Here is a 72,089-nt window from a genome sequence, read left to right as displayed (position 1 = left end):
CCACAAGCAATCATGACTGAAACAAAAAATGGTTTTGGGACTGCCTGTGTGCTAGTGTGTGCTGTGCTGGAAATTTTTATTTTTTGTGATTGTCACTTGTATTGTGAAGTTTTTGTATTTTTTACATTTTTTCTGTGCAGGGATTCCCTGAGACTTGAACATTATTTCAAGTCCTTCTCAAGGGTAAAGACATTGAGAAAAGCTACTATACACTTTTGCCTCTAGTTTACAGTAAACTACCTTCGCTCAGTTTTATTATAGTAAAAAAATCCCGCAAACAGAAAATTTGGAGTTTGTGACTGAAAGCAATTAGCAAACCTCATGTTCTCAATATTGTGTATATTTTGCTGCACAAACATTAAAGCTGTGAAATAGCATGTGAATAAATATATTTTAAAAAGCAATTCTAAGCCATGAGAAGATATATTTCCATTCAACCAGTATACCTTACAATTACTCATGTGGGCATTTTAGGAATTCAAGGATCCAATTACATTACTGGTTACCATGGAATTATCTGAGATGGAGTTATACATAGGGCAACACACATTTTAATAACTTGCAGACAAGTTTTTATATTGAAAAGGCATACTGTAGAAAGAAAACAAGCCTAACTGATTTAAAGAAATAAAACCAAAATATTGTCTTCCAATGTTTCAAATAGCAACAGCAGTATCTATAATATTTCTGACTGTTTGTCGAAGCTCGGATGAATGAGAAGAGCTACCCTCAGTGGAGGTTTTGTTGTTGTTGTTATTATATAGGGATGGTAAAAATAAACATATTTGCTCAGTATCTCAGTTTCCAACCAGAAGTTTGATATTTATTTATGCATCAGCGTCAGAATTTGGCAGAAAAAAAAGTCTGGTTAAAAGTCTACATTCTTCACCTCTTTTATATACTGAATATTTATATGTTTGCATTTGCTTTTCTTCATGTGTATACTTTTTTTCAAGTGGCTTTCCTTAAATATGATGAATATATTTGCATTTTTAAGGATAGGTACTTTCTTATAATATATGTGTTTTAGGCATATTGTTGAATTATAGACAGTATCATAACATTGTGAACTGCCTTCATAAAGGTGGATAAGTGGAGAGCACAGCTCTTGAAGCCTTTATTGAAGCAATAATGAAATATTATCTGGGATTTTTTATGTTTTGTTTACTTATTTACTTTATTTGAATAACATATAAAAATCCATTTCAATCAAACAGCGTGTTGCCTGGGTGCAGATTACAGAATCATAATCTAAATGTTTGCAATAACACTCATCACAATAACATTGGTGCTATAATAACAATAATATTTTGTTTGTCTATTTTATCAATTTTCTGTTTTAACATTTATCCTTTTTATGTCCCTGTGTTTCTAACTTCTGTTTTTATTGTATAACCATTGGTAAAATAAGTCCCATTCAAAAAGTATTCAATATCTTCTTTGTCCATAATAGTAAGCATTAATCTATCAATTTCTGTACATTCTAATATTTTCTTTATTACAATCTCATCTGTTGAGATCTCATCACACTTCCATTGTTGAGCATATACAATTCTAGCTGCAGTTCATACATACATACATGTAAGATCAAGCATATAGTCCGTTTGTCATATCTTCCTGGCAGAATGCCCAAAAGAAACATTTCTGGTTTCATTTCTATATGCTGCTTTATCATTTTTTCCAAGTATGCATTTTTGTCCAGTATTTTTTGGCTTTTGGACAGGTCCATTATGTATGGTAACATGAACCAAGTATTTGTTGCATTTCCCACATTTAGCAGATCTATCCTTATACATTTTTGCAAGTCTCATTGGTGCAAAATGCCATCTATAGAACATTTTATACAAATTTTCTTTATATAAGTTTATAAGTTTAAGTTTACAAGTTTAATAGCATTTATATGCCGCCCAATCCCGTGGGACTCCAGGCGGCTTACAGTACAGAATAAATCAAGAAGAAGAAAAAATAAAATAGAAGGAAAGAAAATATAGATTTAAAAAACACACCATGCACTCCATTCTAAATGGGACTGGACCGTATTTGGGGTCAACAGCCCCAGGCCTGCCAGAACAGCCAGGTTTTAATGTCTTTCCAGAAGGCCGAGAGAGTGGGAAGGGTCCGGATCCCTGCGGGTAGATCATTCCATCGGGCCGGGGCAGCTACAGAGAAAGACCTCCCCCGAGTAGTCGCCAACCAGCATTGCCTGGTCGACGGTACCCGAAGGAGGCCCAGTCTGTGAGATCTTATGGGTTGTTGGGAGGTATATGGCAGGAGGTGGTCCCGTAGATATCCAGGTCCTAAACCGTGTAGGGCTTTAAAGGTAATGACCAGCACCTTGAAGCACGTTCGGAGACCAATGGGAAGCCAGTGCAGCTCGCGGAGGATAGGTGTAACATGGGTGTACCTAGGCACACCCGATATTGTTCGCGCGATCGCATTCTAGACCAATTGTAGTCTCCGAACACTCAACTATGCAGTTGACATAGTTAATTTAACATTTATATACCAAAATTTCTGCCATTTGTCTAGTTCTATTGAATATCCAAAAAAATTTATCCCAGATTTCTTGAACACACAAAATGAATACACCAAAACTGAATCTAATAGTACCATTACACAGACTTTATTTTTAATTTTGTTAGCATGGCCAAAGAGGGGAGCTGACTTGCAATCCTAGAATTATACAGAGCTCTTAAGTATTTCACGTGGAATTTGGCATGATCTGAAAAACTTTCTGAAATCCATCAACTGATATCCAACCATGTGATGCTGAACAAAATATATTGGTTTCTCCCCCCCCCCGCCATCATTCAGTTTGATTGATTTTGAATTTGAATTTATTTCAAGAGAAAAAAAGTATTTCAATTGAGTGGATGTTCTTGCAGACACTTAGTGAAGAAGTAGGCAAGGGATATCATGCATTTCCAGTCTTATTTTATACAGTTATGTCTCTGCCACCTCCTTTTTACAGAAGAATTAAATCATAAAGGAGTTAATCCCATTAGGGATTTTCAGATGTGGATATCCAGGGGGAGAGATGGACAATAGTAGAACTGCTCCACAGATCACTTTCTTTGGTCTTAACCACCAATTGGCATGGTTTTACAGTTTATTCCAAACAGAATATAACAATCAAAATAAAATTAAAATTTCCTGAAATTGTTGTTTAAGATGTTGCTTCTCCTCACTGCTTTATTTATTTGTTGTCTTATTTCAACAACAGCTCTTGATAAAAGCTATATATATATATAGCTGATAAAGCAGTAGAGCCTGTGGCTTAGTGGCTAACACAACATATATATACATATACATATACATATACATATACATATACATATACATATACATATACATATACATATGCATATGCATATGCATATGCATATGCATATGCATATGCATATGCATATACATATACATATACGTGTGTGTGTGTGTGTGTGTGTTTTATTTGTGCTGATAAATAAATAAAGGGATATTTATAAATATTTATTTATTTATCAGCACAAATAAAAAACACAAATATAACAAAGGCAACAGTAAAAATATTGGGTTTACACAAATATAACAAAGGCAACAGTAAAAATATTGGGTTTCTGTCATGATGGACTCTTGTGACGAGCCGATTGACAGATGATGGAGCAGTTAGCTTCCTCCCATAATTGGGGCTTACCAGGGGTTGTATGTATATATCTATATCTATATCTATATCTATATCTATATCTATATCTATATCTATATCTATATCTATATCTATATCTATATCTATATCTGTATCTGTATCTGTATCTGTATCTGTATCTGTATCTGTATCTGTATCTGTGTCTGTGTCTGTGTCTGTGTCTGTGTCTGTGTCTGTGTGTGTGTGTGTGTGTGTGTATGTGTGTATGTGTGTATGTGTGTATGTGTGTATGTGTGTATGTGTGTATGTGTGTATGTGTGTATGTGTGTATGTGTGTATGTGTATGTGTATGTGTATGTGTATGTGTATGTGTATGTGTATGTGTATGTGTATGTGTATGTGTATGCGTATGCATATGCATATGCATGCATGCATACATATATACATACATACACATACATACACATACACACATACACACATACATACATGTTCTGTCCCCCCTTCTCGGCTCGATAATAGACAACAGGCAAATAAACTTAAAAGGAACTCACCTTATCAGTTCTCAGTTCAAACTGGCTTCAAGCCCAAAAATAACATAATACATTCTCTAACGAGATAACAGAAAACAAAACAACTCTTACAAGCAATGCACTTCTCCAGTGTAGCCTTGAATCAGAGTTACAAGAAACACCAAACACTTATCCAAGTGTAACTTCCATAAATCATGATTGATGATCAAGCAATGTTGTACCAAACAAGGAACGCACGAAGGAACGCTGACTCCTGCGACTAGGGCGTGGCAGCATCCGTCCTTTTATCTCCAAACCTGCCTCTAACAAGCCCCAGCTGCATAATGAATCTTGTATCCCAAAAAGACTCACAGCAGACATCTGCTGAGTCACAACACATACATACATACATACATACATACATACATACATACATACATACATACATACATTACTAGGAGTGACAATGACTTGATGGTACATAATTATCTGATCAATTTAAATTTCTAATGTTCAAAGTCTATATGCTTCAAAATGAGAATATCTTTGATTAATGATGCAAAATATGAAATCATAAAAAATTCAAAAATATATGAAACAAAATATTGTTTAAATCCTTTGACTTATGAAGTAAATGAGAGTTGAAAGAAAAAGGAAATGAAATAAAAAGCTGTATCTCTGCTGCACCATGCATGCTTGACAAAAAAGTGAAAATGAATGAATTACTCTTGCTTGGATGAACTGTTATATGAATATTGGAAGTATTGGAAAATCTTTTGGGGTAGACTGTCCACATACAAACATAAGAGTGTGCATGCAGACATACAGTAGACTCAAAGGTAACGTCAGTATGTAGGACACAACCAGTCTGTGTCCTCCCTGATAGAGACTAATCTTCTTCATGAGAAAATGCTTATTCTAAGTTTGGTAGAAAGAAAAAGAATTGTAAGAAAGAAAAAGAAAGAAGCATGGAGGCAGTTATCTACCCATAATTAGCATAAAAGTTGGTTGATTTTCATCTTTACACTCAGAGTATCATGTATTATTTTTCTACAAAAATTGTAATAACAATTTCTCAATTTATATTTATAAGTCAACATTTGCAAATTCTGAGCACATCTAAGGTTTTTCTCATTGGTAAAAAAATATCCTTTCTCGTTTTACAAGTGTGTTGCAAGTACAAACGAGAACCGGGGGAGGGACAACTGTTGTAAATAAAACCAAAAATTATCTTTCTTTGGACAAAATAATAACATGAATGAATGCAAAACTCTCTTCTAGCAGGAACTGTTTAAAGCTGCTAAAAGAACTAGTACTTGCGTAAAACTAAAACCTTTGTGGTAATTGTTTAGTCTGGAGTTTGAAACTATTTAAGAGACTCAATCTAGTTGTATGAAATACGTGTTAAATTTGAATTTTTCAATGAGTAGAATATAGGACAGAACAGTTCAGAATAACAAATAGGAAACAAAACAGGAAAAAATATTTTACATTTAATTTTCATGACATACTCTGTTTCAGAAACTTCATAGCCTTGTGCCATCCATAGCACAAATACATTCTCTGTAGCCACTCCTGTATCTTAGCCCATAATTATCCCTTCTTATTTTCTCCCTTTACTTTTTAGAAACTACACCATTGTTGTATTCAGCCTTAGTTTGGATTACTCAGGAAACAGGATTATTCTACAGGCAAAAAAAGTTTCTCCCTTTGCAAGGCCCTATCTACATTTCTCTTCCCACCTAACCACAACAGGATGCAATCTGTATTTTAATCTGGTGGCATCCATATTAATATACGAGAAGTACGAAGGAATAAATGTGAGGCCATTAGTTATAAAGAAGTCTGTCACAATAAATATGAAGCTTTACCCTGATATCTTTTTAGGTCACTTGAATCTCTGTTGCCTGAAGCTTTGCCTCTAGTCTAAACCTGAGCCACTGTGCTAAAACATGATTACTAAATTTCACTGCAACTGAAATCTGGATCTGACCAGCTAGTTTCAAATAAGAGATTTTCACGGCTGAAAAGAAAAAAAAATACAGATGAATGTTCCTTTATTAGAAACTGGTACAAAGTGGATTTTATTGTTTCTGGACACAATACCACAATATGTATTGCAGTTATTTTCTAGATTGTTATCCAAATGTATCCTACTGTAATGGAAAGGAACAAAATAGAAAACAATATGAAAAAAAATAAAACAAAATAAAATCCCGGGGTTGAAGGAAATAGCACGAAAGCAGGTTCAAACTTAATACATAGAATTAGAATGCTTTTTCTAAATAGACTAAGTATGAGGCATTGAGGATGGATTTTTGTGATAGGTATTTTACAGATTGTTTGATAAACATCAGATACACATCAGAAAATTGAAACTCTTGTTTTTTTGGTTGGGCTAATTTTGCCAACCATTCATTACTAGCCATGCTAATTAGAGCTCTGGGAATCGGAAGTTTTTTATATATTCTCCTCCCTGCTCCAAATTATTGTGATTATCAGCATTAGGGGCAATTTCTATGGCCTTATTTTATGGCATATTTTATCCAATCTAAATTCTTTTGAGTCCAAGCATGTGCCATTTTTCATATATGCCCTTTAATTCCAGTCCTATATAGGTGTTCCCCTTAGCAAATCATGCTGTGCTCAACTAAATTTATTCTCAAGTCAATGAAAACAATTGCATACTTAATTTCCCTATATATTTATGCAAAGCAATGTGAAATGTGCTTGTCTATTCTTTACGTAGAATAATTTCATGGCTTATGAGGTAGACAAACATTTTGTTTTTGATAGGCTTGTAAAGCAGTTCTAATTAAAATCTTGTCAATTTGTCCCATTTACTAAATATTCTTCAGTGTCCCTGAGACTTAATTTAGAGCTCCAGCAATCTTCATGAAATATACATGTGGAGTCTGCAACTATTCACATTTGGCAGTTTATATTCAGAGCCTTCCAGTGTAATCTCATCCAATATGTCTGATTGGAAAGTAGGGACTAATCTAAAATAAATGTCACAAAAGGAACAACATGAAGTGTCTGTAATCAGAATTCTATTGCAAAATGCTATGTAATGGAATAAAAGACCCAGTTTAAAGAAAGATTGATTTTGTGATTGTATGTCTCTCTCTTCCTATGTAAATATGTGTGTGCATTATACCTGTACACACACACACACACACACACACACACACACACACACATCTTCTACCAGCTCAATCAGCTCAGTCAATAATATGTTGTCATTACTTAAATATTAATTTATTATTGTCTGTATTAAATGGTATTATAGCAAGACATTGTTATAGTGCTGTTTCATATCACTTTATGTAGAACAATGGCACAGTTACATTTTATTACATACAAATGCCCAAATGATTTTTGTGTTAATGATCAATGGTTGATAAGTCTCAGCTTCAAACATATAAAATCAATATCAGAATCCTTAATGGTTGAATTGCATCTTACAAAAATCCCTATATACTCTCATGGAAAACTGGTTGAGTAACTTTGGACCAGTCCTGTTTTCTCAGCCCAACCCACCTCACAGGATTCTTGTTGTGGGGAAAATAGGAGGGGGAAGGAGAATTATATATGTTCTCTGTCTTGAGTTACCTATAAAGTAAAAATGTATGATAAAAATATAACAGTGCATACATGAATGTAAAATTCCCTTAATGACAATTGTTTAGGAGGTCTTATTATGTAGCATTTATATTTCCAAAGTTTATCCAACATTCCTTTTTTCAAGTTCCCTTTTTTTTTTGAGAAATGTGTGATCAAATTAGTTTACTGAATCAGCAGAGTGACGTTGACAGGCATTGTGGTAGTGCTGAGGACATATGCTAATATGCAGTGTAAAGATGATTCCAATGTCACTAGAAATTGAAATAGAGCACTGCACACCAGAACAACTAGACACAAGAACAGTTTTTTCCCCAAACACCATCACTATGCTAAACAAATACAGTAAATCCCTCAACACTGTCAAACTATTTACTAAGTCTATATTACTATTACTATTAATCTTCTCATCGTTCCTATCACCCATCTCCTCCCACTTATGGCAATAAGACTGTAACTTTGTTGCATGTATCCTTACAATTTATATTGATTGCTTCCTAGTATGATTCGATTGCTTATTTGGATCCTATGACTATCATTAAGTCTTGTACCTTATAATTCGTGACAAATGTATATTTTCTCTTATGTAATTCACCATGCCTACCTATGGAGTTTGCAGTCCTTAGAACTCTAAAGCTTTACTAATTATCTGATAAGAAATTAAGAGTTGAACACATGCAGTGGTGGGATTCAGCCAGTTCGCACCTGTTCAGGAGAACTGGTTGTTAACTTTCTAAGCAGTTTGGAGAACTGGTTGTTGGAAGAAATCTTATTTTGTTTTTTTCCACTTTACAGGGCTAATCCTGTAAAGCAGGCAGGAAGGAAACATTCTGGTGTTGTTTCTAGCTTAATCTTGATCACGCTGCTTACAGAAACTGCCTCTCTAGTTAACCCTTATTACATTGTAACAGTTAAGGCGAAGTGCCCATTGAACTGAGTGACATTGAGTTGGCCACGCCCATACAGTCACATGACCACTGAGCCACACCTACCAAGCTGGTCATTAGGGCAGAGAACTGATTGTTAAATTATTTAAATCCCACCACACATTCATTTACTCTTCAGCATATTTTCATACATACATACATACATACATACATACATGCATGCATGCATGCATGCATACATACATACATACATACATACATACATACATACATACATACATACATATATCACCTAGTCATGTGTAATAAATATACAGCCCTGATAGTTCGTACTCTGGACCACATAAGACAGTTGGAAAAATGTATAAAATGAAACCTCTTACTTCTATGGTTGTGTTCAGCTCCCAAATGACATATTACATCTAACACACTTTGAGCCAGGTTGTGATTTTCTTCTTTTTCTTAGCAACCTTGTTTCTGATTTCTGTGTTTATGATAATCTTCTGAAGCCTTTCAATCAATTAGCACAAATGTTGGGTTGAATGCATTGGACCTTAGCTTTTAAAGCTTTCAATGTAACTACTACACTACTACACTGATTCTAAGACAGAGGTCAATTCAAGTCATCAGAATCTGAATGTGAATAGATATAATTACACCATCAATTATAGTGCAAGAACTTAGAATACAAAAATATATTGCCCCAAACTCAGGATGGGGAAACCCCTCATTGAATTTTCTTGGTTTGGGGTTAGGTATAAGCCACATGGATTTTTCTATTACAATTGAAGGTGGTTTTCATGAATAATACTAAATATATTTTAAATCAAAAGTAATCAAGACTATTGTTTGGTTAAATACTTTGATTACTAGTTTTTTCTTTTAATGACAATGGAAGATATGCTTAAAACATCACTTTGTTTGCCTGAATGAGCTTATCACTTTTAAAAAAAAAATTCTCTGTATTTATAATTTAAGTAATGTGATCGGAATGTCTCTTTAGAGAACATGTTTTTTTAAATTTAAATATACACAGAAAATATATTTCTTAGTTATTTTTGATCAAAATGCATATGTATGTATGTATGTATGTATGTATGTATGCACAGTGTGTGTGTGTGTGTGTGTATGTGTGTATACACACACACAGACATAACATGCTATTTAAGTAAGTATAATCAATATAGCTTTTTACACAGAATACTAAAGAGTATTTTTCAGATTAAAAGAAAGTTAGGATACAATCTCTTTTATACCCATTCCAATTAACCTTCTGTGCTAAATCTCTGAAAAAGGATTGTGTATTAATTTCTTTTACATCACGGTTAGCTAGACTTCCTACTGTGAACAGCTAAGAACAAGCAGGAACATCTCATTAGTTAGGTCTTTTGAGTAGAAATTGTTGTGATTACCCATATTGGGGACAAAGCCATTGTTCTTTTGAGTTTTAACTACTGAACTATCAAAATAATTTTTTATTGCTGGCATTATATGAAATAAGTTCCAAAATCTGGGGTCAACTTAATTTGCAAGAGCTATGGGTAAATCCTTCATTTACTGCGGAACAAACATTGTAATTAAATTCTTTAAACTCTTAATAGACAGTCTAAAACTCTGTTAGAATTGTTTTAAAACAAAATGGAGTGTTTGAAAAATGAATTTATGTCTCAAAAATAGGAAAAAAAACTCACAATGTATTTACAAATGTATATTAAAAGTGATACTATTAATACAAATATTATAGGGAAATATTTTAAATTTGCAAGTTATAATTACATAGTAAGTTACCTATAAAAAGTTAATATCTTCAACATTAAACTGCATAATAATGTGGAAGTTTGAGTTAAAATGGGAAATAGGGGCATGCTTATGCATAAGTGCATCAGCATGCCTAATATCCCTGTCCTACTGTTCTCATTTATTTGTATCCATTTCTTGTGTCCTTATTCATGTTTATTCTTATTCCTGTTATCCTATACATGGGTGACAAACTAAATAAATAAAATAAATAAATAGGAAAAAAATGTTCTGGGGGGGGGGGATACCTCTATAAAATAACTTGATTTTGATTATTGTGCAATTGTTGAATGCACTTTGAGACCAAATAGGTGAAATAACATTAATAATTTGTCCTTTTATGAATGGGATTTAAAGATATTGTTTCAGAGTAAAACTTGATTGGGTCTTTCCTCATTAGCTAGGATTATCTCTGGAAGAAGTTTCCACTGAAAAAATTCTGACTATGAGATTCCCCAGGAATTTGATCAAAGCAACATAGTGCACAAGATTTTAGAAAAAATACACCAAAAAGCATGTTTCTTACAGTGTAGGAATGGGTTTAATCCAGGAAAATCCACAATGGGTGTGTAAAAAGAAAGTCAAGAGGGGATCCAAAAACATTTTGTTCAGCAATGATTTTTGCATCTAATTAAGTCTGAGGTCCCCCCTCCCCCATCTTGTATTTTTTTCCCGTTCTGCCAAGTGGTTTAGGGTTATTGATCAAAGATTGATAATTATTTTGGGTGATTTAAGGTCCAGGTTGGTGGCTACAATTGTATATTAATAATAATAAGAAATTACACTTTGTTTCATGTGTGTTGTATATAAAAACACATGGAAATGGCACAAAATGCACACCTCCAAGAAGAGACTGATTCAAATTGTTTTGAACCAGTTGTTTATTAATATTTATTTCCATGCCATTTTATAAATGTCTTTGTTTTATTTTGAAACCAGTATGACATTTTAGTATATTTTTTGTTATTTCAGAATGTTTTAAAATTTTATTCTATTTGTTGTTTTTATACTGTTTTTTTTAAATAATTGAAAACATTTGGTAGAATATTCAGAAAATATGAAACTAACAGACTCCCTTCCCAGTGAGTTCCGTTTCAGCTTTTACTTACTTTCTCTTTCAAATTAATATTGGCCTTCTATTACCAGTTGTAAATTAAAATATATTTCAATGTTTCTGTGCAGTTATGTTACTATAAATGATGACCAAGGGTTAACCTTAAGATACTCAATAAATTACTATCAGAATTTATCTCAAAGAATGTATCAGAAAAAAACTTTTCAGTATTGGAACTGGCTTCAAATAAAGTCAATTTTCAATCAATTTGCTTCCAAAATTGTCATATTCATTAATTGTTTACTTAAAGAATAAACTTAAAGTTAATGGATATGTTATATGGTGTATTGTGTACCTGTAATAAAAATAAGAATAAATATTATATGTATGCAAATATATGAATACAATATGAGATGCAGTGGTGGGTTGCTTTTATTGACACTACCGGTATGCTGATCATGCGCTCGTGCATTCTGTTTGCGCACATGCTTCACTTGCGCTTTGCACCTGTGCACAATCCACCGCCCCTACAATAACCAGCGGAACGTTGAGGATCATGCAGGCACCACACGCTGTGCACAGATGCACATTTTGCTGTTTGGCATAATTTTTCTCTTATATGCTCAAATCTAAAACTACTATGTGAAAAAGTCACTTGCAGAATGCTGACATACCAACCAGAAGTGGGTTGCTCCTGGTTCAGCCTGGATTGGGTGAACCAGTACTGGCAGTGTCAGGAGGCTCCACGCACCCACCCGGATGCTTCTATGCATGTGCAGAAGCATCATGCATAAGCGCACATGCAAGCATGGGGAACCGGTAGTGATACCCACCTCTGATACTACCATGGAATAATAAAAAAGAAAAGCACACTGTCATGGATCTACGAATGTGTTCCCATAAATCTGAAAACTATGCATCATTATCTTGACTGCCTTCCTAAGTCATTGTCAGAACTAAATACATGCTTGAGACTGTTTAGCAGACTCCGAGGTCCTTCACATAGAATCCATTTTTCATCAACTCTTTCAAATTGTCTTAGAACAAAATTCAGCCCATACTCTTCATAATACATCCATTAGAAAGGAAATTGCTAGACGGAGAGAAATTTAATGCAATAGCCTTGTGAATGGGACATGCTGACTTGTTTCACTTTGATGTACAGAGAGTTTAGAGACACAGATGGAAGACGGAATTATTTTATGCATCTACATAATTTTGTAAGTCATGGGAAAAATTGAAAATTGAATTTAGCAAAGAGCATATTTCTAAACCAACCTCTATTACCATTAGAATAACATTCTTGGTTTTCTTTAAAAATATATGTCTAATATATTTTTTCTCTGATAAAATATTTATTCACTATCAAGGAAATGAAAAGATACTTTGCGATGACTGGTGTTTGTATCTTTGTCCATTATGGATGAAGTATGTGTTGGTTAGGCAGTGGTTGGTCAGGTCCAGGATGTGTTTAGGGGGGTTGTGTTTGTTCTGGATAGCTGTCAAGGCTTCTTTTATAGGCACTTGTGTGAAGAGGGATATAACATCGAAGCTCACGAGTAAGTCGCTGGGTTGTAGGTTTTGTTTCTCTATTGTTTCTATGAAGTGGAGTGAGTTTTGTATGTGTGAGGTGATGGATTCTGTGTATGGTTGGAGCTGTTTGGCGAGGAATTTGGCAAGATTCTGTAGAGGTGAGCCTATGGAGCTGACTATGGGTCTGAGTGGTGTTCCTTCTTTGTGTATCTTGGGGAGGCCATAGTGCTTGGGGTATCTGGAAGATTTCTTTCTGGGGATGATTCTTTGCTGGATCTCTTCACTGGGAGATGGGATCACCCCTCTCACCTGTCATCACAAACTTATGCATGGAACATTTTGAAACTAATGCTTTAGATAAATCTGAACACAAATCCAAACCCTGGCTTAGATCACTTTCGTGAAAACTGAACTAACAAAAGAATGGAAGCTATCGAAATAGAGAAACACCCCCACAACATGAATAAACATGATGATACCTCCCACCTACCAGACATCTGGAAACCAGCCCTAGTCTATAAACGAGCCCCACCCAGCCATTACAACACAAAGCAACAACGGACACACAGCCAGGAACAATCAGCACCAATCTACCAATCATGATACACCCACACAGCCAATCAATCCACTTACTGAAATAATGGCAGCACTCCACACCCACCCACCAAGATTTATAGAAAGATGGCAGCTCCAACCACGCTTTAAGCTGAAAACACCAGCCTGAAGATGGCAAGTGAGGCTTCCTCGAAACGTTGTCAAGACAATCTCAATCTTACATGGGAAAAGACCTGAATACAACAAGAATACAACACTACAACAGAGGTAGTGCAGTTAAAATATAGAAATTGTATCCTTAATTACAGTATGAGCATATCTCTTAAATTGTTGCATTAATTTTGTGGCCAAACCACCTTTTTTCCCATTTTTCAATGCTTAAAGCAGAGCTGTAGCTTCCTGCAGTACACGTTCAATACACCCTCACTTTGGGCCATGCTGGTTGACAAGAGAGGAACTAGACACTAGAAATGAGGACTTATTATTTCTCTGGAGAGTCATATACAAAGAAGCCATGTAAAAAAAAAAATTGAGAAAGCATTTGAAAATAGTTAAAATCATGTGTATAAGTTGTACATTATCAATACACTATACTAGAGCTTTACTTTATTTATTTCAAAAACTATTAAGGGCTGCTCTTGCATCTGGAAGTTTTGTTCATTCTGTAGAATGGGAACTTGAACTAAATAGAATAGAATAGAATAGAATAGAATAGAATAGAATAGAATAGAATAGAATAGAATAGAATAGAATAACAGAGTTGGAAGGGACATTGGAGTCCTTCTAATACAAAATCCCTGCTCAAGTGGGAGACCCTGTACCGTTTCAGACAAATGGTTGTCCAATCTCTTCTTAAAAATTTCCTGTGTTGTAGAATTCACCACTTCTGGAAGCAAGTTGTTCCACTGATTAATTGTTATAACTGTCAGGAAATAAGAACCTCTGCATGATTTTTTTGTCCTGAAGAGAAAATTGAACAAAAAGCATTGAGCAGCTCAGTAAGTTACAGTGTAGGAAATGTAGGTTTCATTTCCTTTCTAATTCAGAAACGTCAGCCTCATTTTTGTTTTGTATTGGGAAAAAATATATATGAGAGGTTAAAAAAATTGAAGTCAGCTTGGGTGGTTGTCAGATTGTCTGCAAGTATATGCAAGAGCAGTTTGCACTTCTATGACAGTGAATTATAGTTCCTTGGGCGAATAGTTCCTTGGGCGAAAATTACTGGTACAAATCATGTGGTTTCTAATCATATTGCAAAACAACCAGTCACGTTTAGAGGGTATATGTCACTTTTCTCTTACTCTCCTTCTCATTTCATAAAACTTACTTTTCACAAAAACATCTCTCCTCAGAAAACTTTGTGTTAAGGTAACAGTCAATTGTAATACCTGCTTTGTATTTCAGGAAGTGTTGTATTTGTATTTTGTATTATATTTTTTTGCAATTTGTCATGCACAGTAAGAAAAAATCCTCCAGGTGACATTCTGATAATCTGGGGCCTCTATGAAGTCTGTTGCATAAATATGCATAATAACAAAAGTCAATTCTCTATCTCCCATCATTTTTCAGAAATCCTACTAATCCTGACCCAATTTATTCATTTTTATTTCCTCTTCCTGTTTTCCCTATGGAGTGCATGCATGAGTTTATTTTGCTGTTTACTTTCCATAGTAAATCAAACTGCGTAGAATTACATATTTTAATCAGTTGATGTGATCACTGTAACTTTCCACTTTCCATCAGTCTCTTTGCTTCATTTGGTGAGCAACAGGAAAATGCCTGCATTGGTTTTACAAAGCAAGTATAATGTCCTAAAAAGTATGGAATTTGTGCCTGTAAAATGAGTACCAGCTGTGAAAAGAAAATAATCATACATCAGTGTTTATGCTAGAATGGTAAAAACTAAAGATTAGGGTGTACAAAGCTTCAAAGGGTTATTCGCTTAGATGATGCGTTCTGCAAAGCACCCTTTCCAAGCTATTTAGAAAAGCAATAAGTTCCACTTCAACAAAATATTTGTGTTGCCTTCTTTATGATCTCCCAGTTGCCTAGAGCAGCCAGGTATGTATAGAATAAGGCACTTGGAGTGACACACAACATCTTGATGAGGCAGCCAGCCAGAGGTGGGTTCCTACCAGTTCGCACCTATTCGGTAGAACCGGTTCGTCAAATCTACTGAACCGGTTAGAAGAGGTTCCACCAATGGACCCGGAAAGCAGGCCACACCTACAGAAGAGGTACCAAAAATGAAAAATTGAAACCCACCACTGGCAAGGATCTTGTAACTTGACAGCTTTAAAACTTGCATGCTTCAATGCCAGAGTTTCTGAATAGCTACTTGGACCGACCTAAGTACTAATTCATAATTTCATATCCGGTCACATGGGCGGCAAGCCACTCCCATCCAGTCACATGGGTGGCAAGCCACTCCCACAAAGGAGGCCACACCCACAGAGTAGGTTCCAACAATTTTTGAAACCCACCACTGCAACCAGCCCTACCTTTGCAGTGACAAGTATCTCACCAAGAAAAATTATAACCACCTTACACAAGCCACTAGAGTTTTCAATCTATGGAAGTTAAATGACACAACAATATAATATTACTATTAGTTTATATATTTCTAAACTATTATATAACTTAGAACTTGATGAAGAAGGTAAGGAACCAGGCTAGACACTGGGTTTTATTTCTGTCCTAGGCCCAAAGCCCACAAAACGATCTGGAGACTAGATCACTCCCTCTCAGCTCTAGAAGGAGTCAATGGCAAACCACTTCTGAAAAACCTTGCCAAGAACATTGTGGAGATTTATTCAGGCAGTCGCCAAGAGTCAAAAACTGACTTGAAGATATACACAGAAATATAACTTAAGCTACATAAGCAGAATGCCAATGATTCACTATTTCTTTTAGAGTCAGGTTAGTGTAGTGAAAGTCAAGGACGTCATTCGCTGATCTTCCTTTTCACCCCAACCTTCCTCGCAGGAATTGTGAAGTATTGATAAATTATTGATAAATGAAGATTCCACATAAAATACCTCATGCTCTTGGAAGAAAGATGAGATATAAATCTAACACTAAATAAATGCATTTTTCTTCCTTAATGCAGCCAAACAAAAATTCATATAGACTGAAATATTGTGATTTGGCAGTATAGTTAAACAAAGTATGCTTCTATTTATGGGTTTGTAAACTTAATGGAAGTATATTTGGACTGAACTAGCTAAATGCATTTTGTCACAAAATAGCAAAACAGCATTAAAAGAGAAGGATTTGCTCGAATTGCTATTTAAGTTTCCAAACCTGGATATTTTGTGTTTTGATTAGAGGACTGGTATCTGGAGTTGTTTTCTACCTTTTCCACCAAAATGTCTTAAACTAGCTTGGTTTTTATTTGTAACTTGGTAATTTTGTAAGAATTTTACACAAATAAAAACTAAAAAGGAAAGGAAATACTCCGCAGCTCATCTTTCTGTATAATAAACAAAGTACTATAATATAACTAAAATTTTAATCTTGATTTACTTCGCTTTTTTTAGAAGAAAAAATAAATATCTTGCTAAGGTTGAGATGAAGCCTATTCCTCTGTATCAAAACCTGCATTGCCTCCAGACCAACATTTCTCAACTTCAGCAAGTATAAGATAGGTGGACTTCAACTCCAAGATTTCTGGGAGTTAGCAATAGCAATAGCAGTTAGACTTATATACCGCTTCATAGGGCTTTCAGCCCTCTCTAAGTGGTTTACAGAGTCAGCATATTGCCCCCAACAATCCGGGTCCTCATTTTACCCACCTCGGAAGGATGGAAGGCTGAGTCAACCTTGAGCCGGTGAGATTTGAACAGATGAACTTCAGAACTGCAGTCAGCTGAAGTAGCCTGCAGTGCTGCACTCTAACCACTGCGCCACCTCGGCCCTCGGAGCTGAGGTCAACCCATATTAAACTTACTAAGGTTGAGAAATACTGCTCAAGAAAGTGAGACAGAATCTTAGTGATATCATCTGACAGCATATAGTTGTACTGATGATAGCTCACTATAAACTGTCAGATGATATCACCCATTTTCTATATGTAGATGGTAAACACAAACTGGGAAAGTACTGAACCCTTTCTCTTCTCTTGCCCAAGGCAAGCTTTGTGGACCTTTGGGGAGACAGAAAATAAGAAAGACAAGGGCAGATGTTTACACTGACAAGGCAAAGAAGGTGTTTGGAACCAACACCTTCAAAAATATACATAGACATTCAAATGGGCTTTTAATAATTCAAGTATCCGCTTGTAGACTTTTTTATATTTATCTAGGTCTGCCATTCAGCTGAAGCCATATGGAAATGTAAACTCCATGCATGTCTACAAAGAATTGAATTCCATTTAGTTTAAAAGTAAATATTATAGAGATTTATAGGCTTTGTTACTGAATTATCTAATAATGGGATGGCAGTGATGATAATTTTCCATTCAGAGTTATGCTTTAAAATAAGTAAAAATGAGAAGACTTTATTTTACTTCACATGTATTTGAATATACAATACGATATTTTCATACTTTTCTTTAAATGTTGCAAAACACACTCTAGCTGTCAGTTTATAGAAAGTTGTTCATATTAAGACAGAAGGAAAATGACTCTTTGGGTGACAGGAACAACATCTGGATATCATACATTCTCCATAACTCAAACACTCATAAAAATTATATTTTATAGTAGCTATTTTTTTCACAGCAGGGATGGTCAAATTGTCAGTTGACACTGTAAAAAAATCCAGTGTTACAATCAGCTTTTTTTTTTAAAAGATCTGTCAGATTTAGAGAGATTTTCATAAGGGTTTTTCTTTAAAAAATCTTTTTACTAGGCCCAATTATTCTCACTAGGAAGAAAACTATTTTAATCTGCTTTTCATGAAGCTGTTAAAGGTAAAAACATATCAGAGAAAAGTCAATAGCCATAATTCATCATTGCAGATCTGGCTGAAAACAAGGAGATTTAAAGTGAGACTTTTAAGAAGTCAGCCAGCCTTACCCAATTTTCTGCCTTCTGCATGTATCCATAATACCCTGGTAGTCATGACTAATGGTGTTTGCTAGTTGTAGATTATGCAAACCAAGGCATCAAGCTGAGAAAGACAGAGCTAAAGCAGTCAACATTGACAGAAGAAGCTACAAACTTGGCTTTCACTGATATTTTATTCTTGTGTTAATATGAATTTATGAAAAAAATTGGGGTAAATCCTTGTAAAAAAAGGAGCTAGTGAAATGCTTACTTATCTCCATTCCTCAGGAACAGACCAAACATTGCATAACATGAGTTATTTTCCCAACATGAAATCTCTCTAATGGTATTGCTCCTATTTCTTTTCTTCCTTTTCCTGATTAACTGAAAAGGCCACTGATGTGATGAGATTTTTTTTTCTTGGTGCACCAAGGACACCGCAGTTCAAACCTGAGCTACGTATATTCTCTTCTAGTTCTTTTTCTTGGTTCTTCTCATGTAGATTTGAGCTTTTTGTTCCCAGAAGATCAGTTGTGAGGAAATAGCAGGTAGGAATTTAAATCTAGGTATACTTTGCCCTTTTCTATTTCATGTGGTAATTCGATAGCAGCAGTGATCTCAATAGAAATATACATGCTAATCTGAACAAGTTTTGCACTTTTTGTTGTTCAAAAAAGAAAAAGTCATTGAGCCCTTCCTTATGTATTTCAAGATAAAAATACACATTGACCCACATTTTGGGAGGGACCAAGATGTCTGAATATTTTATTTTAAAATATTTTTATTTTATTTTAAAAAGACAGAAAAATGTAGGACAACATGGAAAGTACAATAGTTTGGATTCTATAGTTATCCTCATGGCTTCTCATGTTTAGCTTCTGATCTTTCAGGATGACAGAGGAAGACTAAATTTTATTTATTTATTTTTATTGCAATATATTGTCTCTTGGCTGAGACTTAAATACTTTTATAACTATAACAGAAAATAGATTTATTTAAAGAAATATATTTCAGAGACAGCAAAGCATAAAGGGATTTTTTTTTGTACCAGAGAGTCAGAAAAGTGTATTCCTGTATATGTGTGTGTACCCACAAACAAACAAAGGAAGTGTTTGAGATTATCAATCTCTTATGTAAGAGAAGGTAGTAATAAGACAAGAAGGAGCAGAAAGTAGATCCATAACTCTGTGTAGCCCTCACTGCTCTTTGTGATCAGTAGGACATGACATGCTAGTGCCACTGAAGTCACACTTGGTCCTTGGATTTTCAGTATCTTTGTGACATTATGACATCTAAGCAATTAATGACAATTTAATAATTATATGAGCGGGAGAAGAGAATGAAATTCATTTCATAAGGCTATCTGAGCGGCAAAACTCAAGTATAAATTTGACTATATCTCTTAGCTAGTGGTTATCTAGTGGATATTTGGACTTAAGATATGAGGAAAATGGTAAGTTTGTTAAATACTTGTTGGCTGATTATGTTGCTATGATGCTTCAAGAGTTGCTGTAACCTGAATTCCACATTTGTTACCTTCCTAATCATCAGCTAACCACTAAAGAGCGTATGTAATATTGGTTTCCTTTTTTCAAGCCTTCAGTAAAGTGGATAATAGTCACTGTGACATGAATTGCCGACACAGTTTGAAAAAGCTGTTTTCAAAAAGAAGCATTTAGAAGAAATATGTGGTAAAAGACAGCAGACACCACATTCTCTCTTCTGTTTTTTTTTTCCTACAAGAAGAACCCAGAAAGGGTAATGTGGTCCAAATGAAAATGACTGGCCCCAAAATACCCATTGTGCTTTCACAACTAAGCATAAATTTAAATGTAATATTCCTAATTCAATAGTTTATCCAGGAATCAGATAATTTGATGGATTCCTAAGTAAATTATTTCTTTTTCATACAGCATCTACTTTATCAAATATGTTAAGTTCTGTAGAACCTGACAGGCTTTTAAATCAAGATAGGAAAAATCTATAGGGGAGAACCATTTCTTGGTGTCCCACCAGACAGTATCAGTTTTGGTACTTCTTTCCCTTATTGTTTCTATTAGTGAAAGAGCTTTTCTAAGATGGCAAGGTAAATACAATTTGGGGCCTTCTTCTCTTGTCACATTTGAAACAATATGTTTTATTTGATTTGATTACAGTTAAGATCATTAATTTACATAAAAGCTGTTAAGTCTATGCTTGAGAAGGTTGGGAGAAAGAAAAGAAATGGAAAAAGTAGTTTGACAGGATGACTGGAATGTCCTTGGAAGAACTACAATTAATTACTAAATATAGGTCAATATGATAAACGTTTTTCATCCAGTGACCAGGAACAAAATCTGGCTCAATGGTACCTAATTAACTATGAGCAGTAAAATTGTTTTACTGAACTGTGGACTCAGCATTTTCAGTAATTTAAAAATAGATAACACATTAACGCCTAAAAAAGTGTTTCACTCATGTGAAGTTGTGTGATCTGGCATGAAACTTTAAAGAAACACTGCTCAGAATGGTAGAATGGCTAGTACATTATTTCTAGTTTAGGGAAGATGTTTTGATAAATATTTTACTTATTTACTAATCTGATTCTGTTGTCCATAATTATGTACATCGAGTTGAAATGTACCATATATAAAAACATTTTCTGTGACAATTTAGTTTTGAACATCTGCGCTATCCATATTAGCCAATCAATTTTCTATGGGGATTTGCTCTTTCTGTGGACATTAAACTTTGGAGCATTAAGCTTTGCATTTTGTTCATTCATGCCAAGCCATCTCATAGCATGATTGGTCTGGCCCAGTAGTGGGTTCCTACCGGTTTGGACCGGTTCGGCTGAACCAGTAGTGGTTTGGCAGCCTGGATTGCTGGAACTGACAGTGACCCAGACCTGCCACACCTCCGAACTGGTTCTCTGGGTGGCACTGTAGGCACCACCATCTTGTTTTTTGCTTCTGTGCATGCCCAAAACAATTTTAATTGCACTTTGCATGCATGTGCAACATGCATCAAGCACACATTCATGGCACATACATGAGCAAACTGGCCTACCATTGGCCTGGCCAAATCCACAGTGTGAACTCTTTTAACTGGGGCTTTTCCAGTAACCATGGTTAAGCAAACCATGACTTGTTTCCAGTTACTAAGTAAGTGAACCTGAATTCAGTTCAGATCAAAGGCTTGATGGGTGAGAGCACTTTCATTGAGCATGGAAGTAGTGTTCAACCAAACATAGAAAAGTTGATCTGTCTGATTAGTAGCCTGGGTTTATTCTGAGATTCAGCATGTCTTATGAATAGAAAAAGAAGAAGAAGAAAAAGTACCTGTAGATCACAGAGCATTTTCCTAACACATATGGATTACAAATCAGAAGTATCCTTGCCAGCATGAAATTTATTCCTAACAATATTTAATACCCTGGCAACTTTCACATTTTAGTAGGTCACTGAATTTTACTTCTGAACCATGTTTTGGATCTCCTACTTCAATAAAAGGCAATCAAGTGTATTTACTAGAATAAGCAAGTGACATGTATGATTTAATAAGTTTCCAAATTTAGGGTTCAAGGTGCTGGCTTTACAATAGAAAGTTGTTCACAGGTTCCATAACTGCCTGCCAAAGGAGGCTAGCTATTCTCCTTCCCTAGCAAATGAAGATGTTCTAATTCATGCAGACTTTTGGCATGGTAGCTGGCTTCTCTGCTGTGTTAGTTTTTAATTGGTTGGATGCTATTTGCTTCTTGTTGATGGGTTTTTAATTGTGTTTTGATTATGTTTTAATTGTGTGCTTAATTAATTGTTTTTATGTTTAATTATAATTAAATCTGCTCACACAATGGGACTTCCTTCTCTGCTCTTCCCTTCTGCCATTCTCCCATCCCCATGCCCTCTGAAAGTACACTCCAAAAGAATGGAGGATACTGATTCTCTCTCCTTCTTCCATTGTACTGGCAGAAATCACATCTACTGATATAAACACATCACTGGATTCAATCCTCTGTTACTCATTGCTCTTAGACAGCTTAAATATCAGTTTTAGCAGAAAGGCAGGGAAAAAGTACAAATAAAACTCTAAAAAATATGAGGCAAAAGCGTCAAATAAGGTCCCATTCTTCTATATCAGTTATTCTGGAGTTGAGATCATAACTTGGTTCAACAATTTATCACTGAAAGAGCTCCATTTTAATGGTCAACCCTCACTATTGAATTCTTTTCTTTTTCCTCCTCCTCCTCCTCCTCCTCCTCCTCCTCCTCCTCCTCCTCCTCCTCCTCCTCCTCCTCCTCCTCCTCTTCCCTCCCTCCCTCCCTCCCTCCCTCTCCTCCCCATCAAAAGCTTTTGGTATGATTTTTTTTGGGTTTAAGTTTATTTTTGTTTTGTGATGTTAGAGGGTTATGTTTATAATGTTCCATTAGTACTTGTTCAGTTTCATTATTCTTTGCCCACTAGAACAGTCCTTATTTTTATATACTATTTGAATGGTATGTTGCTCCGTATTTCTATTTGCTGTGTTTTTTATTGAGAGTGTATTTGCTATTGCAGAAAGGTTGTTGAGAGCTGCATTGAATGCCACTCTTTCAGTAGAAAGCTATAAATAAATAAATCTTATGATTATTTCACAAAGTAGGGAATATATTGTATTCCAAGTTTTGAGTGGTTAATCTTGTATTATTTGCTGTTATTTGTTATAACATACATACACATAAAGAGACAATGTTGGTATGTTACTATTATAATGTTTCCATCAGCAATTCAACTGATTTTTGCAATTATTATATTATTAACAGAATGAATCAAGATAAAATAGTCAATTTTGAAGTTTCTGTTAGTTGGTTTTGAATTTTGCCATCACATACTATTTTATCATTGGGTGGCTCAATGGCTAAGATGCTGAGCCTGTCAATCAGAAAGATCAGCAGTTTGGTGGTTTGAATCCCTAGTGCTGCCTAACAGAGTAAGCTCCCGTTACTTGTCCAAGCTTCTGCCAGCCTAACAATTCAAAAGCATGTAAGACTGCAAGTAGAAAAATAGGAACCACCTTTGGTGGGAAGGTAACAGCATTCCGTGTGTCTTTGGCATTTAGTCATGCTGGGACCATGAGCACGGAGATGACTTTGGACAGTGCTGGCTTTTCCGCTTTGAAACGGAGATGAGCACCACCCCTTAGAGTCAGGAATGAGTAGCAAATATATGTGAGGGGAAAACTTTATCTTTACTATTTCATCAAGCCTTTGCTTATGTTTAATAAATACTTTCACATCTGTTCTGAAAACATGAGACCTGATAGATGGACATATTTTTTAAACGATGCCATACTTTACACATGAATTTTCCACAGAATATTCCCAACAAACTCAGTTGGCAAATCATTTCCCCCCACACTGTTAACACTGTAAACTCAATATAGCATGTAAAATTCAAGCTGTGCCCTTTCTGCATCATGTAATTTGGAGAGTAAAGAATGTAGTTTAATCAAAGCTCAGCAAGCTATTTTATTGATATTGGTTACACAAAGTCAAAAAGACAATAGTGATAATGATTCTGATGGGCCATGCCACGTTTGTTATGGCTTTATTATAAACTATCAAACAGCTTCATCTGTTGAGCAGTTTAATCGTTTTTCTTTTTAAATAATAAGCAAATAAACAAATGAAAAAAATTGAGTCAAATAGACCCCTGTTGAGACCATGGCTTAGAAAGATTTCACCAACTATAATCTGCCACCTTCTGGAGACAATCTATCTATGTATTTGCTAAGAGTCAATATCCACTTAATGGCACATAATCAACCAATCTGCCACACTTTCAACCAATCAGTTCTTTATAATGTTTATAGATGCACACAATATGTCATGATACTTTTTAAAAAGGTTTTCATGCATGGAAAGATTCTGACTGAACAGAGGTGAGCTACGTTGTTGACTTTCCTGAATGTAAGAAGATACAAATTTGATTTGCTTTAACTTCAATTTCAATTGAAGTGGGAGGATATCTTCTCCTTAGAGCTTTCAAGATGTTGTCACAAGCTGACAGTTACATTGGACATGTTTGAAACTGACTAGTAACTTACAATGAAATCACTGATGGGTTAAAGCAAAGGGCAAAGATTGCTACATAGCTGCCAATGCGTGAGTGTTTCCTATGCATAGACTGAACGGTTCTGATGGTAGAGATAGCTGAAGAATGATAGGCTGATTGGATGATCATTGGTTGGAATGCAAAAGGCTGAGAGAAGGAAGTGAAAATTGGATACTCCTGATATAGAAACAAATAAGAAGAACATAGGTTTTAATTAGTGTTCTCCCAATTTTGAGGGAGTGTGAGAAGAAAAAATATATCTATGTTGTGGTGTATTTTTGATCTTCTATTCAGTTCGTGATTATGTTTCTCTCTGACATGTTTTCCCTTGCTTCTCTTCATTGCAAAACTAAAGCTAAAAACTAAAAATAAAGACGTGTTCAAAAAACATTTTGAGTGAGGGGGCGGAGCCTGGATGCCGTGACAAGATGACTTGCGATCTCAAAGCTCTGAGATCGCACTCGATACTTTTATTGCTGGGGGGTTCTAACGGACCTAAATCATCCCGAAGAGATGGTGAACAGGAAGATTACATCTTGCTGATCTCGGGGATATTGCAAAATCTCCAAGAGAAGCAGGTTTAAAGTCTTCTGCTAGCGGTAAAAATTCCAGTCCTTCAAGACTGACAAAGTCAGGGCAATATGGAGAAGTGTTAAGTGTTAAGCTGGTGAGAAACTTTTATTGTTTTTTAAAAAAACGGACTGCCTAAAAATTTTAAAACTAAAAAACATTTTGAGTGATAGTCCTCAATTTTCTTTCACTTCTTTTATTATATAATGAATTTATTACATCCATTTTTGAAGAATAGAAGGAAGCTTGAGTCAAAGCTAGCTGATTGTAAATGCATGTTTTGTTAGGAGCCTGACTAAACTTTCTAGCAGGTTTTACCATTTCCACTTCTTCTACATAAATGATATATTTCAGTCTTCTAATGAAAAAATATCAGGTTCTAAACATATTTGATATTATTCCCCTTGATATTTGTCAGAAGACTCATGCTTTTTGATATATTTGTCTCTCTTTAAAAAGTCCTAGAAATTTTCCTGAAATTAATGTTGTTCTATACCACCCCTAGATATTTTAGGAAACCTTAACATCTCTCTCTTCACACATTGTCAACTTTTTAAAACTCCCAGACTAGTGTTTTCACTTTTTAAGTATATAAAACTCAAGTTTGAAGTATCAAGTTTGCATATAGGAGACAAGATAGAGATGGCAAATTTAAAGAATCATCTTCTATTTCCATGATTATTCTGATTTTCTGATAATTCTTCTGATAATTTTTTGAAGCATGACTGGTTCCAAACACTATTATTATGTTCCATCCAACAGTCAGTCAGATGTTCAGACTGGATTTGATATTTTTATCCACCTATCAACTCTTTCCCAAAGATCTAGAATAAGTAGAGGTTCAAAATAAATAGGTTGTTAATATTATTACGGTTTATTGCACAATAAGCCAGATGTTCATACTGAATTTGGCATTTTTGTCCATCTATCAAATCCTTCTCAAGGTCCTGGGATAGGAAAATGTGGATGTTTGATGGTATTAAAGGTACTGCCATTGTATCTAAGCTGGGGTGTCAAACTCAATTTCATTGTGGGCCACATCACAGCTGTAGTTGACCTTGGGGGGGGGCAGGTGGATGTGGCCAACTGGGTGGGTGTGGCCGGCTTGATGCCACTCATTAGGGATGACGAACTGGGTGGGTGTGGCAAACTGGGTGGGTGTGGCTAGTTTGATGTCATTCCCCAAATTACTGGGATGTTTCCTCTTTGCACTGGGTAGACCGGACTGAAGCCACATTGGCCCGATGTTTCCTCTTCACATTGGATAGAGAGGGCTGAAGCCTGCTGGCCTGATGTTTCTTCTTTGCATTGAGTAAACTAGGCCAAAGAGATGTGGGCCAGTCCCTTACATTTTCCATGGACCAGTCCGACCACATTGCAGGCTGAATCCGGCCTATGGGCCTTGTGTTTGACACACCTGATCTAAGCTGTTCCAAGCAAAGTTGCCTTTTACAACTGACTGATGGTGATTTTGTGAATGCTGATAGTGTACAAGGGCTGCTGCAATTGTTTTAGGATTGCAGTAGTACTATTGGTACTACTTTCGCTTTCTTTTGCCACTGTCATTCCATTTCTGTTTGCAGATGTAAAAGTAGTGATTGTACTGTCTGCTTGTACACCTTCCCCCCAAAAAATCCCCTTTTTCCAATTATTGTGTGCGGCTATAAAGCATCACTACACTTCAAATGCTGGTTTGTAAGGCCCATTGCAGTATGACTAGAAAAATATCCATTATCAACTCATATCAAGATAGGCCATAGATGATATTCTGGCTTGCAGAAATGGATGTTAAACTAAGCCTCAAAGGTGCTGGCCAGAGATGCATTCTATTTTACAATACTACAATACTACAATAGCAAAGTTGTAAGGGACCTTGGAGGTTTTCTAGTCCAACCCTCTGCCTAGGCAGGAAACCCTATACTATTTCAGACAAATGGCTATCCAACATCTTCTTAAAGACTTCCAGTGTTGGGGCATTCACAAGTTCTGGAGGCAAGCTGTTCCACTGATTAATTGTTCTAACTGTCAGGAAATTTCTCCTCAGTTCTAAGTTGCTTTTCTCCTTGATTAGTTTCCACCCATTGCTTCTTGTTCTGCCCTCAGGTCATTTGGAGAATAGTTTGACTCCCTCTTCTTTGTAGCAACCTCTGAGATATTGGAACACTGCTATAATGTCTCCCCTAGTCCTTCTTTTCATTAAACTAGACATACCCAGTTCCTGCAACCGTTCTTCATATGTTTTAGTCTCCAGTCCCCTAATCATCTTTGTTGCTCTTCTCTGCACTCTTTCTAGAGTCTCCGCATCTTTTTTACATCATGGCGACAAAAACTGAATTCAGTATTCCAAGTGTGGCCTTACCAAGGCATTATAAAGTCGTATTAATACTTCACATGATCTTGATTCGATCCCTCTGTTTATGCAGCCTAGAACTGCGTTGGCTTTTTTGGCAGCTGCTGCAGACTGCTGGCTCATATTTAAATGATTGTCCACTAGGACTCCAAGATCCCTCTCACAGTTTGTTACTACTATTGAGCAAGGTACCACCTATACTGTACCTATGCATTTCATTTTTCTTGCCTAAATGTAGAACCTTACTCTTTTTCACCATTGAATTTCATTTTATTGGATAGTGCCCAATGTTCAATTTTGTCAAGATCCTTCTGTATCTTAAGCCTGTCTTCTGGAGTGTTGGCTATTTCTGCCAGCTTGGTGTCTTCTGAAATTTGATGAGTTCCCCATTTATTCCCTCATCCAAATCATTGATGAAGATGTTGAAGAGTACTGGACCCAAAACAGAACCTTGGGGTACTCCACTGCATACTTCCCTCCATGAAGATGCAGTTCCATTGAGGACTACACGTTGAGTGCGGTTGGTCAGCCAGTTACAAATACATCTGGTGGTGATGCTGTCTAACCCACATTCTTCTACTTTATCTAGTAGTAGGTTATGGTCTGTCTACCTTATCAAATGCCTTACTGAAGTCCAAGTAAACTATATTGATGGCATTCCTCTGGTCCACTAATTTTGTCACTTTGTCGAATAATGCAATAAGATTAGTCTGGCATGATCTGTTTTTGACAAATCCATGTGGGCTTTTGGCTATTACTTTGTTTACTTCTAGGTGTTCACTAATTCATTGCTTGATTATCTTTTCCAGAATCTTCCCTGGTATTGAGGTCAGGCTGATAGGTCTATAGTTTCCTAGATCTATTTTTTCCCTTTTTTTGAAGATGGGAACCACATCAGCTCTTTTCCAGTCCTCTGGCAGTTCCCTGGTGCGCCAGGATCTCTGAAATATATAGTTCAGTGGTCCTGAGATCTCATCTGCCAGTTCCTTCAGAACCCTGGGGTGTACTCCGTCTGGTCCTGGTGATTTGAACTCATCTAGAATAGACAGGTGTTCAGTTACCATTTTCTTCCCTATTTCAACTTGTATTCCTAATCTGATTTTTGTGGTGCTGTTTTTGGTAGGTTGGACTGTTTTTCCCTTTGTATAAAGGCAGATGCAAAAAATGAGTTAAATAGTTCTGCTTTCTCCCTGTTGCTTGTCACCTTCTTGCCATTTTCTCCCAGCAATGGACCAATTGTTTCCTTAACTTTTTTTTTCTTGTTTTTAATATGTTGGAAGAAGCTTTTTTGTTATTTTTTACTTTTGTGGAAAGCCTTTGTTCATTGTGAGTCTTAGCTTTCCTCACTTCACCTTTACAGGCTCAGGCTATTTGTTGATATTCTGCCTTAGTTATGTCCCCATCTTTTTATACTTAACTTTTTTGTCTTTCAATTTGTCAGAGAGTTCTTTGTGCAGACATGCTGGTTTCTTTTGGGAGCTGTTATTTTTCTTCTTCTTTGGTATTGTGCTAGACTAGGCTTTTATAATCTCATTTTTAAAAATTTCCAAGCTTCTTGAGTTGTTTTCCCCTTGAGGATTCTCATCCATGGAATCCTTCCAAAGCTCTCTCTAAGTTTTTTGAAATTAGCTCTGTTAAAATCCAAGACTCTAGTTTGACTTTGTTCTACTACTTGTGTTTGGATAATTTTGAATTCCAATATTGCATGGTCACTTGCCCCCAGGGTTCCTGTGGCTTCAACACCTTCTATCATTTCCTCTCTGTTAGTGAGAATTAAGTCCAATATGGCTGATCCCCTTGTTCCCTTCTCTACCTTTTGGGAAATGAAGTTGTCTGCTAGGTTTGTTAGGAACCTGTTGGATCTTCCACTTGGTGCAGAGTTTGTTTCCCATTGGTGCCAGGGTAGTTAAAATCCCCCATTACTTTTATAGTGTGCTTCCTTCATACATTAGTTAGCTGACTAGCAAAAAGTTTATCTACTTCCTCTGCTTGGTTGGGTGGCCTCTAGTATAGACTTATGGCAATGTCATTTTCCCCTATTTTCTTCACTACCAGTCCGGGAGCGGGAGCGGGCATACATGCGCAGAACGTTGTTGAGTGCGTGGGTGGAGCCTTACATCACCACCACTCCTGTTCACCCAAACCAGTGCAAACTGGTAGCAAACCACCTCTCGTACTGAGCCTATAATTGTATTAAGCTGAATGCTTAATGAAACTCTCTCTCTCTCTCTCTCTCTCTCTCTCTCTCTCTCTCTCTCTCTCTCTCTCTCTCTGTGTGTGTGTGTGTGTGTGTGTGTGTGTGTGTGTGTGTAAGAGCCGAGGTGGCGCAGTGGTTAAATGCAGCACTGCAGGCTACTTCAGCTAACTGCAGTTCTGCAGTTCGGCTGTTCAAATCTCACCGGCTCAGGGTTGACTCAGCCTTCCATCCTTCCGAGGTGGGAAAAATGAGAACCCGGATTGTTGTTGGGGGCAATATGCTGACTCTGTAAACCACTTAGAGAGGGCTGAAAGCCCTATGAAGCGGTATATAAGTCTAACTGCTATTGCTATTGCTATTGCTAAACCACCACTTTGCCTTTTCTCCTTCATCTTCAGTAAGTGCTATGCATGCAAGAACTTTGTCGCTTTCTTCTGGAAATATCTCCTTTTGGAGAGCAGTTTTTAAGCTGGTCTGAATAATTATATATTTGAAAATTACTTATTATGCTAAACCATTTTTGCCACTGATGTTTATTTCCTAAGTAAAATATGTTAAACCTTTGAAAATTGTTGTCTAAATGAAGTGTAATTTAAACCGAGCTCTGGAGACATCCTGGTATCATAAAGAATAGTCCTAGAATAGTCTTGGATGTTGGCCCATGGTAACTCCCAATATGAATTGAAAAATTCTAGGTGCTTTGGCTAATTGACATACTGTATATCACCTGCAAATGTGATTATAAATGGTTTCTAAATACTGTCATTTCTGAACATAATCAGCTTATGTCAAAAAAGATTTTGTATTTCTATTGCACTCTCATGAGATCTGTCAAGGTCAATAATGCCAAAGCTGCACATTTGAGACAGTTATCCTAGAATATTGTACTTCTGAGAAAGAAGAGGTGTTTGTGTGTGGAAGCAATCAGACAGCTTTTCAGCATGTTATGTAATTAATTTTGAAAATACTTTATGTATCACATCAACTTTGAACCAATTTAAGTAAGCACTTCACTAATGATTTGTAAGAAGAAGAAATCAAAATGAGAATACAGCAGCAGCAAGACCAAAGTTCGAGATAATACTATAACACATGTTATTTTACTACAGTGTATTACATTGCCTATTTGTGTTTCATTTTATTCCTTTCTCTTGATGAATACTAAGAGGGTCTCTAAAGACTTTAAATTCAATCACACTATACAAAAGAAAAATAATCTGGGTTATTGTTGAAGAAAATAAGAGTGAGACAGAGAGACAACATGTTCATTTTCCTTTGTTTTTTTTTTCAGATTTTTGAAAATAGAACCATAATCACAGAAAGATTCTATTTATTGAAACAGTTTCCATCAACTAGTAATAAATCTCATGGATTTCAGGCAGTACACTGTTCAAAACTACCATCTGCTAAAATATGTGATGACAAGTCTACTGTTCCAGAACCAAGGAAAACATGTTGATAATGTAAAATAGCAGGTTAGAGCAGAAGGACAGAAGAGAATATTCTGTTAAAATGACTGGTAGATGTTCTGTCAAATCATAGTGAACTCTGTAATCAAATCATTATTTGTGGTTTAGATTTTGACATTTTAGAGAGACAATCTCATATTCTGAACAATTTTGTGTGTTGTTTTGTAAGTTGATGACCTGACTTACATACCTTAAATACCTTAAGACTTAAATTTTTGCAAAATATCAAAGCTCATCTGCAAAGTTTCTCCATAAGCAACTTTTAGTTACATGGCATGCAGACACAAGCATTGTCATTTCTTATAAGCATCCATTCCATTTGCTTAAAATCTTAACTCCTGCTTGGCATAAGTAGTTACCACTTTAGTATCTATGATTGCTTAAAATTTTATCATGTCATGTCCCAAAAGAACAAAGCTGCAACATATATTGAAACAAGACTTTAAAGCATAAAGCACATGACCTTAATTGATTTATATGAAATTTTACAGATGATCCCAACTGAAATTGTAATTAACCTATATCAATGATAAACAAAAGTTAACTTCTTTATTTTTTCCATGCTAGGTTACAGGTGAATGGATTCTGCCTCATCTACCCATCCACCTACTGTTTATCTCAATCAATAACTGTCATTGTCTAATTGGACCATCTCTACAGGGGCTCAAACTGATCTACTCATTTCTAAAACTCCAAATTAAGTACTAACTAGACTGTCTGTATTTTTGTACATGCTTCCTATTTTATTTAATAATTTAATAAAATACTTTATTATCATTATAAAAGCCTTCAGCAGTGAAACAAATTACTAGTTTAAAAAGTGTTGGATTCAGTGGCCTATGCTATCAACATTCCAGTTAATAGTCTGTGGTTACATTTATAGGCAACTAATAATAATTTCAAACTATTTTTATAATTAATTCCAATGGAAGAAAACACAATGAAATGGGAAAAAGCTCCCAATAACTTTCCCTTGTTTTGTTAAGAAATAAACTCTGTTAAATTTAGCATTGAATATATGTTCCCTGGTGCACCTTAATACACACCAATCATATATTATGGAGGGACACCTTTTGCAGACATTACTTTCCTTAGAATTTCTGGAATGGGGGTGGGAGGCAGGGGAGGGGGAGATCATGTGGGTAGTAGCACCTGTGCAATTTGTACAGAGAAACTTAGTCCATTGAAAGTCAGTATCAGGGCAATGCTCCAGCAGTTGGAAGGGTAGGGAATATAAAGAAATTTAAAGGTGATCTTAGTATGAAATAACTGTTCAGGAAGAATTCAAAGAATCAACTGCATAGTCCAAGGATTGAAACAAGTGTGAGAAAGAGAACAATCTTGCTTTGATTTTGTTAGTATAAGTAACTTCCAAGGTTTAAAGATTCTATTATTACACGGTAGAATTATAAAGTAATATTCTTGGAATCCCTGAGGTGTCTTCATCTGGCCCACCTTAAATGACTGACCTTAGTCTTGAAAGTTTTACCACTCTCTAATTAAAGAGTGGTAAGGCTTTCTAACATCTTTTGATCTTAGAGAGGGCAAAAGAACACCAGGGCACAATGCTATGGACAAAACAAATTGCCAGCATCATCAGTGTGAAACTGCACCCACCCAATCCCACTGTATAATACTGGCGAACCTATGGCACCTGTGCCCAAAGTGGCACATAGAGCTACGTTGCCTGGCACATGCAGCATCTCCCGTTCCTCTTCCGGGTTTCTGAAGCACATGACGATCAGCTTGCCTTCATGCGTACAGCAGTGCTGGAAACTGGAAGAGCTGATCTTCCATTTTCTGGCATGAGCATGGGCGCTGGTCAGCTGATTGTCGCATGCACATGCACACCATTAACCAGAAGACTAGCTGGCTAAAGCGCTTGCATGTGTCATAAACTGGAAATGTATTTTCCAGCATATGCATGCCCCCTGGGCAGCTCCTCTTCTGGGTTGTGCCTCAGATGAGTGCATGTTCTCTTTTTGGTACAAAAAGGTTCACCATCACTGGTATAGTAGGATAAGATTCCACAGTAATTGGGGTGACAGTTGCTTGAGCTAAGAGCAGCATAGGAACTTGCAGCCCAACCAGTATCACCTGGCTGTGATGGAAATTGGAGGGGAATGGAAGCTCAAGATCAATTTCTAATTTTCATTACTCAGTGTAAATTGTTTAAGGCAGGCTAGCCAGAGAAAAATTCTATAAATCATTCCACAGTTGCCATTGTTGTTAGACAGCTGAAAGGAAGGACTGCATTGGACCATGCTTCTCATTAAAGGCAATGATCCATTGTCAGATAATTACCAGAACTTCATGTAAAGATTTAGAGCACCTTTTGATGACTTTGCTAGGAAAACAATAGCAAATCAACGATCATATAGTCCAGAGACTGAAAAATCATGGGTTTTTTTTGTTAGTATTAAAAGGGAGAAAGAAACTTGAATGGATTCTAATTTTATATCATACAACATATTCTATATCCAGAGACCAGAAAGTCTAGTTGCCTCTTGAAAAAAACACCTTTGAGATATCAAAATGGTATTGAATAGTATGCTTTTAAAAATAATGTAGAAGAATAATTGAAAACTTCCTTACAGAAGCTGTATCCTGCAGCCTTTTGTTACACCACACACTGGATTTATGACTCAAGTCTGACAGGTGATCATGCGGCAAATATTGTCTAAAATCCTCTTAGAAGGCTTGCAATTTAATTAGGAATTTGTTATTATTAATGCTTATCAGACACCATACTTCATTTTAAATATTATTGAAAACCAGCCTCAAAACGTTAATTACCACAGGCAAGTCACAATTTAAATTAGTATCAGCCAACTTCAAATTCATTATAAATTAGGAATATATGTTTTGTATATTCCTGACACTAGTGCATCATTCATCAAAACTCAAAGGCATCTCAAATGTTATTTTTCTGTGCCTATTCAAGAGAGGAATAATTTCAAGTCATCCATCTTTGCTATTTGGTGGAATGCTTTTCAGGATGCCTGTTGCATATGCAGACAACTAGTGCTATTCATTTTGTGCTTGACAGGTTGAAAACTCTGTTTACAGACTGTTCAATCATTTGGACCAACATATGTAAGCGTCTGGGAAAATTCTGGAGCATAAAACAGCCATTTGGTAACAGAATTTATCTGTTTTTAGAAATCTGAATAGAATCAGACAATGTAGGTAAAACAAAGCTATTTATAATTCAGTTAGCAAAATACCTCATCTAACCATAATTAAGGACTCAAACCAATTGGTTTTAATTTGTCTTTTGAAGTGTATGCAGCAGAAGTGAATTGCTGATGGTTTGGCCCCGATTGGCTGAACTCGTAGTAGTGGCAGTGGTGGGCTCTGCCCACCCACCCAGATGCTTCTGTGCATGCACAGAAGTGTTGCGTGCATGCATGAGCACACACCTGAACCGATGTAGTAAGAAAATTGGGAACCTATCTCTGGTAGGCAGCTGAATGGCAGAGTTTTTCAGCTCACAATCTATGCCCAAAGCAGTGATGGGCTTGGTGCATCAAAAATAAAATGCCTAACTTGACACGCACACACCCAAACAAAAGAGAAACAATTCTCTTTCTTCCCTCCATCTAGGCCCTCCCAAACAGTGACACTTAGCAGCTGTGTCAAGGCTTGGCCTGAAGTGAAGGCAGGAGTCTTGACTTCAACCCTAGTGCCATCACTGCCAGTCAAAAAGCAGCATTATGCCATTCCCCAAGACACAGAAGCCTTGGGGAACAGTGTGATTGACCCTTTGTCCCAGCACTCCCCAGGGCATGCTGCATGCCACTTACATTCAGATAGCATTCTCTTTCCTGCTCTGGATTGCATGAAATCTTTGTGGTTTTTTTTTTCTGCAGCATCTGAAAACAATGTGGAAGCACACCCCATTCTTGTACATTTGAAGTTCCAGATGTCACATGGTACCATAGCACAACAAAATCAAGTGGATGGATAAATGACACTTGTGCTAGTGCTAATACCTAGTTTGGGTAATGAAACATCTGCAAGAAAACAATCAAGTTCAAAGAGCACCAGGGACTCCTCATGTCAGCTCTGAGCTACAAACATTCTCCTTTATTACAATGATAAGTGCATATGAAATCAATGATCTTACAAAGGAAATTAATCCAGCAGATTTTAAGCAGTTTGATTGCAAGAAATAATGTAACTTTGGCAACTAAGATTTATGAACTTCAGCCATATGTGGATATATATTCTCACTGTGTGGTGCTTGGTGTTATCTGAGCTTGGGTGTTTTCTTACAGACATTTCATTACCAAACTAGGTACTTTCATCATCAGTGCTTGTAGAAAATGTGGGGGTACTGTTTGGGACATTTTTTGCTTCTGTGTTGATGGTCAAATGTTAATCTTGATGTTAAAGTCAAGTCCAAAAAATATAGAACGTTCCTGGAAGCCTTGCACTCAGACAAATCAGTCATCAACAGACACACATAGATAAACAATATCTACATACCATTCAAAAGAGACATTTAAAGGAATGAAGGAAACAAAAAGACCAGACTCCTCACCAATAATTAACAAATGAGCAAAGACTTACATCAAGATTAACATGAGATCAACAACCAAGAAGCAAACAATACTGCAATCAAGGATACTTTAGCTAAGAGTAAACAACAGCCCAAGAAACCACCAAGACCACTTCCACCAACACTGACAGGGCAAGTAATTAGTAGAGTAGAACCTGGTCATTAATGCTTCTGACCATGACCAAACCGGGTTCTGACCAAAAAAAGGTCACTTTTTTTTTCGTGGCCGATTTCTCTTTCTGTGCCAATTTTTTTGTAAGCATCAAATTTCCAAAATTAGGTTCAGGTCACAACTAAATCAGTTTGTGGCCAAAATTATGGAATGAATTATGGTTGTGACCAGAGGTTCTACTGTACATAAAATGAGATCAAGCCCCACTCCCTACTAGCACCATGTTTTCTAGTTTGGTCTGCTAGAAAACAACCCAGTCCAGAAAGCACCACATTCCATAGATCAACCCTGAGCTATTCATACCCTTTAACATTATATATGTCTCAAATTTTACGCGGGAGAAAACCCGAATAACTAGAGACCTACATACTGACACCCGCGAAAACCTCAGAAAACATATATATATATATATATATATATATATATATATATTGAATAATATAATATTAACATTATATATATATTGAAAGTCTTAAATATGACATTTGATTTTGTCATTATCAGAATCAACACAAAATTTAAACAGGATGAGATGTGAGGTAAAACAGAATTTGCTTTCAGATACAATAATAGCTGTATTTAATACATTTTGCTTTAGCAAAAATGCCTAGCATATTAGATCCTTTCTTAATCATTTTATATAATTTGTTAAGCAATTTATTTTTATACCTGGTCTTTTAAACATTTGGCAAAATAATAAATTAGTGTGCAGGTGATCAAGGCAAGAAGTTTATTTTATCTGACAAGTAACACAAGTGCATTACCATGAAATTATGTATGGAATAATTGGGCCACAATTTACACTGTGCCATGGATGAAAATGAACACAGCGTTCTTATTAACTCAGCAACCAAATAAGCAGAGGATTTCTGCTTTATTCTATTGATGAAAATTACACAATTCTATATTTGCTCAAAATCCAGACACTGTTTTAAAGACAAAAGTTAATGTGTGGTATTCAATTAAATATTTAAGAAGGAAATAAAGAAAAGCTATTAATGGAATCTTACTATTTTGTCACATTTTACATATGAAATTATACTCCCAATTTTAATGTGCTGAGATTCCTGATCAGGCATCATTGATGACCCAGAACTGTCCGCATTTATAGTGATATTTATTAGAGAGGAGCTTCCATTAATGAATTAATGAACCTAACTAAATATGTTTTAAAGTGCTGACTGATAATTTTCACCTTTTTGAAAAATATGTGTAGTTATTGAGGATGATAGTTACCGGTAATTTTATTCACAATGTTAAGTTCTCCCCCACCACTACCACACCTAGGGACACACTACATGCCTCAATTTAAAAAGTACCTTGGTCAAAACTATAAAAGAAATTTATATTCTACCACCATTTCTCATCTCTGACCCAACCCCTAAAATATACATATATAAAATATAAAAATCTTTATCAGATATTTAGTAAGTGACCTGAAGTTCTTAATAACCATCCAGCTATCATTTTCATAGAACTACAAATATGATTACTGCATATTTTGCTATTCAGGAAAAACATAGCATAACTAATTAATTGTCTGATACCACTATAATTGACATATTCAATGCTTCTGAAATAATACACAGGTAGACTCAAATTTCTTAAAGAAAAAAAAAGGGAGGCATATCTTGGTTTGACAATCTTTTCAGGCATTATATGATTATAGTGTCAAAAAAGTTGTGACAAAATCATCAAATTTCATGAAATTCTAAATCCTTGAAATAGCATATAATTCTATATGCATATGAAAAACTGATGAGTAATGGGCCATTTTCAAATTATTATGTTGGTGTTTTATGGATAGTATCCGGGAATGTCCTCAGTATTTTGGTTCCTGTAGGCCTATGTCTGATGGTTTAAATGCCACATTTGTTTGACTTCCATTTTGAATTATATAAATATAAGCAGATATGTAATTTTTACTGCCAATGATTCATTGGATGAGGAAGTTTAGCAACAGCTGGATTAGACCAAGAAAAGCCAGCTGGGTACAAGCTGAACTGTCCTGTATATAATACAGTAACGTAAAATGATATTATCATGGCGCAGTAGTTAGAGTGAAGCACTGCAGGCTAGTTCAGCTGACTGCTAGCTGTAGTTTGGCAGTTCAAATCTCGCCAGATCAAGGTTGACAGCCTACCATCTTTCTGAGGTGGGTAAAATGAGGACCCAGATTGTTGGGGGCAATATGCTGACTGTAAAACCACTTAGAGAGGGCTGTAAGAGCACTATGATGTGGTAAGTCTAAGTGCTATTCCAATTCCTATCTTGCTGAAAATATAATTTCTCAACAATGCATGAGAGTTTAGTACTATATCGAGAATCTTGAGTCAATCTCCAGATTTGTCAAATGGTAGCTATGCTCTTTTCTGTTTAGTGGAGAAAGTCTTGCACTAAACTCATTGCTACCCATGCAAATCTGAACAGCTTATTTGGAAATAGAAAACTTTGCATCACCCTTCTTCCTTTAAGCATGTTTTGTTGTATGTTATCTCTGCCAGCATAGAACATGACAGCCACAGGCTATGTATAGTACAGTATATGAGCATAAAGCCAGTTAGTATAGTGCAGCAGGTTTCTATGTGACATGAATAATAATCCCTTTAACATTCTCAGTGCATGTTGGGTGTTTTGATTTGTTTTAATTTGTCAGTATAGGTCTTCATTAAATCCAAATTGCCTTGACGATGGCATAATACAGGCATTATATTCTTGCTTGTGTTCATACACCTGCTATATTTGGCATTAGAAGACCAGACATCATCTAGCAATCTATCCTAAAGCAAACATCTAGACTTTACTCGCTAGATTTTCTAACTAAAATAAAATTGCATATATGTTGACAAACATCTGCTCTTTTTCCCAATGTCAGTAAATTGAGAAGACTTTGCCAGTACAGTGGCACTGCTAGTGTCCTATTTTGCTAGATATTACAAGGACTGCATCTGAACATCCAGTACAGAAAGATCACTACACTAGCAGTATTTTTTTTATTCTACAACCAGTTATAGAAAAAGGAAGAGAGGCCCAGCATGGCTAACTCATCATTTAAGAGATTTTTCCTGCAGGCAATTGAGTAAATATTTCTCAATTCAAATATATTTCAAGGGGTAAATCATTCATTATCAAGATTTTGTACATTTCTGTTAAAAGTCAAAATGATGTGATTTTGCATGAGTCGTAAGACTATTTTTTTTTAAAAAAATAAAACTTTAGGGTGCTATGGATGCCATGTAGGGTACTTGTTTAATTATCGCTTAACCTGTAAATATGATATATGTAGAGCAATATAAATGTCAGTAGAGTATAAAGCCGTGTTAGATATTTGCTTCCCTTATTATCAAACAATGATTTAAAATTCAGTTGTATGTCATGTAAAGGCAGGGTGACCTATCATTTATATTCCATGGAATTACTTTCAGTGACTGTCACTCACAAGCCAAATTTATTCTGAAAGTAATTCCAGTGAGGTCATAAAGTGAATGATGGGTACATCTGAGCATAAGTCTTCAGAAGTGATCTTTTTCATCTGATAGACATGGTGCACTTCAAAGATCTGTTTTGAGTCCTATAGAATTAGCAAGAAGTTTATTTCAAAGTGAACTTTTTAATCTGTCTATATTTGCTCAGTTCTTTGATGAACAGCAGTGAACATCTATGCATAATAATAATTTAGAGAATAATGATTTAAACCAATATGGAACAAACATAAACATATGTCATGACTTATCTGCATGGTGTTGCCTTACTCTTGACCTGTGCCCACAGATGAGACAATTGTCTTCAACTGTTCCAGACTTTCCCTCTTCATGCTATATTTACCTTGGAAACATGTATACATTTGTCCATTTGTGATCAAAAGGTACGGTATATATTTTTCTTATGGTTGTTGATGTGGTCATGGTGGGATCTGGGCCCTGCATTCCATGGTCATGATCGGATTTCCTTAAGTCTTTTCGAGTGCAATGATGACATAGGTGTGGAAACAATGTGTGTAAAAGAAATGATAATTATTTGTCTCATTTGAATTGAAGTCCACACATCTTAAAGTGACTGACTTTGAAAAATACTGTACTATTGCATAGCTAAGCGTTAACAACCTGAGAGTAAACTACCCTTACATTATTAATCTACAATAGGGTTTTTTATGTCACCTCTAAAAGATAACTCTTTTGCTTTTAAGAGTCATGATCGGCATATTAATAGCCAACTGTAAACTCTGCAATAATGCTTTGATTTTGGGGGCATTAAAAATATATTAGATTTAGACAGACAGGTCATATTAATTAGCACAAGGTAAGAAGAACTAATCAGAAAACAATATTGCAAAAGGAAATTAAAGTTAACCAACCAAAATCAAATTAAGCATAACTGAAAACAACGCAGAGCAGATTCAAAGATAACCAACAGCTACACTTGAAAAGGAAGAAGCCAGGATCATATCAAATATAAAGTAGAAAATATGTTGAATTTTTAACTGTATTTTCATCTTCATTCCTTTGTATCTGTGCTAACTTTCTTAAGCATGGTTATTATAATGACCAGGCCAAGAATATACAGAATATCTGATGCAGCAGATGTATTCAGCAGTTTCCGACCAGTTCTGGAGAACCAGTAGTGGAAATTTTGAGTGGTTCGGGGAACTGGTAAATACAATCTCTGACTGACCTCACCCCCATTTATTTTCTGCCTCCTGAGTCCCAGCTGATCAGGAGGAAATGGGGATTTTGCAGTAACTTTCCCCTGGAATGGGGAAGGAATGGAGATTTTATAGTATCCTTCCCCTGTGACACCCACCAAGCCACACCCACCACGCCATGCCCACAGAACTGATAGTAAATTTTTTTGAATCCCACCACCGATCTGAGCCAAATCTTCTCCACCAAATCTATTCTCTGCAGATCAGCAGGGAAAAAGATGGGTCTTTCCCCTATTTTAAATGCCAATTCACTGACATTTACAGGCTTACTTAATCACAATTCTTGTGCAAGCTTAAATACACATCTTTACACGCTTAACATTGTTCCTAGAATATTTTCTGGAATGTTTTCAGCTAATAACAGATCACCTACCTTACAAATTGGTACTCTCAAATTTGATCCTAGGAACCCATTAAAGAAGCAGATGGTTAGAAAGAACTCTCTTTTCATGGACTCCTAAAAAGCCATTGTCAGTCAAAATAGAAAATCCTGAAGTAGATAAAGAAATAAAGTACATTTGCTTGTCACATTAAGTCATACTGTTGAAAGGCTTAGCATATTGTCTGAACCCAGATTCTGGCTGAGATTTTGGGTAAGGTAGAAAGTTTTAAGCACAATTTGAAATTGTTATTTTTTTTTAGTATTCCTGTTATTTACATTTATTACCTGGATATCCTTCCATTTCCTTCACAATAAAAGTAACTTAAGGTGGAATTGGCCTGGGGGTAGTGACTGTCCAAAACTCTTAAATGAATTAGTGGACTGCATCTACAGTTCACCTCTAACTTCCTGTTCTTATTACCATTTTTAAGCTGCTTAGATTTACTTGGTTGAGGAAGCATAAAACTGCTTATAAATCAGTTTCTTAACTACTACCTACCTTAGCCATAGTGTTTTATGTCACTTGAGCCTCTATGACAGATAAAATCTTTCTGGTCTCTGGACATATAACAATTTGATTGCAAGGACTTTGGCGCTATTCTATTCTACATTCTATGTAGACTACACTGGTAAAGGCTGTTCTTTCTAAAAGAAAAGCCTTTTTCCATCTTCTACCAGTCAATTGTTCCAGCGAGACAGAAACAGAAGTTCTGCAAACTGAGAAGTCTATGTACTCCTAAAGGGAAGAATATTCCATCCAAAACACATACTTTTTTTTTCATCAGCCTAAACTTTATTGTTATCTTAAGTTGGGCTGTGGAAAGGGGGGTGAGTTTGGTTTAAAGTCAGAATTTCAGCAGTCTATTCACTGCTTTAATTGTAAATTAGTGATTCCATCATTGAGCTTGGATTAAAGAGCAACTACTTTGATCAAAGAAGAGAGAAAATAAACTATTGCTCCCTAATGAATGCAATTTGTTCTAATCAAGTTGATTTGTATTATTCAGGGAATTGCAATTTTAACCATTGTTACCACAGGTGATGTATTTTCTTACTGCTTCAGTCAAGCTTCAAAAATAAGAGACTTTAAAAGTTTAATTAGAAGTGTGGGAATTTAAAAAAAATATTATTGTTCTCAAAGGTACACAAAAGGATTGCTAGCTGAAGACTTGACAGCTAAATGTGAAATGTCATGACAACTTCTATCTTGAGGCTGTATACCTGTCTCCCAACTAAAATTTGCAATGTTGAAAGGATTTGGGAAAATCTTTCCCATGATTTCTCAAAGCATATTGTAACCAACCAATTTGGCACACATTTTAGATTGTAAATAGTGCTCAGGTTTTATATCTTTGAGTTTCAACCAGTTTCAAATGTAAGTTCAGCAGGAGTAGGTGGATGGCATGGACTGCTGGATAAGTGCAACAATAAATGCAGGACAGAAAAAAATATTTCAGTCTTCTTTCGCTATTGGCAAGGGTCCATGGCTCATTGTGAGACCACATGTTTTGTGTGTAAAAGGCTGAAAAGAAATTCTGTTCAAGCTTCTGTGAATCAGGCTCAACAAAGCTGTGGTGAGTAGACCAATAATCTGACTCAGTAGGATGCTGTTTCCTGTTACAAAATAGCAGCTCCCTCCTTGTGTTAAAAATTGCTTGTTGTTATCTCAGAAGGTGGCAATTTTTGCTTTAGCCATCCAAATAGCAAAGGGGGGAGGAGAATCTCACAAAAAAAAAATCACCTGACTCACTAGTGGATGGATTGGTTGGGTCTTTCTTTTTCTTTTTTCTCTTACTACCCATCTGGTGCGGAGAACAATCATGTAATGATAGTAGGGAATGAGCAAGGGAGCCATCAAGTAAATACTTCCCAGCATTCCTAATTGGCTCTATTTTGAGATTTAGAAGGAATAATGATTATGTTGTACATTTTGGTGATGGATTGAAAATGACTTTGTTTTCCACTATAGATGCCTTCTATGGTGGTAGGCAGATAATATTTTTAACATATTTTTATAGAGATCACCTACCTGGTTATTCAGGTTGATATAGTGATGCTGGCTTTATTGAGACCTCTGGATTTTTTTAAGAATGCCATTTGTTTGATCCAAGTGCACCACTATCACAGTACATTTATTGCTAGATGCAAGCAGTGAAAAACAATCATGAAACATCTTATATAAAGTCTTACCATTGAAGAATTATCACCATCATCACTGACACACAGACATTCAATCAGCAAAAAGCTAGCCACTGTTACACATGGTATAAAGACAAATGGAATGGGAGGGCAAAGAAGGCAAGGCCATTTTAAGACTGCCTTCAATTCCTGAGTCAAATTCTATGGAGCACAACCAATTTTACCCAATAAAGTTTACACTCCAGAAATACCTCCCAGTAATGCAGCCATGTGCCCAGTTACACATTTTTCTGTTAAGGAACCTCGCTTGCTCAGCAAAAAGAACCTGAAACTAGTAAGTAGGGACAGAAACAGCATTATGGCCCAATTGGCCATCAGACCTTGACAGATTTGAATCTTTATAAGTCTCCGAAGTTTTGTTGCCCATCTCTAGCTCTGTAAGGTGCTTCTGTTTATGGTCAGGAAAGATAAAAGGAGCAAGTGCAAACTGGACATATTGATGTCAATGAACAGCACAGATCACTATTTTGATAGTATTGTTAATTACTGAAAGAAAGCTGACCAAGAGATATCGGCAGAGGAGAATTATAGATAGATAGATGATAGATAGATAGATAGATAGATAGATAGATAGATAGATAGATAGATAGATAGATAGATAGATAGACAGACAGACAGGAAGGAAGGAAGGAAGGAAGAAAAGAACAAAATAAAGAAAAAGAAAGAAAGATGGATGGATAGATAGATAGATAGATAGATAGATAGATAGATAGATAGATAGATACACACACTAGCCATATACAGTAATTGAAGTCAAATATCTCAGCACATGTACAGGATGGACATATATATAACCACCATGATGGAAATAATTGACTATGGCATCATAATGGAAAATTTTAACATTTTGGTAAAATAAAATAAAAGTCCCTGGAAGAGTTTGAATTTTGCTTACTATTAAAATAAATAGGATATGAAAGAGCTCAATGAGTCTGTTCTACTGAACATTTAATTTCTGGCAGGAGAATGTTCTGAAATAAGTTTCAGTTTTCTGTTCTTCTTCTGTATCCAGAAGGAGAGCAGGCAATCTTATTGAAGGGTGAGAGATAAACTACCAAGGAAACAGTAGTTTCATAAGACATCACAGAAGTATTTTGCAGTGATGTTTTTAAAAAGCCATTCAAATTGAATGGCTGTGCAATAAAGAAATACACTTTCTTCTCCTGTTTTTTGCATATGCTAGTTCTCTTATCATTCATTTTCAGCTCCAGTTACTTTCCTTTCTCAATTTGCATGAGAAAGACATTTCCACTGTTTATTTGCTGTCTAATAGCTATTAAATTCAGTTTTGAAAATCTGCAGTAGAAACAAAGGATTGGCATAAGGAATTCAGGATAAAGGGCTCAATGAAATATACATAATGCATAATAAAGATCAATATTTTCTGCCTTGATGTAAGATAAAGCTTGTAGGGAAAGGGTACAGCAGGGCATTTCCACCTTGACAAATGTATGATGTGTGGACTTCAACTCCTAGAATTCCCCAGCTAGCATGCTTTGAGAAACACTTACAGTAATCTTTCAGAACAGGTATATTCAAACTTTCTGAGGCAATGTAACCTCTTAATTTTTTTCTTTTAAAAAAGAAATCCTGGAATCTCTGATTAAGAAATAAATAGACATAGACAACCACTCCATGGTGATTCACAGCATTCTCTGAGAGCTTTATAGAGTCATAGAAGTTTATAATCATAGACTCAATAATCTGAGTCCTCATTTTACCAACCTCCGGAGGATGAAAGACTTAGTCATCCTCAATTTACAGGCCCTGGCTGCAGGAGGCAAATAGAGTTGGGGTCGCATATCTGTATTTGTATCAGTTTAGTCTGATCCAAGAATGATAAAAAGCATCTCAGTGGGGAAAGGAACAGGGAAGAATAAGGGAAGGGGAAAGAAGAAGGGATGAGAAAAGAAATGAGGGGAGGAGAGCAGGAAGAATTTTATTTAGGAAAAGAGAATGGAAAAGTTTCCATTTTAGAAATGGATCAAATCTCTTTATAGATTAGTAGGAATAGATGAAAAAAAGAAGACATTTCATGTCTGATGTGTGAATGACTCTTAAGGTGGCAGATTTCTGTAAAATATGCCATAGAAAGCACAATTCCACCTTAATGCCTCTTGATTTTTCTTTCCAAGAAAAATAATTGGAGAAATACTTCACATGGTAATAACTACATTGCTCATCCTTGTTGTGAAAATTAATCTGCACTGATTACCAGTACTTTATATTGCTATTAAAATCTATTATTATACACTATTAGAATAATCCAGACAGGTAAATTAAAAGAATATAGATAACATTTAATAAGTAATGTTAATTATTAAGATAAAGTATTTCAGCCTTGCTCATTCCTCTTTAAAATAATTGTATTTAGAATACTATTTTTAAGAGGAAAGTGGAAGAATTGTACTTGATTAAAAAAATGACTCAAAACACTGTACTGTGTATTGCACTGTTCCATCAATGAAGGGTGTTTTTTTTTTTAAGTGAGCCTTTTCACAATTTCAATGTTCAAAAAATAAAGGCAATGGAAGGCAGTGACCAGTAACTGGTAGGGTAGATACTTTTCACAGCAGATGACAGTAGACAGTTAGGGTGGAGTAAAGGGCTTTGCTTACAAGGAATTGAAGCTAATAAAGAATTGAAGCACAGTGTGACAGCTTGAGCTGAAATAGGAGCCACTACTTTCATCAAGAGCCAGAAAAATAGGCAGAAGTTGTCTTAGATGCTAGCTGTTGGTAAGTTGCTGAGCAACTTTAAATACATGGAGTTCAACTCCCAGAATTCCCCAGCCGGCTTGGGTAGGGAATTCTGAGAGCTGAAGTCCATACATCTTAAAATTGCTGAGGTGGACAAATGCTGACTTTATTAGAAGAATCCCCTTAAGAAAGACACAAATACGGAAAGCAAAAAAAAATGAGATTTCATTGCAGAATTCTTCCATCTGTGTTTAGCATTCAGATACTTTTTCTGAAGGACATTTTTGACCAGTTTGTACTAAGAGTCCTATTGTTCTGGCATATATCAGTTTTATGGCTCAAATAAAAATTCAAACAGTGTTTTTTTCCCTGGTGAGACTGGTCTCTCAGGGCAACCTGGTCTACCCATTTATGGGATGGAGCATACTGCTTCTGCTTTCGCCTTTCAGCCCCAATCCAGGAGCCTTCACAGACAGTCGCTTTCACACAACAAACTATTTTTGTGTTAAATTTATGTTTACCGACAAAGAAATAAAAGTAGACTAGTATAGATTTATTTCAAGCTATTTAGCTCTCATCAGCTAGCCATACCTTTCTGGGATTTGAACCTGGGCTACTTGCATAATAGGTAGATGTATTAACCTCTAAGTCACAGGCTCTCCTGGCTTTGTTGGCTATACCAACAAAGTGTTAGTTTAGTGTTGGTTAAGTGGTTTTTTTCCCCAATGAAACCAGCCTATCAGGGTAACCTGATCTACCAAATTATGGGACAGAGCATACTGCTTCCACTTAATCTCTCCCCTGGTATAGCCAACAAAGCAAGGAGAGCCCATGGCTTAGAGGTAAAATCCTCTACATAATATGCAAGTATCTCGGGTTCGAATTCCAGAAGGGTATGGCTAGCTGATGAGAGCTAATTAGCTTGAAATAGAATACTAGTCTGCCTTTATTTATTTGCCATAAACATAAGTTAAACACAATTCAATAATTACTGTGTTTAATTTGGGAATAGAAAATTTTGGTATAAAATTTAGTTTAAAAAGGCTTTTTGTAGGTTCAGTTTTGAGACTCAATCATGAGGCTTTATTTTCTCAAGAACAAAGCCCTGAGAAAGTGACAGGAATGGCATAAGCACCTCTGCTGCCCTGCACCTTTCTCCACCAGCTTTGAAAGCAGAAGGCATTGGAAAGCATCCAGAATTGCAGCACAACTACAGATTAACATTTTTACTGAAAAAGGTATACTCCCATAACACAGGAAGTAGGGTGCCCATTTAATTTGATATTTCCCACATATTTCTCTGAATATTTAATGGCCTATGATTGCAGACAATTTGAGAAACAGTAGTCTATGTTTGCTATGGGAATGTCCCACTGATTTCCCTAGTATTCTATCAGTATTCCCAATAATTCGATCAGTGTTCCATCGCTCAGGCTGGGGGGTCAAATTTTATACCCCTCAGAGAGGGTTCGCAACTTGGGAGTCCTCCTGGATCCACAGCTGACTTTCGACCACCATTTGACGGCTGTGACCAGGGGGGCATTTGCCCAGGTTCACCTGGTGCGCCAGTTGCGACCCTACCTGAACCGGGAGGCCCTCACAACAGTCACTCGGGCCCTTGTGACCTCTAGGCTGGAATACTGCAATGTGCTCTACATGGGGGTGCCCTTGAAGAGCATCCGGCGACTTCAGCTAGTCCAGAACGCGGCCGCGCGAGTGATTGTGGGTGCACCTCGGTTCGCCCACATAACACCTATCCTCCACGAGCTGCGCTGGCTACCTGTTGATCTCCGGGTGCGCTTCAAGGTGCTACTTGTCACTCATAAAGCCCTCCATGGTAGTGGATCTGCGTACTTGAGAGACTGCCTCCTGCCAATTACCTCCCTGCGACCAATTAGATCGCATAGATTAGGCCTCCTCCGAGTTCCATCTGCCAGTCAGTGCCGACTGGCAACCACACGGAGGAGAGCCTTTTCAGTAGTAGCTCCGACCCTTTGGAACGATCTCCCTGTGGAGATTCGTACCCTCACCACCGTCCAGACCTTCCGCGCAGCCCTTAAGACCTGGCTAGCCCGTCAGGCCTGGGGATAAAGATAATATGTCCCCACCCGAATGATGAATGAATGTTGCTTACTATTTTACTTTTATGTATTGGTTGTGTCTATTGTCTGTACCCTCCCTTCCTTATTTTATGTAAGCCACCCTGAGTCCCCTCAGGGAAAAGGGCGGCCTATAAATACTAATAAAATAAATAAAAATAAATAAATCAGCATTGCACACTGTGTACATTGCTAAGAAGGGATTTTAAGAATAACCTGAATCTTTTATAACAGCTTATAATATTTACATAACCCAATTTGGGAACTATTGCTATGCAGGATCACCAGTTTACAATGAGCATGTTGAATTTTTCTATTATATATCTATAATAAATATGATAAATTATATTAGGAATCTTCAGCATTACCTCTGTTTTCACAGGAATTGTTCTGACCGAGACTTCCCAAGAGCAGGAAACAAACTCCTTGTCCTGACAAAAAACGCTTTTATTAATTTACTGTGAATTCTGCTCATTCACAGCCAGCAAAGCCTTTCAAAGGAGGATTTACAGTCACAGACCTTATCTGGCTTGGAAAGTTGGCAGGCCAATTATCTGCAGAACTTGGCAAGGAGTCTCAGAGAGTTCCAAACCAATTAGTGAACTAATGTCTCCTGCAAACTCCACTCCCCTTTTCCTCCTCTTTTTTTTTCCTCTGGGAGGAGCCATTCATCATCTGGCTTACTTCCAAGTCAACCCCTGTTGTTCTTTAGTTGTTCTCTTCATCTGGCAACTCTGTGCATGTGCACACTGCGAACAGGCTCCAACTGTTTGTCTGTCTCACTGGCATCTGACTCTGAAGGCAGCTGATATCTGGCACATGGCTCTGGCTCACACTTTGCCTCCAACAGAGATCTGACATCAGAGCCTTCCCCAGACCCCAGGACTGGCCCATGTTCCTCCCACATCTCCTTATTGTGCGAATCTGCTGCCAGCTCCACTGGTTGCTGGCGGGCCACAACAGGGATATAGTTTAATTCAGTGTTCTGGCAACTTAAAAAAAATAGCCCCAAAACTTTGAGAATTGAAATCCACAAATCTTAAAGTTGCCAAGATTTAGAAACACTGGTTTGACTTCTAGCTAAGCAGCATAATGATATAAACTGCCTACAAAGAAAGTATATAAATAAACATATAAAATAGCAATAAGACATCATCCTACTTACCAAAACTATAGGTCAATGAGTTAAAAAACAAAACAAAATACCTTTCTGATTTATCACAACTATGTCTATTTTAATAATTCAAGTCCTACCATGCCTAGAAACCAAGGCATGGACATTTGTGGAAGCAAGAGACAAGATGCCCATAAGTTTTCATTGCCAAACAATGCAAGTCTGTTATTTGTATGATGATTTCATGATGCACAGAACACAAATTTTTATGTCATCAGTGTTTCTTAGGGATGCCTATGGCTGTTCTCTGCAGTGCAATGTCATGTTTTTCTCCCTTATATTTGCCCTCCCAATTCATAGAGTGCAACGTAGAACCTGCCATTCAAAAACCAAGTGTGGCCCTTGGCTTCCAAAGATGTTCTGTACCATTTTAGATAATTTTCTGAACCACATTTTGTTCCCATAAAAATAAAAATATAGCATTTCCTTTTTATTTTTTTACCAGTCAAGGAGAGGTAATAAAGCAGATAATGATAAACATAATATGGACACAATACCAAGCTAAGATAAAGAAAAAAGTTGAAATCTGAAAAAGGATTTATTTATTTTTTAAAAAGGGGACTTTATTTCCAGATGGTTTACATATAGGAAACAAGCAGCTAAAGGTATCATTATAGAAAAACTTTTAATTGGTGTTGTCTTTGTTTGAATCCCTATTATTGATTGATGTACAAGGTTTGTCTCTTTTAGGAGCTGTTGGAATAGAGCAATATGACCAACATTTTTTTGTTCGGATTCAGAAATATGGACACATACTAAGTCTGACTGTGTAAGAGATGTTACAACAATCTATACTAATCTAGCACATTTCTTTTCCAAAAAGAACTGCCAAGAATATGTGGCACCCAATCTTGTATTATAATATTTTATAATATCACTCAAGATACTTTTTCAAAATTCCAAAAGCATCCATTAGCTTCAAAAGATTACCATAGTAGACCTCAATTTTTGGAGAGACAAGTATTTTTTTTCCTTTATTGTTTTGAATTGATTTTTAAATATTGTTAGCCACCTACAGTCATGTTTTCAAGGGAGCAGTCATGTAAATCTATTGAAATGAATGTTAGAAGAGTATTTCATTTAGTTCATCTTTTATCAGCTCTTTTCTTTAAAAAAATCTGTGTTATGGAGACATTCAAAGAACATAGGAATCATTAAAAGTCTAATTTTCAAGAAAGCAAAAGAGATTCTGTCCTTCCCCAGATAACAGTTGGAACAGCTTTTTGCTGAAAATAATCCATGTTTACTTTCTGAGAATTCACTTACAGACCTATGACTGAAAAGAAACAAGATCAGAGGATTGAGTCATGCAGAGATGGGGAACAAACAAACAAAAACAGGAAGAATTCTATGAGAATTGAAATAATTCTACTGCATAGGCCATAACGTGACTGCAGTTTACTGAATACTGCTGATATGCTTGATTAAGAGAAGCAATAGAATTATCCACTTTCAATGGAAACAAGCAAGCTCAGAAAACAGTGTTGGTCAAGAAGATATGTAGCATAGAGTCTCCTTTGGCAAATTCTTTGGAGTGTTTGTAATGGATAATCGCTTTATTTTTCCTGACACATTATCTGTTCTACCAGTGCACACTGATTAACCACAGCACACAGTTGATAATACTACATCAGAGTGTATCATAATCCTTAAAAAGATACCCAAATGATTTTCGGTAAAAAACAAGCCATCATACACTGGAATAAAGCTGAATGTTTGACCTCTGCTGTGATTTATCTTTATTTATGAAAAGTCAAGATACGAATTTACTCAATGTTTATAAACAAGGACTAAGCAGCTAAGCTGGTAGACAAATCTTGTCTGAGATTTAAACTATTTATCAAAGACGTATTTGGATTGTAACTAGTTAACAGTTGCTGAGCAATTAATATTTCAATGCAATCTTCTGGAAGCTATAGACTCCCAAACCTCCTTAGTACCATTGTTCAGGAGAAAAGCATCTGTTTCTTAGAAAGATCCATTTTCTATTGGGATATTCTGTCATGTCTAAAAAAAGTGTTAAAAAGTATATCCCTTAATATTTATTCAACCTTACCAAATTGTTTTGCAAACAATGTTAGCATGAAATAGGCTTTACATAAATCTGGATCTTTAAACAGAGTGTCCTAGAACTATGGAACACTGAAATTTCCAACAGACCTAAAGCAAGAGAGCAATAGAAGGAGCATTAAGATTTCAAAGCTGGATTTCTAGGCTTCTTAGTGGTAGAAATTCTAAAACACTCCAGCAATAGCAATAGCAATAGCAGTAGACTTATATACCGCTTCATAGGCCTTTCAGGCCTCTCTAAGCGGTTTACAGAGAGTCAGCATATTGCCCCCAACAATCTGGGTCCTCATTTTACCCACCTCGGAAGGATGGAAGGCTGAGTCAACCCTGAGCCGGTGATTTGAACCGCTGACCTGCTGATCTAGCAGTAGCCTGCAGTGCTGCATTTAACCACTGCGCCACCTTGACTCCAGGAAATATGCAGTAAAAAGAGAATCTGACATCACTTTCTCATTGTGCATTTGACTAAATGTGGAAAAAATAAGACAATCCAAAGAGATTTAGGGATACACCTAAAACGAGAATATAATCTAACCATTTTTAGTGTTACATTCATATTCACTACCATTGGAAAGCATTTCTGATTTTTATTGTTTTTCTAACTGCACCATTGAAATACAATGATGCATCCATATGTCTCCTATTGGATGTCAAGGTAGCATACTGTTGCATATTCAATATGCAAATACCAGCTGCGACCTGATTGGTTGGTCGTTTTGACAGTTGGTCTGAGTGCTAGTATAAATACCCTGACCGTTCAGGGAACGTTTGAATCGTTTGTCACCTGTGTTATAATAAAGATCTGTCTTGCACCACGGCTCCTGCGTGTCAATTCCCTCACACAACCCACACGTTACAATACATACAACCAGCTTACCATGGTCTTATTCACGATATAAGGTCATTAAGTTAAATGAATCTGTCTTATATTGAAAAGATTATCTTGTGTAGGTATTAAATGGCTTACTTTAGAGGAATAAAGACAGAAAAAGAATGACTTGCCCAATGTCCTGAGCTGAGTCTTATACCTAAAGTAGTAATAGAACTCACAATCTCCTGATGTCTAACCTTAATAACTAGGCAAAACTGGCTTAATACAGCTCAAAAAAGAATGTGGAGAATTTGTCTTTCTCTAGAATGATTCTTGAGGACATATTCAAAAACAAATACAAATACAAATACTATATGATCTAAGATGTGCCAAAGCATCTGTAAAAACATATCTCATGTCCTGTTATACTACATTTTTTATAAAAAAAATACAGGGGTACATATTCTCACTTCTTATTTAAAAAGTACTAACACAATTCTCAATAATGTTGTTACTGTTTCTACCAGACCAATGTGATTCAGTTTCTATGATAATAGTCAAAACCAGACACAATTGGTTGTAGCAATGTTCTGGTTATAAAATTTATTGTTTTGTTCTAGTCCATCTGTTATTGTCCCGTCCCCCCCGTGATTTCTAAGAATACCATGGGCACTGAAGAAAGCAACAAATGGACTATCAGTCAAATCTATCCATAGTTCTTACTCAAGACACAATTATCCTATCTGAGACACATTATGTAAAAAAACATAATTATCTGGAGATAATTCTTTGGAAATGTGAAGAGAAAGGGAAGAAGTAAGAAGTAACAAAGTAGATGGGTTCAGTTACATTGGCAATGGATACATGGTTGGAAGGCCTAAAAAGTTAGGTTAGGGGCAAAAACTATATGGTAGTTAAGAGTTGACTATGACTTGGTGGCTTATAATCCATTAATAATATATTTTTTAGTTTGAATGCTACATTGAGAATTCTAGAAATCCTTGACAATTGAAGTTTCCTTAAATTACTCTTTGACCTAGTGGATTTAATTTTAGCTCAACACTCTTTTCTAAATTATTTAAACAATATCATGAATTAGTATTATATTAGTTACACAAAATTCACTGTGAACTTTGTCTTCGTGTAAAACAATCACTATAGTTATATCTCTCAAAAGTTAATTATTTCTTATTAAGACTGTTCAAATTTTCTTTACTTGACATTTCATTATAAAGCAGATGATAACATTTTGAGAGAACTCAATTAATAATTCTCCAGTAACTCCAATAACACTCATAAACCCAGACAGAAATACAAATTAAAGGTTAGTCTTCACCCTATATAGAAAACTAGTTAAAACTCATTTCTCATTATTCATGTCAGGGCATTTAATTTCTAAAGTTGCATTGTTGACAGTCTTTTTTTTGTGTGTGCAGTTGAAGTGTGCAGCTCTAATATAGAAGCCACTTGAGGAAGCAGTTCATCAATAGGTTTTAAGACTCAAAAATTGTATTCTTTCAGGATTTAAATCCCAAAATAATCCAGGTATTAAAGGAAAGTATCAATGTTCCATGGAAGTAAATATGCAAGTAATGAGATTATTTAGTAGAAGTAAAAATCTAGTAATAACAGTCAAAACATTGGTGAATGCAGACTGTATCAACCAATGCTTCTGAATTATTTTAAGTGGCACCTACATCTGCATAGTAGTACATTACAATAATATATCTCAGTAAATGAAAATGTCAGAAAATTCTTGTTAGGACTGTATTTGAGAAACTTGGAGAAACTGGTAAAAGGTACTGATGCTATTTGAACTTCTGACAATAATGGGTCAATTATTTAATGTAATTAATTGACTGCTCATGGCTTTCCACAAACTTAAGAAGTATCTCTTGATAGGAGTTAATGTATTTAGGCACTAGTTCAGCATTATTGGAGAATCGCTCACTCATAGATTTGCTCCAGTACACAGATCCCTTCCATCCTTCCATCTGACACCAGAAGGAGTCTGTGATTACTTGTAGAGGCAATCAGGATAAAATGGAGGTGTACACATCACTTTCAATTTTTTTATCTCACACTACAGTTATGTTTTTTTTTTTTAAAAAAAACAATCAATCAATGAGATACATGAGAATAGATGAAAGACAGAGTGAGAAAGCAAAGGGATGGTCTCACCACTGAGAATTGGCCCCATTCATTTTTTGAAGGTGAATTCTCCATCTCAATCACATTTTTTCGCCAAAAAAATATGAGCTTAATAGAATTCTTCATTGGCCAAGTGTGATTGGATACACAAGGAATTTGTCTTTGGTGCATATGCTCTCAGTGTATGTATGCAGAATAAAATACATTCATCAAGAATAAAAAGAACAAAAGATACAACACTTAGCGATGGTCAAGGTTACTAATAAGCTATTAAATAGTACTAGGAAATTAATGAAAACAATATAAATTGAAAGATAAAAGCAACATGGCTATAGTCATAAGTGGGGAGAGATAGATACTAGGAAGGAACAGAAGGGCTCTTCCATGGTCACATCTAGTTGTAACTATGTCCAGGTGAGCCTTTGCCTTTGTGCCATTCCTGTATTGAGGAGCTCTTACAGCACCTTAAATTATTTCCCAATTGGATTGCAACACACTCTACCTGAGACCGTCCTTGAAAACCATCTGGAAGCTTCAGTTGATCCAGAATGAAGCATCATGGGGCAGCTATGTCTTTTCCTCATTACATTCATATAGCATCTCTGCACAAGCTGCATTAGCTCTCTATAGACTTCCTGGTACAATGAAAAGTGCTAGTTTTGCATGGCATAAAGGTAAAGGTTCCCCTCGCACATTTGTGCTAGTTATTCCCGACTCTAGGAGGTGGTGCTCATCTCCATTTCAAAGCCAAAGAGCCAGCGCTGTATGAAGATGCCTCCATGGTTATGTGGCCAGCATACTCAACACTGGAAATGCATGGAACGCTGTTACCTTCCCACCAAAGGTGGTTCCTATTTTTTCTACTTGCATTTTTACATGCTTTCAAACTGCTAGGTTGGCAGAAGCAGTTAACGGGACAGGTAATGGGAGCTCACCAGGGATTTGAACCGCCAAACTGTTGACCTTTCTGATCGACAAGCTCAGCGTCTTAGCCACTGAGCCACCGCATTCCTATATGAATGGCATAAAGATTGTGTTATTTTCAGGACAACGTTTTCTCAAGGACATATACCTTGATATATTTACAGCAAAGGCCCACTATAGGTTTCTTCTCTAAAACAATGTCAACTTGTGATATCCAGAAAGCATGCCTTCTCAGTAGTGGTCCCTGCCAGAGATTTGAAACAATCTGTTCAAGACAGGGTTGGCTCTGATTCTGCAGCTTTTAGAAAAGCAGAGACCTGGCTTTTTCCACATGGGTTTGGGTCATGTTAAGTAGAGTTGACATGGTGAAATATATATTTAATCTTAATTACCATTTTATTGTTTTAATTTTATTTAATAGTATGTGTAACTTTTCTATGGTACATTTGTTTAATGATTTAGACTCATCTTGTTGGAATTGTGCAGCCATATAAATGTTCTAAACAAATAGTCACCCTATTCCCCCCCCCCCCGGACTCATACTTTCTAGAACTTTCCACCAAATTGGAAGACAGATGGATTGCTGGGAGGATGCTGTTGTGGAAGGCAAGCACCATAAAAATTCATCTCATGTTAATCTCTGCTTTTCTTGCATGTTATTGATGTATGATAAGTAACATGCTTTGAGTTTGAACTTACTTTTCAATAGAATATTTATTAACATTTTTATTGTGATTTCTTTTTATTATGGCAAAATATTCATTGTGTTACTCATTGTACCATATACATCTAAGAAAGAATTTTACTTCCTGATTCATGTTTTTTTTCCCTATGCTCATTGGCTTTGCTTAAAAGCTTCTTTTCTTCAAAGGTTAGACTATCAGACAGTACATATAAGTACAAAAAAAATGATTTCTCATTCTGGTCCCCTGGCAATTGTGCTGTAAGTGCATTTATAGTGGGAATGCATTAGACAACTCAGTATAAGACATTCCTTAGTTGGTGAAAAAATGTCAGAGATATGAGAAGCTTTGCAATGGTGTCAGCAGAACACTGACAAAAAATGTCAATCCTAGTGCAGAGTTTTCATACATCCAGTTATAATGTAAATATACAAATGGGTCTATATTTGTTTGTATTTAATTCAAAGGGAAAAGGCATGAGAACATTGGAGAATGTCAATTTTCAACTGAGAATTGCATATATTTTTGGTTGTAGCTACAGACAATCGAATTGAATTTTCTTCGGTAAAGCAAATGCACCAGTGGTGGGTTTCAATTTATTTTACTACCAGTTCGCTCATGCATGCACATGCGCTCCTGTGACACTTCTGAGCTTACGCAGAAGTGTCAGGGTGGGTGGGCAGAGCTTCCCGCCAATACCACTACCAGTTTGCCCAATCCAGGGTGAACCAGCAGAAATCCACCTCTGATATGCACATATTAAAGATGCTATGTCTGTCAATGCAAGATCATTTCCACCCAATTAACATTTTCTATTTCATACATTCTTACATACTGGATACTCCATTCTGAATATTTTCTGTAACCTCAAACACTCATTCTGTAATTTCAATATTATTGAATTACCACCACCCCTCCACAAAAAATGTATGAGTATTAAACCACTGTGATTTACTCTTTTTGCACATTTAGCCATCTGTGAGCTACTTTTTTCTATGTTTTTAAAATAGCAATAGCAATAGCAGTAGACTTATATACCGCTTCATAGGGCTTTCAGCCCTCTCTAAGTGGTTTACAGAGAGTCAGCATATTGCCCCCAACAATCTGGGTCGTCATTTTACCCACCTCGGAAGGATGGAAGGCTGAGTCAACCCTGAGCCGGTGGGATTTGAACCGTTGAACTGCTGATCTAGCAGTAGCTTGCAGTGCTGCATTTAACCACTGTGCCACCTTGGCTCATAACAAAAAATAACAAATTAAATTAAATTTGCTGCTTTAAGCCCTTTCCTTATATGAGCCACTTCATTGACCACATTCCCTGCATTTCAGGAGCTATTTTTAAGTTAAACAATACAGTCCTGACTCAAAAGTTGTTTTCTTGATTTATAAATGAACACTGATTCAAACAAAGTTTAACTTACCCATATTACCCTGCTTGCATTCCGACATCCTTCAAAGTCCAACACTCTCTCAGTTAAACACATCTTACAGGATTGCTATTGTGGTGATTACAATAGCAATAGCAGTTAGATATATCACTTCACAGTGCGTTGCAGCCCTTTCTAAGTATCAGCATTTTGCCCCCAACAATCTGGGTCCTCATTTTACCAATCTCAGAAGGATGGAAGGTTGAGTCAATCTTGAGCCAGTGAGATCTGAACTATCAAACTGCTGACAGTCAGCAGAAGTAACCTGCATTACTGCATTATAACCACTGAGCCACCACATGAAAATTACCTTGAACCTTTGAAAGAAAAGGAGGATATAAATTTAACAATAAACAACAACAAAAATGTAATTTGAAGTGACAGACTTTCATAAGTTCCAGAAAGCGTATTTCTGCTTTACAATTACATGTTTTTACATGTGTAAGGAAACAAAAGAAAAGAATAAACTAACTATTTAAACAATTAAAATGGAATAAAAATGGAAAGAGGCAGGATTGGGACTATTGTTTAATTGACCGTAGACTTCACATTCATTGAATACAATCCCCTGGGCTTTAATAAACCCATTAAGTGAGCTCTCATTTTGATAATCTATTAATAATAGTGATTAGAGTGAATGAAAGCACGACAACAGAAGGACCCCTGTTCTAGTTAATGTTTATATTATGATATAATTACTGAAAATCTTTTAATGAACTATACCTACTATCTTGTATCTTTTTCTTAACCTCCTTGCTTCGTTGTTCTATGCTGATATTGATTTTTACAGCCTGCATTATTGTATTATGCCATTAGATTCTTTCAAACTTTATTGGCATCATCATCTGTGGAGAGGATTAAAGAGGAAAGGAGATTGGGCAGTTATAGTTTCAGGTACACCTCAGGTGATATGATTGATTACTCTTCCTCAGCCTAATCATCATCACAGAATTGTTTTGGGAAAACAGAAAAAGAAAATGTTGTAGATCAGAGGTGCCAAATTCAATTTTATTGAGGGCTGAAGCAGGGTTGTGTTTGACCTTGGGGGCCGGCATGGCCAGTCTGGGTGTGGTCAGTGCAACATCACTTGTGTTGGGGAGTGCCTGTGCTGGGCCAAGTGCTCTGCCAGCAAAAATGGGCTCCTGATCTCCATTTACGGCTGTGATGGCCCCCTGCATCCCTCTGCCAGCAAAAACAGGCTCCTTAGCTCTGTTTTAACTGGCAGAGATATGGTGAGTCAGTTCTTCACTGTTTCCAGGGTGGCACAGCAGGCCTTGAGTTTGACACCCTGCTGGAACAGATACATTCATGAGATCCAGAGGTTCCTTACTCAGCTTTCTCCAAAGGCTTTCTTGGCATGGGACTGCTAAGGCACCTTGGATATATGTGTCAGTTTTAATTCTGTGAGTCTCTTGCTTTATTTTTCTGAATTCCTATCAGGGTTTTATAGTATATAATAATTTTATAAAATGTAAAATTTTATACAAGTTTAAATAAATAAATATTGGTCTAAATATTCTTCCTAGAGCAGTGGTAGTCACCCTGGTCCCTACCACCCACTAGTGGGCATTCCAGCTTTCATGGTGGGAAGTAGGGGTTTTGTCCGATGCTGAAGCACTTTCCTTTTTTAAAAATTTAATTGACTTTTTAAAAAAAATCATAGCATTATTTAAAAACATTTTCTGTGGAACCAGTGGGTGGTTAGAAAATTTTATTACTAACAGAGATACAAAAGTGGGCGGTAGGTATAAAAAGGTTGACTATCCCTGTCCTAGAGGAAAGATTGAAATCAGTTCATTCAATAAAAGACAACATACGTTCTATAAAGCCTAAAACCTCTTATTAGAGATCAAGCATTGACCACCATATATTCACAAGCAGACCCCCATGATGAAGTTGATAATATTACTGATTCAGTCGTGTTTGACTCTTGGTAATTCAATCAGCCAAGTTTCTCCATATCTTTTGAACTTGCACAAAACTCATTTTGAGTTTTTCTATGCTCCCTGATGTCAGCTTTGGTGGTATCCAGCCACCATGTTCTTTGACAGCCTACTTTTGTTTTACTGCTAACTCTTCCAAACATAAATGCCTTCTCCAGTGAATTCCCCTGCATAATATGGCCAAAATAAGTGAGACATAGTTTTGTGATTTTGTCTTCCAGTGAGCTGTCTGGAGTTATAGACTCTAATACTTACTTGTTCATCATCTTTGCTGTCCAAGGAATACACAGGAGCCTTTTCCAGCATCACAGCTCAATCACAAATGAAATCATGACTAACTATTAAATTTGGGGGAAAAAACATTTGTTTTGGGAAAGCATGGACTCCATGCTCTTTGTAGCATTCCCTTTCTCTGTGTTCCCATCCAACCAACTTTCATTAAAGCTTGTCAATCTTGTGCTAGATAAATTTGGCGGACAAACAAATAATGTTATCTTTCTTCCTATGAACCCATGTAAATCCAGTTATCCTAAAGATTTGAGAAAAGAAAAGACAGAGAAAACAAATCTTATCTCTGTATAAAGTCAAGTACAGATCAGAAGGACTCCCCCACCATTGTCTCCTTCTTACTAGATTGGCAGCTGATGAATTAACCCAGGTGAAACCAATTAAACAATAATTTTCTTTCTATTCTTCTGCTTTGCATTGAAATAAAACCAACCAACCAAAGAAATAATCAGACAAAATTAAAATACTGTCTAGATACCAGTTGCACATTGTTAATAATTTTTATGAATATGAAGTAAAATTAGATTCAGGAGGCGTTCTCTGATGAAAATCTGACCTCACAAAGAACCTGATGGGACGCACATTTGCATAGTTCCAATTCAAACATTTATTTTCAGACTCAATATGTGTATTCACTTCTATACTGAAATCAGAAATGAAATGTCAACCAGTGGCCATTAAATATGAAAAACACACATTATGGGTAAGCATGTAGAATCGATAATAACTCTAATGAGACTGGCCTCATGCACATTATGGTAGCCTTAAGCATGAAGTTATATTTTATGTTCCTTTTATTGCAACATAATTGATGCACACACACACATGCAGACCCAGAGAGAAAGTTTAAGAATTTATGCTGGCCTCAAATCCTCTGCGGATTATTTAAATGAGAATACATTTATAGTTTCAGTGGATTGCATCTAATATAAATGAGAATAAAGACACTTACACTCTTAAAATATAAACTGTCAATATTTTGGTTGATAGCCGTGGTGAAAACTCTTTTTTAATCTCCAGGAAAAATAATAATGATCCCACTGTTAATGTCGTCCTAGCTGTCCAAGCGAAACGTATTATTGTTATTGATGGGCCATATAGGTGTGCTAAACTGCTTACAGTGGCACCATTTCTATTCCCGATGGCTGCTACATCTGTTGAGAACAATATAAAGGTTGAAGGGGTGGAAATATTGAGCTGAGACTGAAAGAATGCTTCCAAAAATGGTGCTCTGAAAAACTCAGAGTTCCATTTAAATTGCTATTTTGTCAATTGCAATTTTCTCAAACTTTTGTCTCCAACAGAGAAGTGTTAATACACTTCCATAAAGGTCGACATATGCAAAGTCTTATGTTCATTCAGATCTACATATTCTTTTGTCAGAAGTTTCTTTTCTAATTATTCAATGGTTTAGAAGTGGGTCTATTTCTTGTGTAGTATAATCTTGTGCATGATTGTTTGATGTAATGGAATTTGTCTATACATAAGTGTTGTATGTGATTAATAACTGCATATATTGTTGTATGTGGTTAAAAACTCTTTAATATGAACTTGAGATAATACCACAATAGTGTATGTTTATAATAAAATCTTACAGCCAGGATTATTGAGGAATACTTGTAATTTATAGCATCATCCAGAAACCACTACAATGATATATCACTAATGTGGAGTGCTTTTATATTACCACAATGATAGCTGGATAGTGCTATAAATTGCTGATATGGGTAGATTCAAAAAAATGTGAAGAGTGACTTGGAGACTTAATCAGATTTAATAATGACTCATGACCTTCATGGGTAACTAAAGTAATAAGGAGTAAACTTACATTGCAGAATGTATGGGACAAATAGAACACTGAATAGCTGATAGAATAATTATTTGCCTGGCCCAATCAATAGTACCTATAAATGTTTTATTTCTTCCAATTTTGCAACAGTTTATCACTTTTCCCAGCTTGGAAGCTATCCTTATCACTTTAACAGAGCTTTATCACTTCTCCAAGTTTGAAAGAAACAACTATCCGGAGAGGCAAAAAAAGCAAACTAAAGGACAAGCATACCTCTGTGGATATTAAACTCTAAAAGATTAAGCATAACATTTAGATATCCATTTGTGAATCACATGCAACAAATAACAAAAACTGAAAAGATGATTTTCTTGAAGACATTTCAAAGTGGAGGGGCTCTGAATTATTCACACCCTAAGGTGTTAATATCAGGGATCATATCAATAAATTGGAAAAGAAGGATACACAGTATTTCACTTCAGAATTAAAAGTTTATATCATAAATATAATCTAAGTACTTATTATGAGATAATAATACTTTACTGGAGTTATGAACAACTGAATATTTAATATGATTCATTAATATGATTCACAAGTATCAATCCTTTCTCAGCTTCCCCATTCTGGGAAAAGTTGTTGAGAAAGTGGAGGTGTAACAATTGCAAATAGTACTAGGATACATGGATTAATTAAAGCTCTGACAGCTTGGGTTCAGATCTAGGCGTGGGATTGAATTCCATTTTTAATTCTCATGGGTAGCTTGTGGTGGAACTTGGATGGAGGAATATGATATTTCTTGTTCTGCAGGATCTCCCAGCATACCTTCCTTATTTTTAAACAATGGTGAAATTCAAAAATTTTCCCTACCAGTTCTGTGGACGTGACTTGGTGGACGTGGCTTGGTGGTCAGCAGGTGCGTGGCTTCACAACGGACTCACACACAATGTTAAAGCAGCTGGACTTCACACAAAATGGCTCCTGCAACAAGCAGGAACCTCTCAGACAGGTACAGCTGATTGTTGCACAGGTGATCGGTAGTAAAAAAAATGCTTAAAAGGTTTTTAAAAGTTACAACAATCACGCTGCACAGCTGATTGTCTCACAGCTGATCATCGGAACTTTTCTTAACTTTTGAAAACATATTTTTTACTACTGGTTTGGGTGAATGGTAGCAATTTTTTACTGCCAGTTTAGGTGAACTGGTCCAAACCTGTAGCATTTCACCCCTGCTCTTAACCATAGGAACCTATGTGTTTGTTCTAGCTCATACGATGAATTTAGGATGAAATGGATTGATGATGTTGTAATCTTACCTTTCCTACATGTTTAATAATTCTAATCATCAGGAGTCATATCTTGAATTAATACACAGTTGTGAGGCTTTCATAGTTCCCCTTTTTCCTCACAGATCAGAGAAGAAGCAGCAATCTTGGGCCATTTGTGTCTGCTATTGACTGTGAAAGAGTACCTCAGCATAAGTGAAACAAGTTGTTTTCCTGGCATTTGAGAATCATAAGTTTTTATTTTTCTTTAAAAGAAACCTCTTAGACTTCTTCTCTCCTTCTCTATTCTAAAATCCTTAAAGTAATTTCCTTCTTAGTATTATAAACAGTGGAAAGAAATTAAATGTGTGAACTTTCTCTTACTCACTAGAGAAATGTTAAAGCCCACCTGACATCCTGACTTTTTCAATATTTTAGCCTGAGAGTAAACTGATAGACAATTTGCTCCATGAAAGCAGCATTTAAGAAGAAATGGAACACCAACTGAAATGTCAAGGATTGATTAGATCATTTGTACCATATCAAGAAGGAAAAATGTGTCTCTTTACTGTATCAGTCTCCTCCTGTTCCATGTTTCTCATTCATTTAAGGGGTGATTCCAAGCTACAAAAAAAAACCAATTTCACCATCAACAGGGAATATCTCTGTTATAATTCTGCTTTTCTTATCTCCACGGAAAGGTCTGAACTGCCAGCAGATGTATTTTAGAAAATATGAACTTGGCCATGGTGTTCAGACTAACTGAAATGAGTCTTCAGATGAAGATAATTAACTGTGCCTTCCTTCAGATAGAAACTATATACCACCATATGGTGCCATAGAAAATATATTCTTCAACTAATTCAGCTTAGAACTACCCCACAATATACAGTATCTTGTATATTCAACTACATGTTTCACAAATGCTGAGGTCTTGAGTTTAAATAGCTTCTTTTTACCTATTGTCACTGAGAACTCTGCTATTGGTTTACAAACTTCTCGGGGGGGGGGAGGGACACAAAAATATGGAAAAATAATCAGCAAGGATATTAAGTAAATTTATTCTGGAATAATTACGGGGAAGAAAACTCACATGCCTACACTGGCTTGCAATTTATTGATTTACGATATCAATTTCTTGCACTTTCAGAAATGGCTTGCAACAAGACTGACTTTGAAAATGGACATTTCAGCCTGTGCAGACTGCAATTGTGAGGGCTTTGCCTGGGATTAAGCAATATAATTATATTGATTACAGTCCTCTTCTGGTTTTTGATTAATCCCAAGAAACTTTTGAAACTGTTATATATGCAAATGTCCCCTGTTACCAGCTCTCTGATTGGCTGGTCATTTGACAGTTGCTTTGGGCTTGAGTATAAATACCCTGACAGTTGCAGGGACGTTTTGAATCGCAGTCATTACCAGCTCTCTGATTGGCTGGTCATTTGACAGTTGCTTTGGGCTCAAGTATAAATACCCTGACAGTTGCAGGGACCTTTTGAATCGCAGTCATCTCGCAATAAACATCTTACTCTCTGATTCCATGGCTCCTGCGTCTTTCCCTCACACACATATTTAAAAGAAACCAAGTGCCAACGGTGCTTTTTCAGGAAGCAACTGGACTTTTTTGTTTTTCTTTGAAGATGTTTCACTTCACATCCAAGAAGCTTCTTCATCTCTGACCGGAGGATGGGGAATGGAAGATTTATATTCCTTGCAGACAGCTGGTCATTTGCACTCTTTTACCAAGTCATTAAGCCACCTGGAGGTTTATCTGTGTCCTCAGGGTCATCTGAAAAGTGCAAATGGGTATGGGGTCTTCTTGGCTGCAGGATATTTTCTGCCCTTTGTTTGAAACCGTGGTTATAACTTATAAAATTCTGCCTAGCATGGGACCTCGCTATCTGACAGAATGTCTCTTCTCATGTGGACCTACAAACTGATATTTTAAATTAATCTGTGCCTTGTCTTCTTTATGTACTTCCTCCTTTAGTGGCTTGGAGGATGTGAAAGAAGAATGTTTTCTAAATTGTTTTCCAATAGTCCTAGAATGTTTTTCTACTCATCAGGCATCTACCTGGTAAATGTATAATCCTTGGGGCAAACATTTTTTTTCTTCCAGGTATTTTTAATTGTATTTTATAGTTTGATATCAATTGTTTTACTTAGTTAAAATCTATTATTTTATTCCTGATGATATTTTGCTTTTTTAAAAAAAATAAACTTATTCATAGTTTTTTTAAATTGTAAAATTGTTTTATCCAGATTTTTAAAATCATGTCTAATGAAACAAAATTATTAAAAAATAAGCTTTTATTTAATAAATAGACACAATAAACATAATATATACTTCAGTAACAATATCTGGGCAATTAGTACATTATAGCATTCTCCAGGATTAACTGCAGCTCAATCTCCCATTTTTATGTTTAGGGATCTGGAATACGTATAATCAGAAGTCTTGTTGAGGCAATAAGACCAACCAGGACAAGTAATTATGTAGGAAAGCCATAGAATTTGCTATTCAATTCAGTAAGGTAAGAGACTAAGTACGAAGCCACCCTCCATGGTAAAATTGGGTAGCAAAGTTCCAAACAGGAATTTATATGCAGATAGTCCTCAACCTACAACCATAATTGAGACTAGAATTTCTGTTGCTAAGCCATGTGGTTGTTAAATTTTAACCTTTCTGCCATGGTTAAGTGAATCATATGGTTCTTAAGCAAACCTACTTTCTTCATTAACTTTGCTTGTTGAAAATTGGCTAGAAAGGTTGCAAATGATGATCATGTGAACTCAGGACCCAGCAACCATCGTAAATACATGCTGGTGCCCAAATGTTGATCACATGACTGTGGGGCTGTTGCAATGGTCGTAAGACTGAGGACTGATTGCAAGCAGTGATGGATTGCTTCCAGTTCAAACTGAATTGGGTGAACCAGTAGTAGCAGTGGTGGCCCACCCGCCCGGATGCTTCTGCATATGTGCACCCAAACTGATAGTAAAAAAATTAGCAACCCCACCACTTTTCTCAGTGCTATCATAACGTTGAATGGCCACTGAATGAATGGTTGCAAGTTGATGACTATCTGCATTCTGTTCAGGATTTTAATGAAAGCAGTTTTGGGATGTGTTCCACTTTCCACTAGTTCTTGCCATTATGGACCACTTCTCAGAACTTTTGTGCTGATTCAGAACATAAATCTACATGTTTTCCTTCACTTTTATGAGTTTTTACGCCCATGAATGATACTGTGAAGAATTTATGATGGTAGAAATCTTCACTAACTATGGGTTTATTGCCTTTTCCAAAGGAATAAATCCATGCTACTTAAAAGGAAAGATATAAAGCTCTTTTTGTTGAAAGATTCACAACTGACAGAAACAGTCCCAGGGATTTCTAACTGCAGAAAGTGTGCAGGATTGTAAAAGACATAAATGGAACACGGGATAAAGATTAACAGAGCTCCTCCCCAGATCCACAAAATATGCACGGGAGTATAGCACATTTCTCACCCTAAAACGCTTGAGCAGGTGAGTGTATATTTTCAGCTAAGAATTTTATTCTCAGTCTCATCAAAATTGTGCATTTCCTTATGTATAGCTGTAAATTAATTGTAAAAGTTCGGAAAAATAGGAATAGCAATATACATTTTGTCTTTGAATTTATTATCTCTGCCCATTGTTACGATGGCACTTTTCTCTCCTTACTTGCTTAGATGCTACTTTTCTTTGGCTCTAATCAACTAAGTTCTGTTATAGAAGAAGGAATACAGTTTTATTTACGGAAGTAGCTCTGAACAGAGCTACTGTATCATTTGGTGATCACAATAAAGCTAAAATGCACTGTGTGGTTTTAATATTTTATTAGGTATTATTTTCATAAATGAGCAACAAATAAAGGTCTGTGTGTCTCCCTGTGTGTGAAAAATGTAATGTCACCTAAGAAAAACAACCTGCTCTTTCATTTCACTTATGACATATATTTTTTTAATTTTACACTTCAATAAACATAATTTTCCAATTATGATATGGAGAATGGGCTGGTAAAAGCAATAGATGAACTTGTGACATTGCATAGACACATATATTAGTTTGACAATTCTAGTTTTTCTATAGGGATTCACACAATGTTTCTGGCATCAAATATCTTCCTGGTATACTGTAGACTCATTTTCAGATAGACTAAAAGGGCTTCAGGTCTGGTTAGGAATATCTGTATATACCAAATAATGAAGTTACTGTATTAACAATTGCAACTTGGTGACCATTGTGAAGATTTAATAATTGGCAATGGAATCCCAGTCTGAATCAGAACTGAGCATAATAGTACCTATTTCTAGGAAAGGGGCTATATGGAATTGTATGATTAGTGAGTGCAGGTTGGCATTGTTTTTACAGGTACATCTAAAAAGGGAAGGTGACATTATGGAATTTCTAAAAATAAGCAATGTATTTTAAAATGTGCTCCAGGTGACACTCCTGGATGCAGAAAAATGCCTGTAGATTAATCAGGTTCTTGAATGCTTTCATTCTGCTTTTTACTCTGTAGAATAAGAAAAAAAATGGTCTTATTTGAGTTGATTGAAAGCAGAGTTTTGCTGACAGTAATAGTAACTACAGTTTATCATTCCAGAATTTTCCAGAAAGTTTACTATAGAAAATGAAAATAGATTTTAATTAATAAGTGCATGAATTTAGCTTCCTTCCATGTCCCTTAAATGGCACCTATTTTATATGGAGAGAGAAGTTCCTTTAGTAATAATGCATTCTCATAAATGTACATTTTGATTTGTGGTGTGAGTAATTATTTTAATTACCAAGTAACTAATGGAAATGCCTGTAAATGTCCTCTTTTTCACTGAATCATTATCTTTGCATTGTCTGCACTTCCTTGGCTTCCCAGGCTTCTAAGTTAAATCTGAAATAAAGATGTCAAAATAATTTTTAAAAGTTTACCATGGCTCTTTTATGGGCTAGAACAGATAAGCTGTCAAGGAGGTTTCAGAATTGATGGAAATAAGCAGTAATTGAAATAAATACCAGGAGCAATATTCTCTGTTCCTCCAATTTTTTTTTTTTTTTTGCAAAAGTATCAACCAAAAAGGGTTTAGAAACCCTAAAAGCAATTCAGGTAATGAGATGGTAACATGAGAGGGCTCACATAATAAGTTTCATACTCATCGGAAGACGGTATGGAATTCAAATCTTCCACTCAAAATTAGCCTTAAGGTCCACTGCACTTTAGATTTTATACAGGTAATCCTTGACTTACGGCCATAACTGAGCCCAAAATTTATCCTGCTAAGTGAGAAATTTAAGTGTGTTTTGCCCATTTTACAACTTTTCTTGCCGCATTTGCTAAGTGAATCACTGCAGATATTAAGTTAGTAACACAGTTGTTAAGTGAATTTGGCTTTGCCGTTGACTTAGCTTGTTAGAAAGTTGCAAAAAGAGATCATATGACCCCAGAAAACTGCAACTGTCATAAATATGGACCATTTGTCAAACATCCAAATGTAAATCAGATGACAGTGGGGATTCTGCAATGCTCATAAGTGTGACAAATGGTCATAGTCACTTTTTTCAGTACCATTATAACTTCAAATAGTCACTAAATGTATTGTTGTAAGGTAAAGGTTCCCCTCGCACGTATGTGCTAGTCATTCCTGACTCTAGGGCAGTGGGTCTCAACCTTCCTAATGCAGCAACCCTTTAATACAGTTCCTCATGTTGTGGTGACCCCCAACCATAAAATTATCTTATGTTTTCTGTATTTTTTTGAAAATATGTGTTTTCCAATGGTCTTAGGCGATCCTTGTAAAAGGGTCGTTCAACCCCCAAAGGGGTCCCGACCCACAGGTTGAGAACCACTGCTCTAGGGGGTGGTGCCCATCTCCATTTCAAAGCTGAAGAAGCAGCGTTATCCAAAGACATCTCCAAGGTGATGTGGCCGGCATGACTACATGCCAAAGGGGCAGAGAACACTGTTACTTTCCCACCAAAGGTGGTCCCTATTTTTCTACTTGCATTTTTACATGCTTTCAGACTGCTAGGTTGGCAGAAGCTGGGACAAATAATGGGAAGTCATTTCATTGCACAGCACTAGGGATTCAAACCGCTGAACTGCCAACCTTTCTGATCAACAAGCTCAGCATCTTAGCCACTGAGCCACCGTGTTTCTTTCACACACAATTAGGTGCACGCTTATTTCCTAAGCACCAAACTAGAAAAACCTTATTTCTGCTGACCACTCAAGAGTTTGTCATTTTTAAAAGATTTAACATATGAAACTAAATTTTGAGAAAAGCAAATTTGTTGGATAGATAAAGTACCAGCTGTCACTGGCGAGTTTTATGCACTGATAGAAAAAGACAGTTGAGGCTCAAGGTAGTTTTTTTCCTTGGATTGTGATTGATCAAAGTTGATGTGAATCTCTGAATAAAATATAAAGAGTAAGCCATGAACTTTCACAATGGCAATGACCACTTTGCTGCAAAAATCAAGCAAAAAAATGGAGTCCACCTCATTTCCATGGTTACTAACAGACAGACTTACATTAATAGAAACAGCATAAAGTCATGACAGAGAAAACTCATAAAAATTAATTCATGCTATAAATTATATAACAATTTCAATACTCAATTGGGGATGTGGTGGTTCAGTGACTAAGATGCTGAGTTTGTCGATCAGTAAGGTCAGCAGGTGGTTCAAATCCCTAGCACCATGTAATGGAGTGAGCTCCTGTTACTTGTCCCAGCTTCTACCAACCTAGCAGTTTGAAAGCATGCAAAAATGCAAGTAGAAAAATAGGGACCACCTTTGGTGGAAAGGTAACAGCAACCTTCAGCGTTTAGTCATGCCGGCCACATGACCACAGAGACGTCTTTGGACAGTGCTGGCTCTTCGGCTTTGAAATGGAGATGAGCATCGCCCCCTAGAACCAGGAATGACTAGCACATATGTGCGAAGGGAACCCTTACCTTTACCTAAGTCCTGGGCTGATTCCCACCTTGCTAGGACCCTGTTGGCTTTGCAGAGGCATCAGACCCATTTTGCAATAGTGGCAGCTTAACAAGGACATGAAAGGGGTCCCCAGCTGGCCTCCTCAATGATAGTGTCACTGGCTATTTTTCAACATGGAAGCACTTTGCTCCTCTCAACCTGGATGTAGTGGTAATGTTGTCATTTTGGTTTGGATTTGGGTTTTAAGTTCACTACTAAGTAAGGTAAATATGTCTCCCAGTTGTTGGTTGGAGCAGCATATAAACTGATTATATGAGCTTGCAAGGACCCAAAGTCTCTTTTTCTATCCTCCAATGAAGCTGTAAAAACATCAGTTGCAGTCGCATGTATCTTTGATAGAAGGAATCTCACCAAAACTATGCTGGGAACACCGTTTTTGCATAGGAAATGAGGACATACAAAATAATAGAACCAAGGGTCTCTGGATTTAAAATAACGCTATGATAGTGATGCCCTGAAATAACCTGCAACATACTTCTAATCTTTAATTATAGCTTCATGAAATTGAAGATGATAGCTGTTTTGATTTTTATTGCAAGGAAATTGGGTTGGGGACGGGTCAGTTCAGAGGTGGTATTCAGCTGGTTCTGACCAGTTCTGGAGAACTGGTAGCAGAAATTTTGAAGTTCGGAGAACTGGTATATAACACCTCTGATTGGGGCCCGCCCCCATCTATTCTCTGCCTCCCGAGTCGCAGCCGATCTGGAGGAAATGGGGATTTTGCAGTAACCTTCCCCTGGAGTGGGGTGGGAATGGAGATTTTGCAGTATCCTTCCCCTGCCGCGCCCACAAATCAGGGCCACCAAGCCATGTGATGCCCACAAAGCCACACCCACAGAGCAAGTAGTAAAAAAAAAAAATCCCACCACTGGCTGGGAACCCTGAGTGTTTTAGTTGTTGTTGTTGCTTTTTTTAAAAGTCTCTTAAATTCAGTTTAAAAGTTGAGGGGGAAAGTGAAAGAAATTGGAAAGACACTAAACTATTATATGTAAAGATCTATTTAGGATAGCATTCATCCAAATTCTTTTCAACAACAGTTTAAAAAACAAATTGCACTTTTAATGTTCACAACATCCATAACAGAATAGCAGATATTCTAGCTGCATTATCACTGAAATAAGATAATTATGTTAGGAGAGAAGTCATGTTATCTGCAAATAATGAGATAAGCCAGTATATAATTTGTCTGCCTTGATAACAAAAGTTGGAAATGTACTAGCTTGTTATAATGTAACTACAGCATTGCTTTGAAAGAAACAAGTAGAAAATGGAATAAGACAACTATGTAGAACTCCATGGTAACACAACACAGTCGATATTATAATAACATTCTTCTGTATTTTATAATTTTGTACAGTTCATGGAAGAGAAATCCTCTTTTCAGATTTGTGGTTCTTGAGTTCTTGCTCTTAAACTGGACAACCATGTCAAATTCCTGAACTTAAGAATTTTTTTTATGTTACCGTAATATTATTAAAATTAACAGAAAAAAATGAACATGGACTAAAATGTAAAGTGCAAAAAAGAAAAAAAAATACAAAGTATAGAAAATAAAAAAATAAAAAAATAAAAATAAGGCTAGAGTAAAGGGGGAAAAAAAGAACTACTGTATTTTTCAAAGTATAAGACACACCTTTTTCCCTCAAAAAAGAGGGTGAAAATCTGGTTGCATCTTATACACTGAATACAGCATTTTTGGCATCCTGAAACCCCGCCCCCTTCACCAAAATGGCCATGCATAGCCTTTAGGAGGATTCTAGAGTGCTCCTGGGGGCTGGGGAGGGCAGAAATGAGAAAAAGATGGGCTTGTTGCTTGTTTTTGGCCTCCCAACCCCCCAGGGGCACTCGACAATCCTCCTAAAGGCTATGCATGCTCTTTTTTGGGGGGAAAAATGGGCCTATTTTTTGTGAAAAATGGGCCATTTTTGGAGGTCTGCAGAGTGCAAAAACCTTTTTTAAAAAATTGCCTCTTCAAAATCTTGATGCATCTTATACTCCGGTGCATCTTATACTCCAAAAATATGGTTTATGAAATGTCTTCCTCTTTGACCATAATTATAAATGATTTTAATTACTTATCACCATCTCTTCAAATGGCTCTTCTTCCATATCTCATCTCTTATCTATAAAAAAGATCCTTAAAGTGTCATTGATTAATCTTGATACACAAAAGTTCATTAATAGAATCTCAACAATGAGATAGTAATGATATCAAAAATATTCACCTTTTCTTACATTAGAACTGAAAATGCAAAAGATTACTGGGGCTAGTGGCTGAGGTGGTAAACTCTGACTGGGATGTCATGCACTGGAGGTCCTTGGGCCATTAACACTGTCAAAATCTCCAACTTCAGAGTCTTATGCATGACATGTTCAGCCTGACCAAAAAATACTGTTCTCGTAAAAAAGTAATTCATAAATAACTGTACAGAAATATGAGAAACACAAAGTTGAATAGATATGACCAACAATATGTTTAAAGAGATTTTAACTC

At 36.2% G+C, this 72,089-nt stretch overlaps 1 long non-coding RNA gene across 1 annotated transcript; it reads right to left on the bottom strand.

Moving 5' to 3' along the window:
• Positions 1–39,632: 39,632 nt before the first annotated feature.
• On the bottom strand, positions 39,633–58,117 carry LOC148045336 (uncharacterized). The gene is made up of 4 exons (XR_015696565.1): positions 58,011–58,117; positions 43,080–43,188; positions 41,042–41,158; positions 39,633–39,921 (listed from the first exon to the last, which is right to left on the bottom strand). It is a non-coding gene; the product is annotated as an uncharacterized LOC148045336 (long non-coding RNA).
• Between the last annotated feature and the right edge of the window lie 13,972 nt (positions 58,118–72,089).

This window comes from Thamnophis sirtalis, unplaced genomic scaffold (genome assembly GCF_051295495.1).
Source record: "Thamnophis sirtalis isolate CommonGarterSnake01/CBP01778 unplaced genomic scaffold, rThaSir2_p1.2 scaffold_5, whole genome shotgun sequence".
NCBI classification, from domain to species: domain Eukaryota; kingdom Metazoa; phylum Chordata; class Lepidosauria; order Squamata; family Natricidae; genus Thamnophis; species Thamnophis sirtalis.
The sequence above is the reverse complement of the archived record's forward strand: the minus strand, read 5'-3'. Positions and strand labels throughout refer to the sequence as shown.